At 47.5% G+C, this 70,446-nt stretch overlaps 3 protein-coding genes and 1 long non-coding RNA gene across 5 annotated transcripts; 1 reads left to right on the top strand and 3 right to left on the bottom strand.

The window, feature by feature from the left end:
- Window positions 1-10,045: 10,045 nt before the first annotated feature.
- On the bottom strand, window positions 10,046-18,114 carry LOC308546585. The gene is made up of 4 exons (XR_013997355.1): window positions 17,984-18,114; window positions 13,744-13,789; window positions 12,639-12,756; window positions 10,046-10,794 (listed from the first exon to the last, which is right to left on the bottom strand). It is a non-coding gene; the product is annotated as an uncharacterized lncRNA (long non-coding RNA).
- A 131-nt stretch (window positions 18,115-18,245) lies between these two features.
- TEKT1 (tektin 1) lies at window positions 18,246-36,000 on the top strand. The gene is made up of 8 exons (XM_081160859.1): window positions 18,246-18,321; window positions 19,480-19,699; window positions 22,452-22,617; window positions 24,698-24,826; window positions 25,343-25,486; window positions 27,192-27,414; window positions 33,928-34,124; window positions 34,538-36,000. The coding sequence occupies exons 2-8, from the start codon at window positions 19,510-19,512 to the stop codon at window positions 34,743-34,745; spliced, it is 1,257 nt and encodes a 418-aa protein (XP_081016985.1). The 5' UTR covers window positions 18,246-18,321; window positions 19,480-19,509; the 3' UTR covers window positions 34,746-36,000.
- Window positions 36,001-44,585: 8,585 nt separating this feature from the next.
- On the bottom strand, window positions 44,586-47,922 carry FBXO39 (F-box protein 39; the record flags this gene model as incomplete). Its single annotated transcript, XM_081161954.1, has 3 exons — window positions 46,821-47,922; window positions 44,993-45,169; window positions 44,586-44,714 (listed from the first exon to the last, which is right to left on the bottom strand). The coding sequence occupies exons 1-3, from the start codon at window positions 47,844-47,846 to the stop codon at window positions 44,586-44,588; spliced, it is 1,332 nt and encodes a 443-aa protein (XP_081018080.1). The 5' UTR covers window positions 47,847-47,922.
- Window positions 47,923-53,340: 5,418 nt separating this feature from the next.
- On the bottom strand, window positions 53,341-69,064 carry XAF1 (XIAP associated factor 1). Of its 2 annotated transcripts, none has more exons than XM_081161757.1 (8): window positions 68,782-69,064; window positions 67,184-67,319; window positions 66,536-66,592; window positions 65,999-66,170; window positions 64,704-64,789; window positions 58,248-58,586; window positions 53,908-53,980; window positions 53,341-53,750 (listed from the first exon to the last, which is right to left on the bottom strand). In XM_081161757.1, the coding sequence occupies exons 1-7, from the start codon at window positions 68,811-68,813 to the stop codon at window positions 53,942-53,944; spliced, it is 861 nt and encodes a 286-aa protein (XP_081017883.1). In that variant the 5' UTR covers window positions 68,814-69,064; the 3' UTR covers window positions 53,341-53,750; window positions 53,908-53,941. The 2 variants fall into 2 exon arrangements, with proteins under 2 accessions (XP_081017883.1, XP_081017882.1); XM_081161756.1 differs by having other exon boundaries at window positions 65,975-66,170; window positions 68,782-69,063.
- Between the last annotated feature and the right edge of the window lie 1,382 nt (window positions 69,065-70,446).

Consider the following 70,446-nt stretch of genomic DNA (forward strand, 5'->3'; position numbering starts at 1 on the left):
GCCCTCGTTTCTTCTTAAATGGCATCAGCCCTGCCCCAGCGCCTCGAAAGGTTGGGGAGGGGGGATTAGTGAGCCGACCTGGCACTTGGGAGTTTGCAGCCCCCGGTGCTGGACAGCACAGTGCCCGAGGTGGCCTGGGCTGTGCGCTGCGCCCTGCGGGTCTCAGCGCTCTCCGGGCCAGAGGTGTACGGGACAAGGCGCAAAGTGGGTCGGGTGCTTTCTGAAATTGCCCTTGCCGTATGGATCGGGCCTTCTTTTCAATACATTTAAAATATCAATTTCACTGAAACAAAATTTACATCCTTTTAAAAATTGCTCTTTTATCAAACTAATACATGTACATAGATTAAAAAGTCAAACAATACTGGAAGACATACTGAAAACACTAGCCCCCTCCCCCTTCCTACACCCCATCCTTATGGCCCCCCTCCTATGTATCTCCCTTTGTATTTCCCCGTCTTTCTAACATTGTTTTACTCTTCTTTCCTGATTTTCCCTCTGTTTACATTCACTGATTTCCCACAATGGGGGATGAGAGCTTGGCCCTTCCACACCGAGACCCCATCACTTCCTTTCCCTCAGTTCCCCCTGTGTGGTCACATCACAATTTTTGGTTAAAGTAATGGTCAATGTTTGCTTTTTAATTACCATGCCAACAGTGTTCAACTCAAAATGTCCCCTACTGAATCTTACCTTCTACCCCCAGCCTGCTCTGGTGGTTTTAAAACATGCTCACAAATTCTTTGACTCTCCCTGTATCCAGAGGGGGACCCTGATCCCCTTCCTACCTGAACGTGGTGACTTGGCTCTGAGGAGTAGATCGCAGCGAAGCGATGCTGTGTTGCCTCTGATGCTGGGTCGTAAAGGAAGGCATGGCTTCCCGCTCTGTCCGGGGACATACCCCGTGGGGCCCTGGGCCACTGTGTAAGAAGTCTAGTTCTTCTGAAGCCACCATGCTGGAGAGATCATGTGGAGAGACCATGGAGAGAGAGAGAGAGAGGGAGAGGCCTAGGAGCCCCAGATGGTCCATCCCCCAGCTCGTTGAATCTTCCAGGAATTCTCACCCCAACCAAGTGAGACATGCCTAGCTGAGCCCAGCCAACTGCCAGAACCATGAGAGCTAATGATAATAAATTATTGTGTTGTTTTATGCCACTAAGTTTGGGCTGGCTCAGCAATAGACAAGGGGAAGGTTGCTCTAACTGTGGCCTCCCTGTCTCATTTGACAGCAACTTCATCCTTCCAGTTGCTTAGACTAGAAACCTTGGGGCATTTTGGACTCCTCTCTTTCTTCAAAGCCTACCCTCAGTCCAATCACTCTCATCGTTTCCAATGCTGGCACCCTGATCCAAGCCACCATCTTCCTCTTGGGCCATCATCGTCTTTCACTGTGATCGCTGCAGTTGCCTTCTAACTGCAGTAGCATCTTGCTTCTCCCTCCCCCCTTCCCCATGGTTTATTCTGAACACATCAGGCAGAATTACCCTGCTGACACATAAGTGAGATCACATCACTCCTTAGCACAGAGCCCTGCAGCTGCTCCCATCTCAGAGTGGAAGCCAGAGTCCCCACAGTGGTCCACAGGCCCTTCACGTCCTGGCCCCTCTTACCTCTCTGACCTCGCCTGCTAGTCTTCTCCCCTCCCCAGTTCTGTTCCAGCCCCACTCCCCTTTCTAGTCCTTAAATGCATTAGGCTCACCTCTACATTGGGCCCTTTGCATGAGTTTATTTCCTGGAATTAATAATTACTTTTTGTGATTATTATTACAAAAAGAACAGTTTTCTTCATTTATTTATTGAAACTAATAATTAATTTTTGGTTTTTATTTGCTTAGCATTCTATATACCAATTGCTAATCGCTTTCCCCACCCCACTGCCCCTGCCCCCGCCCCCTCCAAGTGCTTCAATGTTCTGGATATTATTTTCTACATCCCCAAACATGTCATTTTCTTTTATTCCTTGGCGCCTCCTTCCTGGAGCCTGCCATTCCCCTGCTCCCCTCTGGACTGGTTCTTCTCTATTAGCTGCCTTCCTGTATTAATGATTCCTAGCTCCACATCTTCTTTCTTAGGTGACTTCCTCATTTGGTTGGTGTACATCCTGCAGTAGCTGTTAAAGAGAAGATACACATGTGAGGTAAAATGTGAGTCCTTACCTGTCTGAAGTGTTTTATTCCACTTTCATACATCATTGATTATCTGAGTTCATCTGGTTACAAATATTCTAGGCTGAAAATAATTCTCACACAAGCTTGAAGGCATCACTCTATTATTGTCTGACTTCTGTGTGGCTATTTAGAAGCTGAAGGCTGTGCCGATCTACTGTGTGTTTTTCTCCCTGGAGGCCTTGGAAATCTTTGCTTTATTCAGGGTATTCTGCAGTCTGCGATGACGAGTCTTGGCTGGAGCTTTTAGTCATTGTGCCAGGTACTTAGTGGGACCTTTCAATCTGGAGACTCGTGTCCCTCAGTTCTGGGAAATGGTATTGTTTTTATTAGAATTTCCTTCCTTCCATTTCTCTTTTTCTGTTTTCTCTTTATAGAATTCCTATTCGTTGGGAATTGTACTCCCTGGATTGGGCCTCATTCTCATTGTTCCTCAGTTATTATTAATTCAAAGTTTAAAAAATTTTTCCAAAATATTCTTGTTTTCTCATTAATCCCTTTAAAAATAACACCAAACTCTTGTTTTGATGGACATAATGTCTTATTTTACTTCTGTGAAGGAATTCTTTCAAGGATTTTTCTTTCACTAGCTTCCTGCTCCCTGAATCATCTGTTTCCTCTAGATTCCTATTTTACTGGTTTGCTTGGGTCTGTCTTTCAGGTCGAAGGCTTTCCTTACATATTTGGTGATTCTGGGCTGCTGGGTCTTGTCTAAACCGGAGTCACTAACAAGAGGAATGAATGGAAGCTGTGAGGGAGTGGGTGGGGCTTGTCCATGGGAAGGTCTTACTACAAGATGATTGGGCAGCAGTTGGCTTATTAATTAGGGCGGGGCTCTAAAGTGTTGGACTTCAGCGTTCTTTGGAGCCTCAGTTATCCAGAGAGAACTCAGACCTGTTGGCATGGTGGGTGTGTGGCGAGGGCTGACTAAGCTGCCCATGATGCCTGGTAACTCTCAAAAGCAGAAGGAAGGAGGGTCAACCACCCCCTGCCCATGCTCCCCCCATTTTAGCGCCAGGCCTCATTTCCACCTTCTGTAGATCTTGTGCTTCCCAGTCCTCAGAACTTAGAGCTCTACAAGGCCGATCCCCATCTGCTTGTCGGTCTTCCTGTCTGCAGGACCCAGGTAGTGATTCCCAGTTCTACCAAATCACCTACTGTTCTCTCCATCTTCTAAATATTTCTGGAACTCTCTTACCCATGTTGTGTCTCCTCCCATTTTCTCATATATGTATGTAGATTTCCTTTCCTCCACTTGGGTGGGATTTTGGAAAAGGGAAGTAAGCAATCTGCCCTCCTTCCTCAGAAGTGGGTTGTGCTTTCATAACAGAATTGGCTGTATTGTTCAAAGACAAGGGAGGGTGGTTAAAATATTCAGTTTCTGTGCAGGACACACATTCTCACTTGTAATCTACATATGCCTTATGAGGGGCCAGCTCATCAGATTCCCAGGTGGTGGACATGGTGTTCACCTCACAGAGTTGTCAGGAAGATTCTGTGAGCTAAGACACGTAAAACGCTCAGTGCAGTGCCTGGCATTTGAGTGCTCAAGGGGCAGCAACTATAATTATTCTCATAATTTTGGAATGAACTTGACTAAGGGCTCTGGGGATTAAGCTGAACTTCAAACTCTCCTATTCTGTGCCCTGAAGCAAGAAGCAATCTTCTGAGAGCCTCTCCTGGGAAGTCCACCAGTCCATGCGTTGCAGGGCTCTATGGGTTTCAGGAGGCGGTGGGGAAGTCCCTCTGGTCTTGGCTGCTCTGGCTCTGTGCCTAATTGGCATCTATGGGACATCCCAGCTCGGCCCGGAATGTTCTTATATCTTGGCATGAATCTGTCTCTTTGCAAACACAGTCATTCTGTCTTTCCTGCAGCCCTCTTCTAAAGTTTTCTTCCATCCTTTTCTGCCCGTACACATCTTTTTCAACATTGAATCACTCTTCAGTTTAACAAAGAGGCCTGGGTTCTGGTTCTGTCTTTGCCACCAGTTGCCTAGAAATAGCTCAAACTTGGGGCTAGATTTGATCTGCCCCAGTTTGAATCCCAACTCAGCCATCGATTAGCCATGTTCCCTCATCTGCCCGATCATGATAATAAATAATAGGACCTAAATAATCATAGGGCTGCTGCGGGGATGAAAGAGCATACACGTGAAGCACCCAAACTGTCACTCAGAGTTAAAACAAACAAGCAAAGAAACAAAAAAACAACAGGCGCTGGCTGGGTAGCTCAGTTGGTTAGAGCAGAGTCCTGATACGCCAAGGTTGCAGGTTTGATCCCTGGTCAGGGCACATGCAAGAATCAATCAACGAGTGCATAAACAAATCAATATTTCTCTTTCTCTCTTTTCTCTAAAATCAATCAATCAATCAATCAATCAATCAATCAATCATAAAAGCCAAAAAACAAGCTACAACATTATTATCTTTCCCAATTTAAACCCTCACATAAACTTTGTCACTCTGGGCACAACTGCAGATGACAACTCTTAGGGGTATGAAGCTTTTCAAATGGCTGAGGCAGAGGAAATGTGATCTCCTTGATTTTGTCCACATAGCAACAGAACAACATGGCAACTAATTGAAAGCCATTCCATTTTGCTCAAGTCAGTCAACTTGCAGTTTAAAAAATATTCCAACTTTAAAAAAAACCCTGCCTGAGTAGTTTTCACATCATATAGACAAACTCTCTACGGTAAAAGTGGTATTTGATTTTTGTTTCTGTACAAATTTGTAAACGAATCACAAACTCCCTCCCTTCTCGCTAGTCTATTATTTTATAAATCAGTTACTAGGTTGTTACCACAGTGCCCTCTAGTGGAACATAATGATTTCCTTGAATTTAGGGCTTTGCTTAGATTTTAAATAGGACCCCAATTTGTAATTTACTAGTCATAGTATTAGGATCATTTGCTGATATGGCATAACCACATATTTCACACAGCTTTTTAAAAATTACTTATGATTTCAATCCCTTGAACAATGAAGCCTTGTTTTCATCATCTGAGATTCTATCTTCCTGCAGAGCTGTTCTACCCGGTTGCCACCTGCTGCTCTAGTTCCTCCAGGGTCAGAGGGATGCTTTGACATTAGCCCACGGCAATTCTGGTGCAGCGGGGAGAGCAGGCCTCAGCAGGGCGCAGCCCAACTGTTCTGCACAGGGTTGCAGCTAGACCTCAGCCAAGCTGCCTGAGCTCCTCATTTCGTGCCAGCCCCTGTTCAGCTTCTCCCCAGCTGCATATACTGATGATCCCAAGGGGATCAGAATGTGTCACCCCAACATGTGCCACTTTGACATAAGGATTATTTTGAGCTGGTAACTGAGGAAAAACAGATACAGGAAAAGTCTCTGCCCTTCCCTTATCTGCCTAAGAGCAGGTCATAAATTCTCCTTTGAGGAAGGTGCCCCTCTGCACCAGGAAGGGGACACTGACTCTTATCACTAGAGATTGGGGGGGGGGTGTGTGTAATCACACCAGGATGAGTCTGGAGAAACAGACTTTACTAAAATGACCCACATCTTCCATTATTTACCCATACGTATCTTAGTCATGTTCCCACAATTTATCGTCCTAGAAGCCCAAATCCCCTTTCCTTTTTCCTTTCCCACTATTTGTTGCCTTTTGTTAAAATGGTATCTAAGCCCCCAATTCTAGTTGCTTCTTTGAGATTTTGCTGCTTTTTTGTAAAGCTCCGATGCATGTAAAAAAATGAACATCCAGAGAATGGCATGCCTTTTCTCCTGCTAACCTTTGACAGTTTAGCTCACAGGTCCCCAGGTGCCTAACTTAGAGTAAGATGCATTTTCTCTCCTACAATCCCAGGTGTGGAGTTAAGCGGGCGAGGGGCAGGAGGTGGGTCAGTAGCCTTTGCTCTGCCCTCTAGGGGAGCCTCTTGCTGCTGGTTTGTCTCCTGAAAGCTGCTACCTCCAACTCAGCAGCCTCAGCTGCTGCGCCTGACAAATGGCCAAAGGCAAGAAACCGACCCCACAAAGAGCCCAGTGCACGCTTCGCTCTGCCTCCTCTTGACTTTCAAGTGGCTTTATGTGCTCTATGAAATGTTAATCCTCCAGGGTGAAATCCAAGCTGGTTTATCCTCAGAGCTACCAGGGCCAGCCGTGATGGGGAGCGAGGAGGCACTAAATTTCTCCTCCTAATATACAAGGGATCCATTCAACAAACTCACCGTCGCAGCACAAAAAGCTATTCTTGTATCAGATCAACAAAGGGAACCGGTCCAAGTGCAAAGACAATTTGAGATTTATGTTCTGTTTCCTGTGGAAAAGTGAAACCCAAGGAAGATCACTGGTAGGACAGAGCAGGCACCCCTGAAGGTGCAGTGTTTCTGAAACTGAAGTTCTGATTCAGCAGGTTTGTGATGGGGCCTAGGAAGCCATACGCTAACCCCCTGGGGGCTCTGATGCAGGTTTTCGGGGGGCCCACCCACATTCTGAGAAGCACCCGATGGTGTCTGTCAAGATTTAATAGCAAATACCATTAAAGCTGTCAGGAGCACAAGGCCATGACAATATGGAAAAAGGAGAGTAAATATATTTACATTTTCCAGGGTTTGGCCCAATCTGACTGCTTGGTCCACATAAATGCCAGCAGATAGGTATTTATAAACCATAAACATAACTTTAGCATCCTAAACTGTATTTTAAAATGAAACATTAGGAAATAGTTATTTATGCAATTAGCAAGTTTGCAATGAACATTAACACAATTAACAATAATTAACACAAACTTTTTACTATGCAATATTAATTTAACAATATCTTTCACAATTTATGGGATCAGGGGGTGGTTCAGCTTCTGTAGAAGGCCTGACTGGCACCTGTATCCATGACCACCTTCTCTTGGAAACTGGGTCTTCGATCTTGTTGATGTGTTTCATAATTTTATCATAAAGAGCAGAGGTAGGTGCTCCACCCAGGCGTCCTCTGCCATCGTGTGGAATGGTTCTTTATATAAAATCTATTAAATACAAAATTTATAAGCGAAAAAAATGCCCTGTAAGAAAAAAAGTCCCTTTCTTGGAAAATGCTGGTATTTTCTTTAGGAAATACAATTCAGCTTAATCATATTTATAAATATTTTTTGGCATTTGTTTACTTAAAAAGAACAAAGATTACTAAATGGTTACCTCGTTTCAAGTGCTTTTCTCAGCATTGGCCTAACTTCATTTTTCTTTAAGGCAGCTTTCAGTGAATACACTATACTATACTAATTATGTGTTATATACTTTCCTAGGACTAATGTAAGATGGAATCGTTTATGGTCAAAGAAATTGTTTTCTTGGGCATCATTTAAGCAGAAGTTCTGCTTCCTTTTCCCTCTTGCAGCAGAAATGGGTTTTCCCGTAACTCAGTGAGTGGCTGGGAGAGAATTGCTTTCTCCTACCTAATGGACTAGGGCGGACATTATTCCAGCAGCTGTAGGACAGGTGGCACAAATGTTCTCGTGTCCTAGTTGCTGTCACTGAAAGCTCAGGAGTTCCCTTGAGATCATACCCTTAAGTTCTCCACCTTACACAATAAGGCAGTGCGGGAGATTGAAAATATTTCCAACTAAAAGTAGGCAAAGGCAGTGTTTTGATGTATCTTGTTCAAATCACTTAGCAGAAGAAACGATTTTACTCACATTAGATGCACGATACAGTTCAAGTGAAACATTAATTTTTTTTTAGTGAAGACAAATTCAAAATTGCTTGCAAGGTGAATAATAGGATTTTAAGAGATTGTAATAATTTTTTTTCTGTGAAGATCACTGGGTCTAATTCTTCATTCTCTAGATAAACAGGAATCCATTTGAGAATTAATTAGAAGTGGGGGAAAAAGTTTTTGTCATTAAGGGGAAACATACCTTGGGATAAGAACTGGTTGTAAAGGAAAATTGTTCATAATGAATGAGCAAATAGGAAATGGCATCAGGGAAATAGAAATTGTTAACAAATAACCACGTGGTTGAATTCTAGAACTAAAAAAAAAAAAAATACATTAGAAACGTAAAATCACTGGATGGACTTCCAGCAGAATGGAAATGACCCCCCCCAAAAGTCAATGAACTAGAAGATAGACTAGAAATTATCCAATCTGAAGAACACAGAGAAAAAACATTGGAAAAAAATTACAGCATATCTTTGGAAAAAATAAATGCCATGGGACAGGACTTGGGAGGAGGGGCTGGAGGGACGGGAGTGAGAGGGAGACCTACTTCCCATTGCATGCCCTTTTATGCTAGTTACATCTTTAATTATCAGCATTTGCACCTATTTCAATAGGAAATAAGTATATACTATATTCATGTGCTCCAGCCCCACCCTGGTGATTCCGACTGAGTAGGTCTAAGAAAATGTTAGAAAGATTTTCAGTTGATGTTGATGTGACTTGTGTGTTAGGAACGACTGTCCTATGGTATATGCAGTTTGAGCCACTTATGTGATACAAGATAGAGCCTTGTAAGTGAATGTTCCTCTGAGTATGTGCAAACACCAAGCACCTACAAGAAAAAGGGCATAAAATATGAATTGAGCATCTACCATGTGACAGCACTTGGCACATATTTCGTGTAATCCATATGGTGCCCTACGAAGCAGTCTCCAGGCTGAGGGACTGCTTGCCGTCCATCCCCAAGTCAAGCTGCCGAAGCACCGCCAGGAGGCTGTTGCCACCCAGGAGTCCATACTTCGGATGGCAGGACAGCCGGGAGGCAGGGCTCCTGCCCTGGGTGCTGTGGGCTGGGTGAAGCAGCTTACAGGACAGTCCCCGAGGTCGATGGGTAGCGGTCACAGGATCACCCATGCAGCCCACTTTTCCTGGTACAGGACACGGCGAAGGACATAGCATGGCCATGGCTTCGGAAGGCAAATAGGGGCTAGGTGTCTGCCAGATTCAGGAAAGGCCTCAGTCAAGCCTCTGACATCATACAGGAAAAGGCCCCTTTAGACCACCCCGAAAATGACCAGCCTGTCTCCTCGGAGCACCTGGGTGAGCGCAGTGCTCAGGTGATGGGCCAGTGGCTACATCTCAGGCTCTAGAGCCAGGGCCTTAAAAATCCCAGTTTTTTGCCCAAGATGACTCAACTACTAAGGGGTGGAGCTGGGATGCCACTTACGGCGCGGCATCAGGCTCAGTATCTGTTAGGTTTCTTTTACTTAAGAAAGTCAGCTGCGTGACCTGGCCGGGGGCCCAGTTGGTTGGAGGGTCACCCCGCACACGGAAAGGTTTGATTCCCGGTCAGGGCACATGCCTCGGGTGTGGGTTTGATGTCCAGTCGGGGGCGTATGAGAGGCAACCGATTGATCTCTCTCTCTCTGTCTTTCCCTTCCCCTCTCTCTGAAATCAATAATAATAAAAAAAAGAGTTAGCTGCATATTAATGAGAAAATCCTGCAGATAAGTAGCAAATGATCTCATTTTCCAGACTTGCAAGTTCAGTGTATTCTCCAGTCAAAAACTGATTCTAAAACCAGTAGGAATTAGTGGAAATTTGGTTTCAAAGACATACTCACGCTCTCTCTCCTTCCTTGTCATAATTATAAACGTCAGCCAAACGACGTTCTAAACTTAGTGAGCACTGAAACTCGTATCGGCCCTCTTGCAATCAATCGTACACCTCACTATTGCTTTATGGCAAGAGAATGCCCCCCAACACGTGGCCTGAGCTGGCCCAGCATTAATTAAAGGTGGTGTAACTGTCCTCAACTGGGACAATTTTATAGGCATAGACACACACGGGCCTGAATTTAAAAAAAGCTCTACCGAATAAACCCTTCCTAACCAAAGTCACTTTTAGATGTAGCTGAAAAATATAAAAAGACAACAAAGCTGGTGTTAGTCTTGAGGTCTCCAAAATGTTGGTTGGCTCCAATGATCTAAATGGGCACACGACATTTTTAATATAGGAGACATTGGACTGTACATATTTTTATTACAGTTTTAAAAATAAAGAGTTTAAAATAAAAGTCAAACATTTGCGAAGCCACTGAGACTCCCTGCAGAGCCCTGGAGCAGCTGCTCATTTTACAGAGGAGGCAGCGAGGTCCCCGAGGTCCCCGGGGAAGTGGCTGCCCCAGGCTCCGCGGCCCCACCTCCGCACTGCCCGGGCCCCTGCGGTGCCACCTCGCCCAGGGGGTTCATCTCAGGCTCTGCTAAAGGCCGGGGCCCAGTCAATTGTGCGGCTACCATCAAAAGCTCTCCTTTAGGGTATTTTGATGCTAAAAAGTCATCTTACAAAACCTACTCCATTAAAATAATTGCCCCCTTCTGGTACAGGAGTATTATATACAATTTTGGACTAGAGGTAAACTGAGACAGGATATGATGGGAGGCTAGAAATACTACCTAAAAAGCCAGACTGCACACTGAATGAGACAGAGCAGAAAGACACATTTATCTTTGCAAGGCTTTTGACCTGCAAACCGGGAAACTCAGGGCTACAGGAGCAATGAGTTCCGAGTCGCTCACAGACTAAGGGGTTTTTATGGGATAAATACAAAGTTGTTGGGCTTCTTTTAGCTGATCGGCGTTCTTATTTGGATCAGGATAACTGAATCAGGGAGACAAGGAGTCCAGAGGTGGCATGAACAGACCTGGCGCTTGGAGGTTGTCTGGTATCTTCTGCTGATTTCTGAAAAGAGCAAATTCCTGTGAGGTTAGGTTATGTTTCCTCTCTGTGCCTGTGCTGAATGTCTCCATTTTGTTCCCGACATAAGTGACTTCATTTTAGTTTGGTTCTACAGCTGACATATGAAGAAGAATTGAAGGAACCTAAAGATTTAGCCTGGGAAGAGAATTCTTAGAGGAGAAAGGGCTGATGTTTTAAAATACCTTAAGGTTGCTCATGTATAAGAAAAAAGCAGATTTATTCTGTATGGCCCAAGGTGTAAACTAGTCCCCAAGGATGGACATTATAGGAAGGCCTTTCCAGCTCAGCAGCCCAAAGAGGTGCTGCTTTGGGAGGTGATGAGTTTCCCATCACTGGGAGTGATCAAACTTTGGACAGCCGTTTGGCAGGAATGCTCTAGAGGGCATTTCAGCATCAGATTGGACCAGATAACCTTTCAAGTTTTTTGCAATTCCAAGAATCAGGTTCTCTAAAAAGGCATGTCAACAATTCAAAAGTAAGTATAGGTTTAAAACCTACCAAACCTCAGGGAGGCCCCTCTTCAGTGAAGAGAATGTGCTTGGTCCTGGGTCCACTCCCTGTGAGGGCGAGTTAGCTTCACGCCAACCCTCTCACAGACACGTGGGTGCTATGAATAGCAAAGGGAACTGGTGGAGCTCACGGCGCACAGTAGACATTGAGAACATACTACTGGGCTTGTGGGTTTGCGGTGACCACATGAGAGAGATGGCTGAGAGCATCTCTTAGTCCTATTGGCAGTGGAAATATGCTATTTTAAAAGAGAAACATATGTGCTACTGCGTCTTTATTTTTCTGAGGACCTCTTAAAAGCACACCACTCTTATTTCTCTTATTTGGTTAGTGGAAGTTTAAAATTCCAATGAAAGCTCTTAAGTTATCATGTTTCTTTTTTTTAATTTTCAGTCCTCACCAGAGAGAGTGGGAGAGAGAGAGACAGAAACATCCATGTGAGAGACGCATCGATTGGCTGCCTCCCGCACACGCCCTGGCTGGGGCCGGGGATCGAGCCTGCACCTGGGGTACATGACCTTGGCCAGAATCGAACTTGAGACCCTTCAGTCCGCAGGCCGATGCTCTAACCTCTGAGCCAAACAGGCTAGGGTACGTTATCATGGTTCTTAACTGCTGGGTTTTTGTTTTTTTTTTTTCCCCCAGGACACTGGGGTCTTGAATAGTCAGCTTTGCACAGTGGCCTATGCCAAGTGCTTCTCAACCCTTTTCATCTCACGGCACAGAAACTAATTACTAAAATTCTGCAGCACACCAAAAAACATATTTTTTGCTGATCTGATAAAAAAGAAAAGGTATCGTTTCGGTTCATTCACACAGGATGGCTGTTGGTGTGTTGGCTGTTGTCATTTTTTAATTTGGTAATCAGGGAATGCGGCTCAGTGCCCCTGACTAAACAGTCAGTTATGGTATGTTTTAAAAATTCTTGCGGCACACCAGCGTGCGTGGCAAACCGGCCTGTGATACTGAGACTCAATGTAAGGAATGTAGAGCCCTGGCTGTGGCTCAGGGAGTTGGCTGAACCTTGGCCCCGGCACCAGAGGTTCTGGGCACTGACGCCCGTCAGGGCACCTGCCTGGGTTAGGGCTCCGTCCCCAGCAGGTGGCGTGCAGGCGGCAGCCCATCGCTGTTCCCAGCGTTGAAGTTTCTTTCTCTCTCCCTCTCCTTCTTTCTCTCCCTTCCTCTAAAAAAAAATACAGAAAAACATATTTTTAAAAAAAAGAAAGTAGAGAATAAACACTGATGGTTTCTTATCAATGAACTTGCTGTTCCACAGTGAAACCTAAGACAGAAAACAATTCACTCTTTACCAATACCTTTATGCGGAGGAAGATTTTGTCCCATCCACACGCATTTGGTTAGGGAAGCTGATACAGGTCCCAGTACCACTGGCAAAGCCACCGAAACAGAGTTCAAGGCTCGTGGTGGCACTGTCTGAGTTAAACAAGAGGTTTTAAAAAAAGAAATTATCTTTATTGTTGAAAGTATCACGAATGTCCCCTTTTCCCCCCATTGATCCCCTCCCCGTTGCACCCCTCCCCAGGCCTTCGCCCCACTATTGTCTGTGTCCGTGGGTTATGCATAGATGCATGTAAGTTCTTAGGTTAGTCTCTCCCCGCCCACCCCGCCTTCCCTCCGAGATCCCTCCGTCTGTTCCATGTTTCTACGTCTCTGGATCTATTTTGTTCATCGGTTTAGTTTATTCCTTAGGTTCCACATATGAGTGAGATCATGTGACACTTGTCTGTCTCTGCCTGGCTCATTTTGCTTAGCATAACACTCTCCAGGTCCCCCCATGCTGTCCCAAAGGGTAAGGGATCCTTCATTTCTACAGCTGCATAGTATCCCATGGTGCAAATGTCCGAGATGCTTGATATGATTTCAGGCTTCTAAACTAGAAATTAATATCTGATGTTTTGGCAGCAATTGTGCACCCATAAAATCCAATTGTCCATAAAATACCTGGCAGGACAGGTAATATGGATAAGAAGCCAGGCCGTGAGTGGCAAGGTCCGGGCTGGAGGCCAGGCTTCAGGCCTCCGGCTGACTGCATTTTCCCGCTGCACCAGGCTGCCTCCCATAGCCTCCTTCAGAGTTCTTTCAGTTTCAAAACAAGTTTATCTCTGCCCAACTCTTTCCACACCTGCTCTTCTCTTGCTGCCCTATTTGTGTCATCTGTTTACCTAAATACTTTATTATAAAGAGCTTTTTTATTTTTAAAAAGAGACAATGTATTGCACACTTCTCCAATGGTAGAAAAGTATTCAGTGAAATCTTTCCCCTCCTGACCCCCAGCCATGGAGATCCCTCAGCAGAGGCAACGGTTTTTTTGTATCTTTCTAGAGAAATTCTATGTGTATACAAATAATTACATTTTACTTTTTTCTATCATAATAATGATAGAATGCTATATATACTCACCTGAACCTTCCTTTTTTCATTTCATATATCTTGGCAGTTATTCCAACTAGAAATATAAAAATTTTCCTCATTATACATTTTACAAGTGAAAAGTATCCCACTCTATGACTGTTTCATAATTTATTTAATCAGTCTTCTTTTAGTAGACAGGTTAAAAAATTTTTTTTCTATTACAAGCAATGTTGCATTGAATAACTTTTAACAAGCATCATTTTTCATAAGTGCAGATGTATCTGTAGAATCCATCCCTAGATGTGGAATTGAATTGCCATGTCAACTAGTATGTGCGCTTATAAATCTGATAGATATAATACTTGATAATGATAATAATATACTACTACTAATAATAAACTGTTTATGGAGCTCTTACTGTGGAAAAGTTTTGTGCAGTTTACTTTTAGCTTAATGCAAAGATAAATAAGACTTCAACTCTTCTATCCAGGAAAAAAATAAGATGTAAAAATGACTAATTTACAAGGTAGATGGTGTCATTTGAGTCAGAATAAAATAGAGCTAGATTATAAATTCCCATAAAAAGGCAGGGACTGTGCCTTCTTGTCATTTTTTATCCTCAGTGACAAGCACAGGTCCCAGCACTTGTAGATGTTCAATAAATATTTGGACAAATTAATGAATGAGTTAGTGAATTCAGAGAATGAGTTGAGAGAGTGATCAACAAGTTTTTGTTGTTCGAATCAATGAATGGATCAGACAGCGAATGAGTTCAGCTGGGGTGATCAGTAAGCCCTTCACGAAAGGGGTGGTGACACTTGGCACCAAACATCTCTTATGTTTCCTATGTTACTCTGAAAAAAAAAACACATCAAATTTTAAGTTTCTTCATGGTTATAACTTTCTTGTACAGCTTTTTAATTTTCTCAAAATTTCTATTTGTCTCTCTTTTTATTGATCAGAAGAGATATAATTTCAACTCACCAGGAGTATGTGGTTATACTTCTGGGTTATGAATCACGTAGTTTCTGTAATTCTTAAGGATATTCTTCAAGAACTCTTCTGGCTTTCAGTTATAACTTGAACTGATTGTGTTCCAGTTATACAGCTACTATACTGGGGTTTCTTTTCACCATACTGCTGGGTTGGTTCCACTGTTTCTTATAGTCAATGTATCCTCTTTCTGGGGTTTTCACTTTTGCTCTAGTAATTTTTCCACCCAAAAGAGTATATATGTGCAACTTTCAGAGTACTAGCATGTCCAAAAATATCTTTATTTTGATTTCATATATGAGGTGTGTTTTTAAAAATTTTCTACTGGTTATAGAATTCCAGATTGGAAATTATTTTCTCTAGAATTTTGAAGACATTATTTGAGTAATCTGTGCTATAGAGGAAAGGTGATACTCATTGCTTTCCTCTTTATTCTTTGAATTAAGAAATTTCACCAGACTAGGGGTGTGTGTGTGTGATAATTATTTCAAGGGGGTGTTTCAATCCAAAGACTTGAGTCTTCAGCTCAAGGACACTCTTGCTCCATCTTTGTTTGCCATTGTTATTTTCCCTCCTTCTGGAAGTTCTACTTGACAAATATAGGATGTCCCAAAAAATGTACACACACACTTTGAATAATTATAAAGGCAGTGTTTATTAAAATACGTTGCATTTTCATTGAAGAACCATCAGTTGTTAAAGTGTGCATACCCTTTTTTGGACACCCTGGATTAAATCTCCAGGATCTATCCTTCTGACTTCATTTTTCTCCAGAAGTTCCCACCTCCCAGTGGACACAGAGTGACTTGGGGTGTTTGCCTGAAAGCTTCCTCGCCACACCAGCACTCAGAGTTGCCTGGTCAGGCCTCTCACACAGGAAGAGGCCAATTGTGGGTAAAGACCTGTACTCATTGTAGCTATTTAAAATCAACTTGGTTTCCTGATTAAAAGCCTTCAATTCCAGGGAGAAAGTGTAAAGAGGTGAGGCCAGATGATGAAAGGACTTTGTGCTGGAGACTTGCGGGGTTCACCATATCTTGGTCTCCTCTCCTTCCTGGGCCCACAGGAGGATTATACGTCCTAGCTCCCTGCTGGACAAGTCACCAAGTTTGAGGAGTAATTGCATCTTTTAACCTTTATAAATATGTTTACTAGTGAGTTGAGATTCCTAGTCTGATAAACACCGAAAGTAAAAAAAACAAGTACATAGTCTTAAACTAACAAATCAAGCCAAATATCTATAGGCTTGCTCTTCATATTGAGAAACTTACTTGCAGATGTGAGTTTTAAAAAACAAAGGTTAGATTTATCATTACTTTTATCTCTTTGTTTTTAATTAATATTAAATTTTATGATGTTTTGTTTCATTTTATTTTTATGGTTACTCTCTATCATTCAAGTGAAGCTAGTTTTCCATTCATGGTAGTGTTGTAAAGTCTCCTTTCAAAATAATTATGTCTACATGTAAAAAAATGAATGTATTTGAAGAAGAACACCAATTTTACAGGTGGCGCATGGGTATGTCAAAAATTAAGAAGACGGCACTAGAATGACTGAAGTTTGGGAAATATAGCTTCATTCCAACAAAAATCTCAAAGTCACTTAGAAACTTCAATGCACCTTGCTTGAGTATTTCTACTTTGAATATAAGCTTTGGTTGTACTTACTAATAGAGCGGATTCTAAGCTCCGTGCTGGATAACTGCTTTACACTCCATTCACCCATATACTGGTGCTAGACAGACACTGAGTGTCGATAATAGGTTGTTCCACGCTCCCTCTGTTGGACGCATTCCTTTGCTAGCCTGCATGTGTGTGTGTGTGTGTGCAAAAGGCTTTCCTTTTGAAAATATTTTCAATTACACTTAAACTCCAGAATAAATAGCTGAAGGAAGAGGTTTCCCCTCCCCCCTTTTTAAAGCATACCAAGAAAGAGATGCACCACCCAAGTTCAGAGCTTTCCGAGGGCAGCACAGCAGCTGCGGGCAGATGGTTCGCCTCCACTAGCAGCCCTCGTTCTTGGGTGGAGGGTAAGGTTTTTCTAGCCCCCGCCACCCCATGGGGAGAGAGGGAAGACCCAAGTTGCATACTGTGGAAAAGTACAATGGTGATCTATGATTATAATTCCCATAGCTCATTTCATGTACTTTTGCCAATTCTATCACGTTTCCAACAGTTCCAAGAAATGTCCCCTTCTGCAAATTGGGAGGCGACCCCAGGGTCTGGCCTCCAGGGCCGGGCCTGCTCAGGAAGCCGCCGAGGCCGTGCAGGGTTGGCTCGCGCCGTCGGGCCGTCGCCCCTTCTCGCCGAAGCAGGAGAGGGCGCCCCCCGCAGGAAGCACCCCCGCAGGCCCGCGCCAGGCGGCCGTGTCCAAGGCCCGAGCCCGCCCGCCGGGCGCACACCCGGGCAGGACCACCTTCTTTGGGCGTCGGTGCTAAATCAGCGCCGAGGCAGGACCCCGCGGGTCCCCGGCGCCTCGTCTTCCCAGGGGGGCCCTGAACCGCGACCCGAGAGCCAGGGGGGCCCTCCTCGCGGGGTGCAGGTGGGAGCCAGCGGCGCCCCGCTCCTCCGGCAGCTGCTCCGCGAGGGGCGGGGAATATGCATATGAACGCGGGCTCCTCCTCACGCTATTGGACAGGCGTCGTGCTTAATATTCACGAAGCTGTGCGAGTCTCCCCGACGGTTCCAACAACTAGCGAGACAGAGGGGGCGGGCTTTGAGAGGCAAAGCCTCCCCTGATTGGTCGGCTTGGGAAGAACGTTGCCTTCGATTGGCTGGTGTAAGGGTGGTGACGTGAGCTACCTTGGGCGCGGGAGATTTGAATCCCTCCTTTCTGTGTGGACGGGGACCCAGGTAAGCGTTTCCAATCGGCACTCTCCCCACCGCGTGTTTCCTTTAGTTTTACACTTTCCCAGTACTACAACCGTAAAGACCATGTCCCGAGCACTGTGCTGTTGGCTTGGGAGCTCCAGGACGCTCATGTTACTACTCCTGACCCTGACTCTGGGTGCGGCCACCACCCGGGGTTGGACACAGCCACCCTGAGGGGCCGGTCCCGGCACCTCCTCCGCCCTCCCGCCTCTTACCCCTCCCGGTCATGTCTCACGTCTCCTCCCTGCAGCGCCGGCTCTGTGGCTTAGCGGTCCCGGGCCTGCCTGCAGCTGCGAGCACCTCGCGGCGGCGTCCAGCCCAACCCCACTGTACACCCGGGGCGTCCGATGCCGGCGGGAGCCGCGCGGCCCGGGGTAACCCAGCCCGCGGCCGGGCTATGGCCAGTCGGGTCTTCTGATCCCCACCTTGGGCTTTTGGCCGCTCGCTCCTGCGTGGTGTCCCGCGTCTTCGTGATCAGTTGAGATGGCCGAGCTTGTAGCTCTGCCGCTCCCAGGCCACATCCCTGTATCTCCCGCGCTGCGCTGCGCGGGGCGGGGGCGCGAGCCGGAGCGGGAGCGGGGGCTATACAATTCGCGCCTGCGCAGAGCCTTCCGAGAAGCTGCTTCACGGAGGACCCCGCCCCCTTTGCCCTGGTGACGCGTCACCAGTTGCCGTGGAGACCGCTCTGTTTATCTTTTCCGCGAGGCAGGAGCTCCGGTTGGGGTTGGTCTGAGCTGGTAGAGTTGTCCTTTGTGGCGCTCAGGTAAGTACATCCCGGCTCCAACCCATCACCCTAACTGCTGCTCTCGGCTCTACTCGAAACCTTGTGCCCGTTGGGTTCAGCCCTAATTTAGGTCTAATTTCGATTTCTCCGGGGCTGCTCAGATTCATCCAGGAGCCGTGTGTTAAATCTGAGCGCCACGCTCAGACAAACTTTGGAAAGGCGGTAGGAGGGATGGGCTAGGAAAAAACGGGGAGACTCCGTGTTGTCTGCCTGGGCTGAGTCCCGCGGGGTGCTCAGCCTCGTCAAGATCCGACCAGCTTCCAGCCTTGCATGACTGAAGGGCTAAAGAGATACCCCCCCCACCCCACCCCCAAGGGCAGGCGCTCAGGTTTTTGGGTTGGGATGCGGGCGGGGCAGATTTTAGGCCAGTCTGAGGAAGGCAGTTCTCACAATCAGAGCTGTGTGCAGATTCGGTGGGGAAATTTTAGTTTTCCTGTTGCTGCCGGCCTCTGCCTGCTGCCTTCTCATGTGTTCTCCTTCCTCTTCTCTCCTCTTCTTTGTCCTGGGAAGTTTTCAGATTCTTTTATCTGCTCACTAGGCTCAATACCTAGTTGCCAGTTTACAGATAGTTACATTTGTTCATTTTTTTTTTTTTTAAAGAAAACATGTCTAGGTTCATCTGCTTGTCAGTATCTAGTAAAATTGAACAGTACCCATTCAATGAGTCATAAAATTGCATGAGTGTGTTCAGCAAAAGACACGAGAATCTTCATAGCATTCTCATGATGGGCCCCAAACTGGAAACAACCCAAATACCTATAAACGGTAGAAAAACAGATAAATTTTGGTATATTTATACAATGGTATACTACACAGCAATGAGAATGAACAAACTACAACTGTATGAACAATATGGATGAATCTTACCAACATAATGTTGAGTGAAAGAAGTCAGATACAAAAGAGCATGTACTGCATGATTCTATTTCTGTGAAGTCCAGAAAAAACAAAACGGTTCCCCTGTGGGGGTGGCGTGGAGAATAGTGGCTGGAAAGAGGCATGAGGTGCTTATTTCTTGATCTGGGTGCTGGCCACACAGATGTGTTCATTCTGTGTACAGATTATGATTTATGTACTTTTTGGTATATATGTCACATAATAAAAATTGACATTTAAAAGAGGACACATTGCTTTCAGTTAATCTAAAAGAAGTCTGCCTTCGAGCAAATGGCCAAACTACTACAATCTCCGCCCAAGTTCCTGCCCTCGGAGTGGCAAATTGCTAACAAGAACCAGTACCACAGCGCGGAGGCTGAAAGGTCCCGGTCCGAACGCCTGGTGGCAGAAAGCCAGAGGCTTGTGGATGAAATTGAAAAGTCCACAAGAAAATCTCAAAGTGATGTGAACAAGAAACTAGGTAAGACGGTGTGCTTGTGTACTTGTGAACATGTAGTGATGAAACTGTTTGGGTTTAGCTGTACCGTCATTTGCATTTCACGCTGTATTATTAGCAATGTATTAGCTTGAAATATTAGGGGGGAGCTCGTGTATTCTCCAGGTTCTATGTTTACATTCACTGGCCCGAGATAAGCATGGTAGCCCAGTCTGATTTTCGGCCATCCATCCTCCACGATTTATTCATTTATGGATTTGACACACATTCATTGTCAAGAGCATCGACGGACTAAGTACTGGGAATATCACACGGTATGATCAGATTATTTCTTCAGGGCTCCTGGCTGGAGAAGGAGAAAGGTGCACACATTAATAATCAGAATGTAACCAGGTAGGTGCAGGGGGAAGGGGTACAAAAGTAGTAGGGTTGGGAAGACTTCCTAGAGAAACGTTTGAGCTGATTCTTAAAGGAAGAGCAATTTTCTCTTGGTGATTCCATTCTTTAAAACACTGCTCAAAGGGCAGTGCCCTTAAATAAACAAAACGAATAATCATAAAACGTTCCAAACGCCAAAAGATAATAAACCAGAGGTCGCAAACGCTAGCATCCATAAGGGTTGCGCAGGTAGCATAGGGGCTGAATAAGACCCTCTGAGCTAATTGGAAGTGGAGGGGGTGGGGTGCCCTGGAGAACATGTGCTTCATCTAAGGAGGCAGCTACTACTCAGTTTCAACTAGTTTTTTCCCCAAGAAAGATTATGGGCCCTGAGTTGCCAAATTATCTGATCTTAAAAAAAGAAAAAGAAAATCTGGAAAGCTGAAATTTTACCCAGGTCAGGGCACATACCCAGGTTGTGGGTTCGATCCCCGGTCAGGGGGCGTGAGGAGGCAGCCAATTGATGTTTCGCTCTCTTCCTTCTTCTCTCTCAAATCAATAAAAGCATATCCTCAGGTGAGGATTACATTTTTTTTTTTTTTAAAAAAGGGCTTGCCTGGTGTCTGGCATAATAATTGAATAAGCTGATAACAGTGTGAAATTTTAGGACACTAGGAAAACAGAGAAGAAATTTCTAAATGCTTTTCAGGTCACATACAAACAATCTAGAATCAGAATGGCGTTGGAGTTCTCAACAGAAACTTTGGAAACTAGAAGGAAATGAAGCAATGCCATCAAAATTCTAAATGAAAATTATTTACAACCTATACATCTACCCACAGTAAAATATAACCAAATGATGGATGAGGGCAGAATAAAGGCATTTCAGACTTCCAAGGTTTCAAAAATTTTACCTCACATGAATCCATTCCTTAGGAAGTTTCTGAAGGATGTGTTACAGCACATTGAAGAAGGAAACCAAGAAAAAAGAAGAAATTAAATCCAGGAAAGAGGACTCCAACACATGAGAAAGCAAAGGGAATTCCTAAAATGATGGTGAAGCTAAGTCATAGGATGACAGACACACACCCAGCTAGAGATTGGAGCAGGAGGGGAAAGCACTCCTGGAGAGAGGACTCTAGCAAAGAAACAAAATCAATAGGTTACCTGATGGATTTGAATATATTGAGAGGATATTTATAGAGTAGTCCCCCCTTGCCCATGGGGAATACGTTCCTGGACCCCCAGTGGATAGTACCTAACCCTATATATACTGTGTTTCCCCCTCATATGTACATATATACCTTTTCACTGAAAGGGAGCACTTTACAGCTTCTCTTTGACATATCCAAGTTGCCAGCATCACTACTTTTGTGTGTTGGGGCAACTGTTAAGTAAAACAAGGGTAACTTGAACACAAGCACTGTGGTACCATACCAGTCAATCTGATAACCAAGACGGCTACTAAGTGACTAACCGTAGTGTAGTGTATACAGTGTGGATATGCTGGACAAAAGGATCGTTCACATCCCAGGTGGGATAGAGCGAGAAGGTGCGAGATTTCAGAACAGTGCACAATTGAAAACTGATGAATTATTTTTCTGGAATTTTCCATTTATTTACAGGCCTCAGTTGACCACAGGTAACTAAAGCCATAGAAGCAAAACTGCAGATAAGGGGGATTGCTGTAGTTCTGTTAGAAAGTTTGAAGAAAAATTAATAATATATAGAAAGTAAAGCAAAAATACACTTATTAACCCCTCCAAAAACCAAAAACTTGTAGAAGGAAAGAAATTTATCATAGTATGCTATGTGGTTTGGGTGTATATAACATTTACATATTTACAATAATACCAACAAACATTAAGTTATTACTTTACAAGGTGGTGAGACAATTATAGTGGGAAGATGGAAGGAGCAAGAGTATGCTGTGAAAGTTGTGTAAGAGCAAATAAATTCTTACCTTCCATCACAGGAAATCGGTAGATAGTATTCAAACTGATAATACATAGCAGTGTAAGCAAATGGCAGAAGAAATACTAAAAGTGTCTAGTGGTTGCTTCCAGAAAAGGAGAGTGGGTAAGGATGGGTCAGAGAATTGTAATACTTGTAATACTATTTGACTTTTCAAGCAATATACATTTATATCTTTGATAAAATTAAAAGTTATTAAAAACAGTGGACATTGTAGAATTAGAGTCCATGAGTGTAGAGTGATTTCTGGAATAATCTGATGTTGAACATAAGAAGAAATATTCCCCTCCTCCCCCTCCCTAAGGAGCTCTAAGGGGAAAGGAACATATCTCAGGTAGTGTTGCAATGGTCTTCAAGTTTCTAATCCAAAAGTAGGCTACGTTGGGACAGATGAACTCTGCTGTAACTTCTCTGTGTGCTTCAGAACAGAGGCTTGAGGAAATCAGATTCTGGAAGAAGGAGTTAGATGACAAACTTGAGCAGCTTGTGTATGTGACTGAAGATCTTCTCGCGTACCAGACCAGGCTGCGGAAGGCCCTGGAGAGCCTGAAGGAGCCCTTACACATCACTCAGACTTGCCTGGAGTACAGGTAGGGGGAAGCTTCCTCCAGCGAGCCATCTGCTGTGAGAAAGGACATGCTGGGCAGCGGGGGCTGACTGTGCTAGGTGGTGGGTCAGGACGAGACAAATGAGCATGTGTCCTTCCAGAGCCTGAAATTATCTCGGCAGGTCTGTGGGGCTGGGCAGCGGAAGGAGCGCTAGACGGGGCTCATGTTGAAACTCTGCCCCCGACTGACTTAAATATAAGTTAGGACTAGATTTGGCTGTGGGCAATCAGAAAGCCGCAAAATAACACTGAACTGAAATAAGATAAGTTTCTCTCTCTCTCACATGTAAGGAGTCTGGAGACAGTTCAGGGCGGCATGGTGTGCCACAGTGCCAGGGCTCCAGGCCTCCTCTACCCTGTTGCTCCGCTGCACAGGGCTTTCACTCCCAGGGTTTCCTGGTGATTCCAGACGGCAGCTGGAGCTCCAGCCATTGCGTCTACATCCCAGCGAGTAGGAATAAATGGCTTTGGCATTCACCATTTCTACTTGCAGCCTGTTGACCAGAGCTTAGTCACATGGCCACACCACTAGAAACTACTTTATTTTGGGCAGGCAGAGCAGATACTACAGTTACCAGAGGACAGAAAGTCTACTCACATACCCAGAGTCACACAGAAGTGCTGTGTCCAGAGAGCGCTGTGCAAACATAGCTTTTTATTATTATATCTTTCCTATGAGTCCTGTGAGTAGGATGATTATCTCTGCATGGGCTAGTGGTGATTTCCATTAACCACAGACCTAGATGGCACACCCTAACAGGTCTTGCCACCAGCTTAGTCCCCTCCAATCCAGTGCGTCCTCCACACTGGCTTATGAGTGAACTTTTCTGAATGCAGATTTTTACAGGTCACCCCATGCTTTAAAATTATTTTTAAAATTGCAACCCTATACCCTAGTACCTTCAGGATCAAGTTCAAACTCCTTAGCCTAGCAAACAGGGTTCATCATGATTGGGCCCCAGTGACCTCGCCAGGCCCATACCTCATCCCCAACAGTGGGCTGTGCTTAGGTGTGCTGAGCTACTTGCAGTTTCGCAAACGCACCATGGCTCTGTCCCCACTGTTCCCTCTTCCTGGAAGGCCCTCCCTCAATGAGTTCAGCCAGGACCCCTGCAGCAACGAGGCAGTAACCTCCCCATCTCTATTTAGAGACTGTTAGTGAAGCAAAGGGAAGATTGCCATTAAGGAGGCCAACACCCAGGCAGCTCGAGTCTACACCTAAGGGTGTTTAGAATGTAGAGGTTGTGGAGTTGATTGAGTACGTGCTACTACGTGCCTGGCACTGTGCTTTCTGCATTTATGTCTCATCAGTTACTTGCCACAACCTTAGGAAGTACTAATTATTATCCCCATTTCACGGAAGAGAAAACCAAGGCACAGATAAATTATACAACATGCCTGAGGCTACACAGCTGGTGAGTGGTGGAGCCTTCCTCCCAAGCACTATCAGGTAGGGTAGAAAAGAGCAAAATATTAGGCAGTGACTGGTCAGTATTGGGAGTAACAGCACGTGTCATTCCCAGTTCTGTGACCTGGGCTTAACCTCCCTCACCTGTACTTGAAAGGGCTAATTAAGTGAGAACATTCATATGAAAAGCTCAGCACAATGCCTGTCACATAGTAAGTGCTCAGTGGTGGGGTAATATTAATGTTGGTATTTATTATTATTATTATTATTATTAAGCACCTTTTTGGATTCAAATCCTTGTCAAAAAATGGAAGTAGGATCAAAGAAGGAAACATATGTCTTTGAAATTTTAAGCCAAAAGAAATGTTCCCACTAAGTGGGTAAGACAGAGGAGGCTTCAGAAGTGATGTCCAAATTGAGGGGAAATGTCCACCTGGCACTTTCAGACCAGGTCACCAGCCATCGACCAATTTTCCGTCATTGCATTTGGATTTTTTTCAAGGAGCAAAGACGACAACTAGCGTACACCCCCGACCGTGCCATCCAGACAGTGGGTGCTGCTCAGACCAGTTGCCAGATAGCTTTGAATATCCAGGTGTTAGCAGATACCGAGTTGCCCTTGGACGCTGGATGATCGGCCCCTTTCCCTGGGCAGGGAGAAGCGAGTTGGCATTGACCTGGTCCACGATGAAGTGGAGCAGGAGCTGATCAAGGAGGCCGAGATCATCCGGGGCGTGATGGCCCTGCTGACCCGCAGCCTGGAGGAGACCACCGAGCAGATCAGGTACGGCCGCTCGGGCCACCCCGCGCTCCCACTGGGCGAATCTGGAAGAGACAGCACCCGCCAAGGGGCTCCAGGCACAGGAAGGATGGGGTTTGATGCCCCCAGGAGCACTTTCCATGACCTGAGGCGGCTTGAGAACACTCAGAGCGAGGCTTGGACACCTCTCATCCCTGACGGCCACCCTCTGGTGGTGGGTGGGGATGGGGCCGGATTTTAGCCCTGATTATAAACTGGGGGACACTGGAGCTGTTTTTTTCTAGGGCTGACCTCTGACAGTATGCAGAGTGGTGACACCAGAAAATGTCACAGCTGGAGGGAGGCTTGGTTACATTAATTTGTCACCAAGCATCTAATGTATATGGGGCTTGGGGGTGCGGCTGGGCGATGGAAGGTGGGCAGGAAGGGCCACCATCCTGTGCTAGACCCAGCTGTAGCTTCATCCTCCGGGGCCTCCCAGGACACTGTAGGCGCCACCTGGGCCTTCCAGAGGGAGGAACTTTTACCTTCTCCCTTCAGGCTGAACCGTTCTGCAAAGTACAATCTCGAAAAGGATTTGAAAGACAAGTTTGTGGCCCTGACCATTGACGATATCTGCTTCTCACTCAACAACAACTCGCCAAACATCAGATATTCCGAGAACGTCGTGAGGGTTGAACCAAAGTGAGTGGGGCCCTGCCTGCTGGCCTGGCCGCGCCGTCTCCTTCCCTGCTGGGCAGTGTCCTGGTGCTTCTCGGACAGGCCGACAGCAAGGAGGCTGTCACCCCGACAGCAGGCTGGGCGCCAGGGAGGGGCAGACCTGGGCAGAGCCGGGTGCCGAACGCTGAGCACCCCGAGAACAGGGCCAGAGGTTCCCTGCTCTTCCATGTTAGGCCACCCTTTAAGAAAGTCTGCTATAAAATCTCTAAACATTTAAAATGTATTCTTTTACCGATTCGTGTGTTTAACGAGTAAAAGAATCTAAAAATGTATAAAGAGCAAGTTAATAATTTTCCTCCATCCCGTGACTTTGTTACCGCAGAGATACCACTGTTCTCTGTATGTTCACACAAACACGTATACACTCACACACACACGTTTTGTTTTGTATGCAAGAATGGGTTAACACTATGTACCTTTTCTGTAACATCTAACACGTTTTTCAGTGAACATTGTATTACACACCTAACTCATAATTTTTAAACCTTCTTTTTGAGGTAAAACATATATATAGAAAAGTACACAAATAATAATAAACACAGTTTAATGAATTATTATTGGGTTATCTTTTGCTATATAACAAGTTACCCCAAAACTTAGCAGCTTAAAATGATAAACATGTAATATCTCACAGCCCAGCACTGCTTAGTTGGTGCCTCTGACTCCCGTCTCATGAGGCTGTGGTCAGGTGTCTGCTGGGCTGGGGTCTTATATGAAGTCGTGACTAATTGGGGGTGGGGACCCACTTCTAGGCTGTCTGGTGTGGTTATGGCCGGCGCTGCCTCAAGAGCCTCCCCCACCTGGCTCTGCCAGGACATGGTGGCTGGCTTCCCCCACAGTGAGTGATCCAAGAGAAGGCCAGGGAGACAGTGCACCCAAGACAAAAGCCACAGTCTCCTTTTAACCTAATCTCAGAAATGTGGGGGTCATTGGGGGTCATTTCAGAGGCTACTGCTAATCACAGTGAACAACCCCGATGAGACTACCAACCAGGTCAAGAAATGAAACATTACCACCAACCAGAAGCCCCCATCCTGTCCCTCTCAATCAATACCCCCCTCTTTCCTCCCGAAAGGTGACCACATTCCTGACTTCCAATAGGTTTGTCTGCTTTTATGATTATTAAATAGCATCATATACTATCTATTTTTTGTGTCAGTTTTCTTCCAATCAACATTATTTTGAGATTCGTCAGTGTTGTATCTAAAGCAGTTCCTTATCAAACTAGCAATTTATTTATATTAGTATGGACTCACAGAAACTATTTTGTTTAGTCTGTTATAATCTGTTACTATTAATATGTATTTTGATACCAAATTGTCTCTACCTGTGTGCTCTTGACCAAGTTACTCCCTCATGAGCCTCAGTTTTCCTCATCTGTAAAATGGGGGTTATGAAAGTGAGCTCACGAGGCCATCATGAGGATTAAATGAGATATCTGTGAAATGCCAGCCCAATGCTTGGCACAGAGTAGGTAGTTTTTCCCAAAGTGACAGCTGTTGCCACTGACAGATCAGTGTTCGCTCTGCCTGGAGATGAAGAAACATTCTAGGTGCTCCTGGTGGTAAAGGTAAGGTTAGCTTCCCGGGGATTTCCAGACACTTGTCCCCTCCTCTCACCCCTTCCCAGAGCAAATCCTCTACGAATGAATGCACGGGTTCTGTTTCAGCTCTGTGAGCCTGGAAGACTGGTTGGACTTCTCCAACACCAACGTGGAGAAGGCCGACAAGCAGAGGAACAACTCCCTGATGCTGAAGGCCCTGGTGGACCGAGTCCTGTCCCAGACGGCCAGTGACCTGCGCAAGCAATGTGACGTGGTGGACACGGCATTCAAGAATGGGCTGAAGGAGACCAAGGATGCCAGGGATAAGCTGGCTGTTCATTTGGCCAAGGTGAGCTCCCTGCAGGGAACCTGGAAGAGCACCTGAGGTTTCACCATGGAAACCTGGAATGTCCTCTGGGCCAGGCCGCTGCCTTCTGCGCTGTGATCTGGGTTAACTAAGGAGTAAGGGTCACCCACCGCTCTCCATCGCAGCAGCAGGGTTTGGGTTTGGCGGGACTGGAGTGGGACTTGGCCCTACTCTGGGCCTCCTTTGTCACTCATTGCCACAAAGAACAGGCTACCTCCTCATGCTGGGCCTCATTGTCTCCTTATGTGAAATATGGAGATGGACTAGGTGGTCCCAGACATCGATTATGACTCTGAAGTTCCATGAGTTGAATGCAATCAATTTCTCCAAACCCAGCTGCAACTTTGGGATTCTGGCTGGTCGTCCTCTCAGTTATCCAGTGGTGTGTTGATAAACCGAGTGTCAGAAAAATAAATGTCCCCGATTTGTAGAAGTTGCAGGTTTCCATGGTGTAAATACTTTCATCATGGTTGACTTCAGGCTACCCATTTAACGATGGTCTGGCCAAGTTCCTGAATACTTAACCATCAGAGCCCACATGAGCCCTCTCCAGAATACCTCCCTTACTGCAAGGACCCCTGGGTCCCACAGGCTAAACTCAGGGACGCTGAGAAGTGAGTTGAGTGGAACAGGTGCTGGATTTGGATATGTGGGCCCAGACCCAGTGCAGTGACGGGCCAGCCGAGGGACTCATGCAGATCCCTCAAGCACTCAAAGCCTTGTGCCTCACCTGTAACATGGTGACGGTAACCCAGCTTTTTTTCTGATGGTGAAAGTGAGACGTAGGGAGCAGAAGGGACCCCGGGTGGCGAGGTGCATTGCTGGCAGCCTGGAACTAGAGGCCAGGCCTGCTCAACTCCCAAAGCCTTGTCCTCCTGCTGTGTTCATACCTTGCCCTCTTGGAACCCAGAGCCTGGTTGTCAGACAGGATTTATTTATGTGACGAGCAGGACAAGCCAGAGTGTAATCAAATGTTATAATGTGGTCGTATTTCCTACCAAATATCTATTGCAAATGTTCCTCTGTGAATGCTGGTCTGTAATGAGATTTTATATATTTCATCTTTGAAAATGTCTTTTCATCCAAATAGGTACTGCCAAGTACTGATAACAGTCTGTGAGCACATGATTTTAATTGAACGCACTCCTCGCTTGGAAGGCCTGCATAGAATTCTGTTTAGATTCTCTCCTAATACTGGCCTGTTAGCATGTCATTACATTTCAGATTAATCACTTGCCGTTGAAGGGTAGGTAGAAGCTCCTCAACTGCACAATGAAGTGGATTTTGAAATATGGAAATTTCCTTTGCGCTTGCTTTGAGCCCCCCCCCCCCCGACTCCAAAACCCCACGGCTGGAACTTGGAAAATGTATCTGCTGCACATCTGTGCAGGACTGGAGGTCCTGCTTCTTGTTTTGACATTTGACAGCACAGGAAGTGTATAAAGCAGCTTGGCATGACTTGTGATTCAAACCACGTTGTTGAAACGACTTTACTGCAGCGTAACGTTTGCATGCAAGTGCTCTCTTGCCTTGTGATTTTAGGTGGGATTCATTAAGATATATTATTATTAAGACTGCAGCAAAAATTAATGTGCAAAGCTATTCAGTGTTTTATTTATTTAGTTAGTTAATCCTCACTCGAGGACATTTTTTTCATTGATTCCAGAGAGAGGAGGGGAGAGGGCCAGAAACATCAATCAGTTGCCTCACGCACGCACGCAGCCCAGGGATCTTACCCGCAACCTGGAGATGTGCCCTGACCGGGAATCGAGCCTGAGACCCTTTGGTGCCCTGGACGACGCTCTAACCACTGAGCCACACCGGCCAGGGCGATATTCAGTGTTTTATAGCAGTAGTTGGGGGAGGAGTGGTTCTTGTACAGAAAAATTTCAGCCTTGGCCCTGAGCTAAAAATAAATCACAAGAAAATGTTAGCATTGATGAACCATTGAATTGCTAAGGAGCAGGGCGAGTCAGGCTGCATCTTCTATTTCTCACAAAAATTCACAGAGCCCGTGATGGGAGCTAATGAAATTCAGTGTTGACGATACCGGTTCAATGACACATGATGGCTTCAAATATTTTCCGTGAGGCACTTTCTGGTGAACAACACGATGGATGACAGAGGCTCTGAACAGCTCACATTTCCTCAGCTCCTATCAGTGGGTTCAGCTAACCTGTGCCTGCTCCACACGCGTATGTGCCATCACCAGCCGGGACACTTCCTAGCGGATCCCACCTCGGGTTGTATGGCACTAGTGTTTTCCCAACCTGTTGAAGATGTCCTTGCCTGTAGGCATGTCATGCGACCATTCGTGGGGGCTGGTTCCTTCGTCACTTCGAGCTCAGCACCGATTCCTTGAGGAATCAGTTGAGCGGCATCAGACCACCGGGCAGCCCCCGAGGAGCAAAGGAGAACCAGCCGGAATCATGCGCCTGGCTTCTCTCTGGCTACTGATGTTGTTCCCAGGGTCCTGAGCTCTTCAGGCAGCAGTTTTTGCAGACAGACTGGAATCTGAGCCATGTTTGTTCCCCGGGCGCCCTTGCTCAGCGGCTGCAGCCCTACTTGGTTTAATTAACTCGCTGTGGGCCAGCGGCTTTCCCTGCGCGGCCAACAAATGAGACGCTTGGCACGTCACTTTGACTTGTTTTCATTCTTGTGAGGAAACCCTGCATTGATGAGATATTCTGTTTTAAATGCCCAATTTTTCCAATAGTTGCTTTCCTGGGAGTTGAGACTCTCATGATGCTACGCAGTGTGGTAATGACACATGTCATACCCTCTCAGGACAGCTACAGCGTTGTTGCATGATAAACACAGTATCCTGCTATCTCCTTAACAAGATCTACACCTCACTATGCCTGCAAAGTGCAACTCATGAAGCCCACTTTTCTTGTTTTAACACCAGGGTATGTACTGGTGGTAAGAAAGAAAATAAGCTGTTACTGGGTGGTGATCCACGTGGCCCTCGGGAAGCTGTCCAGTTATAACCATGTCATCTGGACGGCAGCACAAAGCGCTGAGAGTATAACATACATAGTCTGTGGCAATTTCTTTTTTAATTTTTATCTAATTTTTCTTTTTTAAAATATATCTTTATTGATTTCAGAGAGAGGAAGGGAGAAAGAGAGAGAGAGAGAGAAACATCAATGATGAGAGTCATTGATCGGCTGCCTCCTGCACGCCCCCTGCTGGAGATCGAGCCCACAACCCGGGCATGTGCCCTGACCGGGAATCCAACCGGGATCTCCTGGACCCTAGGTGGATGCTCAACCACTGAGCCATGCCGGCTGGGCTATTGCAACTTCTTAACCCTGGCGTTGTAATTTAAAAGCAGCCATAAACAGATGAATGAGCATGGCTGTGTTCCAATAAAACTTTACTATGGACACCAATATTTGAATTTTATGTAATTTTCAAATGACATGAAATATAATTTTTCTTTTGATTTTGCCCTCTATTTAGAAATGTAAAAACCTTTTTAAAAACAATATGTTTTTATTGATTTCAGAGAGAGGAAGGGAGAGGGAGAGAAAGACACAGAAACATCAATGATGAGAGAGTCATTGATCGGCTGCCTCCTGCACGCCCCACACTGGGGGTCAAGCCCAGGGTAGGGCATGTGCCCTGACCGGGAATCAAACCGACAACTGAGCCATGCCTTCCACGCGGCAAAAACCTTTTTAAAATAAAGAGAATAAAAAGACAAGCCACAGATTAAGTACTGTTATCCAAAATACACGAAAAACTCTTAAAACTCAACAATAAGAAAACAAACAGCCCAGTGAAAAAACAGGCAAAAGATCTAACAGACACTTCACCAAAGAAGATATGCAGGTGGTAATGAAACATAGGAAAAGATGCTCAACACCCTCTGCCATTAGGGATACCACTGTACACCTATGGGACATCCAGAACGTGGACAGTGCCAGACACTGGCGAGGATGCGGCGCAGTAGGATCTCATTCTTCGTTGGTGGGAATACAGAATTGAACAGCCATTTCGGAAGACAGCTTGGCAGTTTCTTACAAAACTAAACATATGCATATGATTCAGCAAACTCCTTGGTATTTACCCAAATGTGTTGAAAACTTATGTCCACACAAAAATCTGCCTGTGAATGTTTAGCAGCTTTATTCATAATTGCCAAAGCTCGGGAGCAACCAGATGTCCTTGGATAGATGGATAGATAAACAAACTGTGCTACATCCATACAATGGAATATTATTCAGTGCTAAAAAGAAATGAGCTATCAAGCCACCAAAGGACATGGAGAAGCCTTACATGCGTATCAGTAAACGGAAGAAGCCTATGTGAGATTCAGACTGTATGAATCATACCGTATGGTTCCAACTACATGACAGCTGGAAACAGTAAGAAGGCCACTGGTTGTCAGGGCTTCAGATGGGGGGTGGGGAGGAGGGGTGAAAAAGTGGTGCACAGGGTTTTTAGGGCAATGAAACCTATTCTGTATGATACGGTAGGGTGGATACTAATCATACATTTGTCAAAACCCATAGAATGTACAACACAAAGGTTGAATCCTAATGTAAACTGTGCACTTTAGTTAATAGTGATGTATACAGTATTGGTTGATCAGTTGTAACAAATGCACCACATTAATGGAAGATGGTCATCACAGGGGAATCCGTGTGGTTGGGGAGAGAGGGTAAATGGGAATGCTCTACTTTCTCCTCAGTTTTGCTGTGAATCTAAAAGTGCTCTAAAAACTAAAGTCCATTGCCTTGGTTGGTGGGCTCAGCTGCTTGGAGCATCGCCCCGTACACCAAAAGGTTGCAGATTCAATTCCCAGACAGGGCGCATACCTAGGTTTTGGATTCGATCCCCAATCAGGGTGCATATGGGAAGCAACCAATTGATGTTTCTCTCTCTCTCCTTCTCTCTCTCTCCCCCTTCCTCTTTCTAAAAAATCAATAAAATAAAAAAAAATCCTTGAGTGAAGATTAAAAAAAACAGCTAAAGTGCATTCATTTAAAAAACTCTTGTTTCAGTCTGTAAAGAAACAGTCCGTACCAAACAGTCTGTGCAAAACTGGACTGGACTTGGCCCATAGACCACAGTAGGCTGATTCCTGACCTAACCCATAGTATTAGTAGTTTTGTTTTAAGTCATCTTTGCATTTAGATTATTTTAAGTATTTGTAAAATTTAAGAGAATTTGGCCGGTTTTTAAAAAAATTATAGGAAAATTTGTAAATAACTTAGCCTTATGATTTTAGTTGAAATTTTAAGTTTGAAGACAGTGTTAAGATATTTGAGAATTTAAGATTAATCATTTTTACTAGTTTATTAGATTGAAGAGGTCTTTTAAGAACTTCAGAAAGCTTTGTTTGTTAAGACAACTCAAGTAATTTTAAAAAGTTTTATATCAAATTTATAAATACTTTATGTTATATATCAAATTTATAAATGCTGCTTCAAATAAGTGTTCAAGAATTTTAGCTAAGCTTGAAGTGGGAGCAACAATTGATCAAAATCAATTTAAAGTGATCGTTAACATTTGCTAAATATAAAAATAGTATAATATCTGTGAATGGAACTTAAGAAAAACTTAAGAAATGTTAATAATAGGCTTTAGAAAGCCAGATGCAATCTGTGGACCTCATTTGTATTCTAATTTGAATAAACCAACTTTTACAAAAAAAAAATGGGACAGTCAGGGAAATTGGAATGTGTGTGAGAGAGACAAAGGTATTGTAGTTATGTTAAAAGACAATAAAAGTGTCTGTATATCTCAGAAATACATACTTGAGTATTTAAGACTGAAATGATATACTATCTGGGATTTGCTTTAAAATAAGCTGATGGGCAGGGGTGGAGAGAGGGGGTTACTGATGAAACAAGATTGGCCATGTAGTGATCACTGCTCAAACTGGTGATGGATACCTGAGATTTATTATACCAGCTACTTTTGTGTATGTTTAGACATTTCTGTGATGTAAAGGTATTTGTTCTTTTTTTTAAAGCTTAAGGAAGAAACAGAAATTTAAACTGTTGAATATTAATCTAAAAACCCAAATAACTTCTAAGTAATCTTTTCTGTGCCCAAAGCCACCTTCAAAGGAACCAACAAAACTTGAATTGAACTGCTCACACGCTTCCTTCAGGCGCCTAGGGAGCGGAGTGGGTGCCCGTGGGTGGACTGATAAGGAAATAGGCAGCTTTCTGCTCATGATCCCAGGTACTTAGTGCCCGGGTAAATGGGCAGCCTCCAGCCTTTGCTGAGGGCGCTCTCCAGGGAATTCACATTATTTGGGAAGGAGATGAGGAAACAATGGCTGGGGGAGTTACCTTGCCCACCAGCAGTCACTGCTGTAGGGAAGGGACATCAGACTCATTCTGGGGTCCTGCTTGGGTAGAAATCTGAGGGCCCCTCTTCCCAGCTTACATGATCCCAAGAGACCTCCCAAGAGTGTCTGCTGTTGAGTTTTGAGGAGCACCATCCGGCCTCACCTACTCGAATCCTTTTTGTAAGGTCATGGAGGAGATTGCTTCCCAGGAGAAGAATATTACCGCTCTTGAAAAAGCCATCCTTGACCAAGAAGGGCCTGCCAAGGTGGCTCACACACGCCTGGAGACCAGGACATGTCGGCCTAACGTGGAGCTCTGTCGGGATGTGGCCCAGTACAGGCTGATGAAGGAGGTTCACGAGATCACCCACAACGTGGCAAGGTGGGCCGGCAGCTGGGAGGTGGAGGGCGCCGGGGCTCCGTGTAAACCCCGATTGTGAACGGGGCCGGGCAAGGCCATCGCAGGGGAAGCTGTCATAGTGTCTGAGGGGTTCCTTGTTGACTCCAGCCAATTGCGGCCATGCAGGAAATGGGTACCTGCATGTGTTTGAATTTTTCCAAAGTCCAAGTCCAGATGTTTAGGTACAATGTACAGTTTTAAACATTGGCAATTCATGGAGTTGTCCATCTTGTGAACCTGGCCCGTGGCCACCAATCTGAAATCTCCATCTTAAGGAGGAGACAGGGAGAAAGACATGGATTTGGCTTCTGCACTGAACACACAAATACCCCCCCCATGCACGAAAGAGCGATGTGGAGTGATAAACGATTCCCCTGATGTTCTGTCTCTTCTAGATTAAAGGAAACATTAGCCCAAGCTCAGATGGAGCTGAAAGGGCTGAATCGCAGACAACTCGCCCTGCAGGAGGAGATCCAGGTCAAAGAGAACACCATCTACATCGACGAGGTGCTGTGCACGCACATGAGGAAGTCCATCCCTCTGCGGGACGGCGATGACCACAGCGAGTGGGCCGGAGGCCTCCGTCCCGACGCTGTCTGCTAAAACGGGGGCCGTTGGGGTGCTCATTAAACCTCTCATAGCACAGTAGTACCGACTCTCATTTCAGCAGGCGGCACCCCCAGGCAGCCCCGCACGGCCTCTAGGCCAGGATGCCAGCCTGCTCGGAGCTGAGATTTGGGTGCAAAGGTCCATGCTGCTGGGGCTGCTGGGGCTGCTGGGGTGGTGGTGGTTTAGCAGTTAACTTCCATGTATTAGCACAGGCCCTTCTGATATCACAGGACTAGGGGCCCAGGGCAAGGGGTCCAAGACATTTTAGTTCAAATTCAGTTTGATTCAGTAGTTGGGCTGGATCAGAGCATACCCATCTTCCTCCTGAGGGGATGCAAACATTTCTCTTGGCTCACGATTCCTTTTCCCGCCCGGCCGGGTGTGGCTCAGCGGTTGAGCGTTGACCTAGGATCCAGGCGATCGGGGTTCGATTCCTGGTCAGGGCACATGCCCGGTTGTGGGCTCGATCAATGACACTCTCATCATTGATGTTTCTATCTCTCTCCCTCTCCTTTCCTCTCTCTGAAATCAATAAAGAAAAAAAAGATATTCCTTTTCCACCGAGAACAATGTGACTACTGACTTAGACCCTGGCTGGTCCACAGGAAGCCTATGAAAGTCTTACAGAGCATAGAGGGAGGAGCGGCTCTGGGTCAGGGGTCCCCTTAAGCCTCCCCCAACCCCTGTTGGTGGCTCTCTGGGTCCCTTTCTTCTGGCTGAAATGAAGAGGACAGGACAGGGCAAAGGGCCCTCCAGCTTGTAAAGGGTCAGTCTAGTCGTGGGGCTTGAGGAGCTGGTGGGCCAGGTTGCTGAGGTCTGGGGTCATGTGAGGGACCCAGAGGGGGATGTTTCTGCCTCACAGGTTGGAGGGGGCTGAAGGGCACCAGTGGACCTGTGTCAGCTGTGGGGTGGGTGGTTCTGGTGGGAGGAGCTCTGAGTGACACTCTGGGAAGGCTGGAGGTGTCAGGACTGACAGGGCAGGGGTGGGGGTGGCTTATGGAGGGTGCTCAGCGTGTGTTCAGGTCCCAGGGACTGTAGTCTCAGGAAAGCTAGCTTGGGAAAGAGGGAGGCAAACTTCCTGGGCTGCATGAGTAAGATTTTCCAGCAGCTGGAGGAGCGTGTCCGGATTTTGCCTTCTTTCCTGAATGTAAATACAGGGTGTCCCCTCCAAAATGTATATACACTTTAACAGCTGATAGCTCAATTCTGAAAATGACATGTATTTTAATAAACACTGCCTTTATAATTATTCAAAGTGTATGTGTACATTTTTGGGGGGCACCCTATAGAGAGTGAGCTTGGTGTTGGTTTCCAGAGCAGTTAATAATCACTCGGAGTATTTTTATTTTTTTTTAGTACTCAAGTAACAGTAAAGGAAAGGAAAAAACATTACTCCCATTCCTGCCACAGAGTCAAACCAGTGGCTAAGAGTGCAGGTTCTGGAGTCAGACATCCCTGAGTTCAAGTTCTCCCGGGGTCCCTGTCTGTGTCACTGGGACTGAGTTCAGTGGCATGCATGAAGGGCTTCATACAGAGCTGACCCGCAGGAAGCGAGTGTTCAATAAACAGGAGCCGTTTTTAACAGGCCCCACCTCCATACCCACATAACAGCACAGTTGGACATGTGGCAGAGGCTCAATTTCATATAATGGTTTCCCTCCTTAATTGTACATTGCAAGTAGTTTTCCATGTTACTATATTATCTTTATAATTATTTGAATGGTTCCATACCTCTTTAAAATTTTTTCCCCAAGACCATTTCCCTATCTACTGTGCTTTTTTATTTTCAAAGAGAGTCCTGTTTATAGCTGACAGCTCCAGGATACATCTGGGTGACTGTCAAAGGAAGACCTTTGCTGTGGGAAACAGCTCACTCACTCATTCATTCATTCATTCATTCATCCTAACATTGAAGGAGCACCTTCTAAGTAAGGGGCTCACCATCTCAGCGCTTCCCACGCGTGGAGCTGCTTCCACGCTCTGTGCTAACATTCAGTCCCTAATGCTTACTGGACTTCCATTTGGTGTTGGGCAGAGCACTGGTGGCCTTGGGTCAGGAGACCTGGATTCTAGTTCTGACACTGCCAGGAAAGCCCCTCCTCCTCCTAAGGCTACCTGTAAAATGAGAGGATTGGCTTAAATGGCCCAGAGCCCTTTCCATCTTTGATGTTCCCTGTATACAGGTATTTTGAGGCACAAAGACAGTGCAGGACTTGGGCCTGACTCCCAGGAGGTTTACAGTTCAAGTGTTCCTTGGTCCAGAGATTCTTTGCTGTCAGCAGGGGCTGTCACTAACCTGGGAGGCAGAAATCCTCTGAGGCCAAGAGCATCAGCTTCATGCCAACCTGCACCGTGACCTGCCCACCCAGATTCTGAACATCACCTCTCAGGAGCTGAGCAAATATGCAGCCCTCCCCATGTTACTCTGCCCTTGGGAAGTCTCTGGGTGCTCTTTTGCTCTGGCTTAGAAGGGTCGGACTTAGAGGGCAGACCTCAGAGTTTGTATTAACTTCACAGGATTATGAGGCCTATCCCAAAGGATGTGGCAAGCGCGCTGTGAAGGCTTTGAAGGGGAACTCTTCCTTGTTACGACAGCTCTGAGAGGCGAGCAGGCTCGTGGCTGATTAAGGCCACAGGCTCTGCAGTTAGACTTGGCTCCGATCAGCTCCATCGTCTACCTGTGGTGTGATCCACTGCAAGTTATCCAACCTCCTTGAACTTCAGTTGCCCCCATTTCAGGAGGAATCAGAACAACCTAGTCAGGCTTAAAGCATGTTTGGAATATGCCTGGAAATTCTACCATTTAAGACATTTCAGTCAACAAACATTTATTGAGAACTTACTAGGCATTCGGTGCTGTATTCAGCACCAAAGACAGAGGCTAGGATCAGTGTCTGGAGGCTCCCACAGCCTAACTAAGGCAAATAGAAATGATGTAGATAATTGCAGGAACGTAAATTGGTGCAACTGTCTTAGAAAACAATTTGATAATATTTCGTCAGGCCCTTGAGATACTTCAAGAAGTTTGATTTTCACAAACAACTGAAATGCAGATAATAATCCCATTTTAAGGAGTTGGAACAGATTAATGGAGTTTAAGCATCTTGCCCAAAGCCATTCAGCAGAGGGATGGAGTAGTGGTGGTGGTGGCAAGTCAAGATTGGGATCAAAATCCATTTGGTGCTAAATATGGATTTTCTCAACCTAATCTAAGTCTAGCAGATAAAATAAAGATGCAAGATTTGTCAGCAATTAACATCTCGTCCCAGGTGAGTTTATCAGATCCTTCTAGGAATTAGACTAACAATGGGAAATAAAGTTGAGGGGGCTTCAGCTAAAGTACTTCTCAAGAAGGCCAGTGGGGAGGGTAGGGCCCTGAGCATCTTGGTATTGATATAAGATCATCTGGCAGGAAGGAAGGGCCAAATAGGTGTCAGAAATGAGAGAGAAAAATTTTAATGCCATATCATTTTAATAGGGAGTCATTTAATCTTTAAATAGAACCAAAGTTGAATTTGCTTGAAATCATAAGGAACACAGGACCACAGTTCCACATCTTCAGTTAGCAGCACTCAGTGGGAATTCTTCCGAGTGGCACAGAATTCAGCACATTGGGAATCTCCAGAAGGCTGGCCTTCCCCCAGTAATCTATCTAGGTCCTCCTCTGTTCCGTGAATTCTGTTGACTGCATGTCCCTTCACCAGAGAGTTCAAGTCCCATCATCTTTCCCCGCTACCACCACTCTGGCCTGATCTGGGGGTGCCAGAGTCGGGCTCATTAATGTCAGAGCCACCCTCCCAAGGGACTAGGATCGTATTGGGTAACAGTAACTGAAGTCCTTACATCCTACTGGTGACAAGGACAGACACCCAAAGCTACGAAACCTACAAGAAATTAACAGGAACTTTGAGATTGCGCCCTGAGCTCCCTGCCATACCAAACAAAGAACCTAGTTATGAGTCAAGCTCATAGAGGGGGAGTGAGGACCCTGTGGTGGGGAGAAATGTCTGTCTGTATGCAGAAAACTGGGAGAAACCCAGAGAGGCTGTGGTAGAGCCAGGGGGTGTATGAGACTCTAAAGGGCATGGAGAAGGGGTGAAGCGCAAGCCCTGGGAAACACCAGTACTTCCAGGCTGAGTAAAGAAGAGTCCTGGAGGAAGCCAGGAGAGCATGGTATCACAGAGGCCAAAGTAGAAGAGTGTTTCAAGGCACTGGGGTCAGTGGATCAAATGCTCCAGGGCATCAGCTAAGAAAGGAAAAGCATCTACTTGATTTGACAATCGCCAGTGACACCTTGAGAAAAGCAATTTCTTTAAAAAATATATTTATTAATTTATTTATTATTAATTTATTTATTTTTCAATTACAGTCTACCTTCAACATTATTTTACATCAGCACTTTACAAAGCGTTCCCCTTGACACTTCCCCACCCCGATCTCACCTGCTTTTGGAAGCTAAGCAAGGCTGGGCCTGGCTAGTACTTGGATGGGAGGCCAAAAGCAATTTCAATAGAGCGCTGCAGGGAGAAGACAGGCGTTTGGACTTGGGACCAGGAGACTTCGTTCCACCGGCTGCTTTCTTGACTAGCCCAGGTGTGGGCTTTGGAGTGTGGATGACAGCTGCTGTCTGTCCATGTGGGTGGGAAACTGAAAGCCAGTTTGCAGCAAGAGAAAAAGGAGAAACTGAGGCACCAAGAGGAGAAAGGAAGGACTCCCTGCAGTTCCCCCTTCCTCGGCTCTAGGTGGTTTCTGAGGCCCCTGGGTTCCGTGGACACTCAGCATCCTCACGCAGTACGTATTCCTCTTTCTGCTCACCGACTCCCAGTGGCTTTTCTGTGGCTGACACTCCAGAAAGTTGTAACTCATAGGCCACATCACTTGGCTGGACGAGTGTGCTGTCCGAGAGGGGAGTCGGAGTGGGGCCTATCCCTGAGAGGGATCTTGATGGAGAAATAGACATGTGCTGGGTAGGAAGGGGGACATTGCAGGGAGTGGCACGGCATATACAAAGGCCAGGGCTCTCAAAGAGCCAAATCTGTTCCCAGGGGAATTGGGTGTGGGTCCCTGTAAAGGATGTTACAATCGCAAGTCAAAACCAAGGAGGACTTGTTGCATAGCCTCGTAAGGTATGTTGTTACCATCGGTAATCCCAACACTTATGACAACCGTTAACACGCTGAATGCTTATAATGAGTTATTCATGCAAACTGTTAATATCCCCATTTTACAGGTGGAGAAATTGAGGCTCGAGGAGTCACGGTTAGGATTCAGACCGACTCACCGGAGGTCCCATGGCTAATGAGTTGCTGATGCTTAACTGGATCTCAGGTCCTGAAACCAGGATCTGTTGCCTCAACATATTTTTACCTGAAAATTCATCCATGGATTTTGGCAAGCCTTCTTAAAAATGTAAAAATTGGGAAGACTCTCATCGACTTTCTTGAAGTGGGCAGGATTTGCTTGCTCTGTAGCTGGATCATGTTCCCTGCAGGGAAGTTAATCCGGACCCCAATGCCTCCAGCAATGCCCCCCCCACAGAGAACCCATCTGCTTCCTCTGCCAGTCAGCAAAGGCAGACTTGCACTACTGCACATCAGGCCTGTGGCATTGGGGGGGTGCCTGTGTGTGGGGGGGTGTCATTCATTTATTCATATGGCAAATACTTGCTGGGCTCCAACTGACAGTGCCAGGGACTGTGCTAGGCACTGAGATTAGAGGTGAATTATCGCTCCTTGTCTTCTTGGAGCTTGATCCAGGGGCAGGCAGGACAAGTGAACAGCAGTCATTCCCGATAGCGGAAAGGGCCATGATGGAAATAGACAGGGTGATCTGAGACAGGTGACAAGATGGGCGGCCACTTTAGATTGGGCCCTGGGAGGCCTTTCTGATGAGCTGACACTCGAGCTGAGTGTGATAAAGGTAGACAAGAAGGCAGCAGTCATGTGAGTATCTGGGGAAAACACCTCACTTGTCCTTTTTGGTGAACAGAGAAAAGGCCAGGTGGCCCCGAGGAAAGGGGAAGGTGGTGCAAGCTGAGCTCAGTGAGGCAGACAGAGGTCAAATCATATAAGACCTTGTAGACCCCATCACATTCGGACCAGTTTCTGGAGAAAGACGTGCACTGGGGTAGGGGAGGCAGAGGGGAGGGGAGGGTTTCCAGGAATCTGCGAGAGAGCTCGACTAGAGCCCATTCATGGAAATGCACTAGCCGGGCGAGGCTTTGCTACAGTCCATGAGAGGCTGGCAGGGGGGCCGGGCCTGCAGCAGGTCAGCCACCTCCCCAGCCCACCTGCTGGAGGGAGTCCCCTCCCCTCCCTGGGCCTTATTTCCTTTATCTGTGAAGAAGGGACATTGGGCTGGTGGTGAGAAGGGCGGTGAGGTGATTTGTAAGGTTTCTCCCTGCTGAAAAGGCCTTATATTACCAGCCGTGGTCTGAAAGCACCTGATAGAATTGGCTAAATTAACTCAAAGTTAATTTAGTAGACGTGCTCTTACCGGCTGCTTAAAAAGACATATTTGTCTATGACAGCAAAGTGGGTCAACACAAGTAAAACGTATTATTTTAAAACAATTGTTCACTGTAAACAAAGGTGGAGTCATACCTGGACAAGGTCTTATTTGAAATCATTTAGCAAAGACTGAGGGCCTCCTCTGTGCCTGGCCCAGTTCTAGGCCCTGGGCTACAGAAAAACAGCAAAAATGCTCTCAAGGGACTTACATTCTGCTCGAGCATTTAAGGTTTTCTGTGTGTGTGTGTGTCTAGATTGTGGTTTTTAAAAAAGCTACAGTTTTGCAAATATAGAGGAATAGGAATTAGGTTAATCTTCTAAGGGCCACCCAGGAAAGCCATGCAAATTTCTCACCTTGTGTGATATTTAGCCAATGAACTGATAAGAGTCTGTGGCTTTAAATTGCAAATAAGAATTTCTGTAGGCCCTGGCCAGGTGGTTCAGTTGGTTGGAGCATCAACCCCATACAGAGAAAGGTTGCAGGTTCGATTCCCAGTCAGGGCACATACCAAGGTTGTGGGTTAGGTCCCTGGTCGGGGTGTGTATGGGAGACAACCGATCCCTGTTTCCCTCTCTCTCTTTCAAGTCAACAAACATATCCTCAGGTGAGGAGAAAAAAAAGAATTTCTGTAGGCCCCCTCTCTGGAGTAGCTGTTGGGTTATGTGTATAAAGGGGTGAATATCCACCTGTGGGTAATGGATTAGTTTGCTCATAGCCCTGCTTTCCTTTTACACTTGGAAATTCACTGTCACCAGGGCTTCATCAGTTCCGTCAGCAGCTGGGAGAGACACCAGGGAGCCCGATTGCATTTCCAGCTGGTAAATACAGATGTGGACGTGCTCCAGTTCTCCCATGCCGTTTCTCCCAGGAGCTGGGTGCTCTTTGCGGACTCTCAGCGGGCAAGGGGAGACAGCGGCCCCAGCCTCCCGCTCTGTGCTGGAGAAAGGGGACAGGCAAGGATAAGAAGCTGTCACGCTGGTCACAATCTGGGCTGCCTCCATCTACCACTGGGCCTCTGAACGTGGTCATTTAAAAAATGGACACGTTTATGCCCGGCTGGCGTGGCTCAGTGAGCATCGGCCTATGATCCAGGAGGTCACGGTTCGATTTCCCGTCAGGGCACATGCCCGGGTTGCGGGCTCGATCCCCAGTGTGGGACATGCAGGAGGCAGCGGGTCAATGACTAATCATTGATGTTTCTCTCTCTCTCTCCCTCTCCCTTCCTCTCACTGAAATCAATAAAGACATATTTTAAAAAATGAAATAAATAAAAAATGGACACGTTTAAAAATCTGTGAGTTTGGAGAACTCACCTGCCCTGTGTTTTCCCACGAGCACTCTTAGGGTCTCGATCCTGTTTCAGTTCCTTTGGGAACTGGAATGTCTGTGCAGTCGTGTAGTCGGGGTGATCGCTGAGGGTCCTTGAGACCTTTTCAAGGAATCCACGGAGCCGAAACTATTTTAACACTAACACTAAGACATTATGTGTCTTTCCTCCTCCCATTCTCTATGGAGTTTTCCGGAGGCTACGTGATCTGTGTGATATTGCAGCAGACTGCAGAAGCAGTCGTGAGAACCCAGCTGTCTACCATTAAGCCAGACATGAAAGAGATTTGCAAAACTGTGAAACAAATAAGACTCTTATGAAAACGTGTTAACATAAATAACATTTTAACGAACATGTTTTCCATAAAAGACCCTCTATCCTTAGATTCTGCGCTTGAAGATGAAAGGAAACAAACCAGAACTGGTCCACACTATGAATAAATCACTGTATCAAATCAATCAATCCATCTCCCAGGGGGTCTGGATTCCAGGGGAGGCTCCCTCACACACAAAGCCAAGCTACCTCCTCTCTGGTCCACAGGGAACCGGATGGCTCCCAAGGGCCCTTCGGTTTCAGCCATGACACTCTGGAGTGTCTTCTCCCATCAGACCTGGGAGTGCCGCAGGGGGGGCCCTGTTTCTCTCACCAGTGCCCATCTTTTCTGAATGTTTGTGGACCAGGAACCATATCCACCCAGAAGCCCTGCAGGGACATCAGACGAGACAGTGAATGTGGGAGTGTTGTGAAAGTTGAAATTCATCCACCGTGGGTCTATATAAACTTTAACAAAGGCCTAAGAAGCTGAGCATAAATATGGACACAGCATACAAAAGAGACAAAAATCTGAAATGAGACACTTGTCAAAAGTATTCTGAGATTTTATTAACTTATGTCTATTGGAAAAACCCCTATATGCAACTATCTGAACAAAAATCTCAAAAAACCAGAAGCAATACATCCCTATGGCATGGGCTCAAGATTTATAACATAAATTTATAACATCCCGATTTAAAACATTCTTGTCTCCTGATTGTAAAAAATAACATATGGTTATTGTAGAAAATTTGAGAACTGTGGGAAAGCATAAAGACAAAAATGAAAACTGTCCATAATTCTACCACTGAGATATAACTGTTAACATTTTTGGTGTATTTCTTCTATGCTTTCAAACAAAACAAAACAAAAACAAAACCATTATGTTTTTTATATGACTGATATCACACTAACTATACAGTTTTGGGTCCTGCCTTTTTTCACTTAACATCACTTTGGGAACATTTCCCCATGGCATTAGAAATTCTCTGTAAATATGAGTGCAATGGCCACCTCCAGTTCTGCGCCGCGCCTGAGGACTGGGCACCATGCTGCCTGGATGGGAGAGTGGAGGGGACATAAGAGGAGGCGCTGGAGCTATTGGTCCACAGCACTGATAAACTGGGGGCCGAGTTCCCTCTGCAGGAGGGAGTTCCAGCTCTCAGCAGGCTCCTTCTAAAAGTGGGAATTTCCCTGCTTCCTTGGAGGCCGGCTGGTGCATTTCCAGTCATCTGAGACCAGCCCCGGCCCAGGCGAGTGCCAGGAGGCCCTGACACGAAGGCCAGCCAGGACAGAAAGCATTTCTGAGCTGACAATGTCAGTGAACGGAAAACACGCTTCTGTTTGCTCCACAGCGAGTTACGCCTTTTCGGGTGCACAGGTGAGCAGGAGGCAGGGTAAGGAACTGCTCTGAGTGGTCTGAGCTTTGAGCTCTGTGGCTGAAATCAAAACCAAATCACAAAATGAGAAATCGGCCCTGGGTAGTTGGTAAATATAGCACTTTAAAGTCACCTGGGCTTCACATCACCAGCAGTCCCCGCCTTTGCTGGGGTGTTCATGTTGGCGTGGAACCGGCAAAATGGAGAAAGAAGAGAAAGGGGTGGGGGAGGGGATGCTCCACGAGTCCTGGGAGAACCAGGGTTTCGGCTCCAAAGTGCTCCTAGCTCCTTCCTCCGGAGAGGCTCTTACATCATGGGGTAGGCGATGACAAAATAGTTAAGCTCTGAATCGATCAGCTTCCTGTACTTCCTGTAAATTTCCCGCAGTGTCCTGTCCTCTTCATTTGTCTCGTATCTGTTTGTATAAATTCGCACCTGTGCCAACAGAGAAACAGCCGCACACGCACAGTGTGACCGCATCGTTCAGGCCCCGCCAACCACCCGAGTGACGCGCGAGCACTGTGGGCAGGATCGGGAAAAGCCCAACGCTGACCACCAGGCAGGACCCAGGTTCCCGAGGGGACATCGCTGATGGAAGTTGACTTGGGTGGTATGACTGCCCCCACTCCTGCCTCCTCCGACTTCAGTCCCCGGCAGAAGCAGCGGGGCCTGGGTGCCCGTCCCACCCAGCGCGGCCGCCCAGGGGCTCTTACCTTGAGGGTGCGCAGGGCACACTGCCCTTCCTCCTGACTCTTCAGGATCCGCTCCACAAACTTAACGTCGAGGAAAGCCCAGATTTTGAAGTAAAACAACCTTCTGCAGGATAAGATGAGCAGGTGCAGCTCCTTGTCGAGCGACTCGTGGTTGTTGTTGAACTCGAAAGTTAATTTCTGGAAAAGCACCCGGGGGAAGACGCACGTGGGTTGGCAAAGCGCGGGGACTGGCCGGACCATCCCGGAACCTTTCCATGACCTGCCCTCGGGCCTGACAGCGGGGTGGTCCGAGGGCTTTGGGTAAGATGCACTGGACACGCCCTGGCTCGTGTTGCTCAGTGGTTAGAGCACTGGGAGGGTCAGAGGGTTTGATTCCCAGTCAAGGGCACGTACCTGGGTTGGCGGTTCGATCCCCCGCCCTGGAGGCGGCCGATCAATGTGTCTCTCTCACATGGGTCTCTCTCTCTCTCCCTCCTTCCCTGTCTCCCTGCCTCCCTCCCGCCCTCTCTAAAAATCAATGGAAAAAATATCCTCGGGTGAGGATAAAAAGAAAAGATACCATGGACATGTAGGTCACAGAGGAAGAGATTTGGAGATGAAGATGACCTTGTCCAAAGTTGCAAAGTTTGGAGTTTGGAGGCAATGTACTTGGAGTTCAGAGACTAAGGTCCTGGTGGACTGGCCAGGTGACCAGAAACCTCAAGTTCGTTTCTATAGCACAAAGAATAGTGCGGTCTGCCTGCTCCCTTGAGGGCTGTGTGAGTCTCAGAGAGCCATTAGCACTCGGAGTCACTCACTGTTAGTAGTATTTATATCTGTTAATGTCAGTCATCACAACCTTCTGTGAGTGAGGTCCTTAGTTGGGACAAAATAATCCTGATTTTATAGATGGGGAGCTGCCCACCTCTCTGAGCCCTTCACTGACTTGGGTCAAATTTGGCTTTTTGTTTGGTTTGAAGTCACTGTTTTCTGCCTGTTTTGACCCTGTGGGAAGGTAGGATGGGGCTGCCGAGCTGCTACTCACCTGTAGATGTACCTTCTTTTGTTTTTGTTTTTAAATAATTTTTAAAATCCTCACCCAAGAATTTTTTAATTGATTTTTAAAAAATATGTCTTTATTGATTTCAGAGAGAGGAAGGGAGAGGGAGAGAGAGAGCGAGAGAAACATCGATTATGAGAGTCATTGATTGGCTGCCTCCTGCACGCCTCCTACTGGGGATCGAGCCCACAACGCTGGCATGTGCCCTGACGGGGAGTCAAACTGCGATCTCCTGGATGATAGGTTGATGCTCAACCTCTGAGCCATGCTGGCCGGGCTTGATTTTTTTTTTTTTTTTTGAGAGAGAGGAAGGGAAAGAGAAACATCAATGTGAGAGAGAAACATTGATCCATTGCCTCTGGTACGTGTCCTGACTGGGGACTGAACCTGCAACCTAGGTACGTGCCCTGCCGGGAATTGAACCTGCTCATTGTGGTGTACGGGATGACACTCCAACCAACTGAGCCACCCGGTCAGGCTAGATGCACCTTTCTGATCAGGCCTCGCACCTCTGAGCCCGGGATTTAGGGGTTTTCCTTGGTTGACAGTCAAGCAGGAAATTCTCTGTGTTCCGTATGTAGGAGGTGAGCAGCCCCTTTTGGTGTCTGCTGTGGTTTTATGGGGTCCGGGAGGCTTAGTCTGGTCACATTTCCCAGACTCTCACTTTGAGATTCAGTGAGTGGGTGTGAGCCCAGCCAAGAGCAGGCAGCAGAGGCCTTTCCTCTGGGGAAACCAGTAACCTGGGTGCAATCACTCCTTGAAAGCTCCCCACCCTCAGGTTGTACCTACCTGCAGAGTGTGCCTGAAGGTGGGCAGGAGATCCAGCAGAGTGGGCCGCATGGACCAGTCCGGGTCACTGAAATAGCAGCTTCTCAGACTGATGCTCCTGACCGGGATCTCCTGCAACAGGATGCGGGCCAAGCGCTCGTACTTCATGACCCTCTCAAAAAAGAAGTTCACCTTCAGGTTGGTGGCCTGCCTGGCCAGCTTGGCCCAGGACATGCCCCAGATGACCTGCCCGTGGGGGTCATGAATGTGGCATTTGATGTTTATGGTCCAGAGGGTACCGGCATTGTTCTCACACAAGTTCTCGAGCAGCTCGTCGGAGATGCAGTTGTAGTTCAGGGTCAAGGACCCCAGGTTGCGGAAGGTGGCCATGGTCTTGTTGAACTGGGGGCTGCTGTAGACAGCGAGGTGATGGCTGAAGAAATCCTCAATGTTGAGCTCTGATGCCAAACTCTCATTCCTCAAGTAGCTCAGGGAGTTGAGAATGTGGCAGCCTTGCTCCACGGTCAGCCTGGCCCCTTTCAGGTTGAGATAATCCAGGTGTTTGCCCATTTTCTTTAAGAAGAAGCTCAAGCTTTTGATGAACGAGCCCCTGATGCTGTTCCTCCAGACCAGGCGGTCCAGCTCCAGGTGCTGGATGGAAAGAGACCTCAGGCGGTTGTTACTCTTGCCCAGACTCGAGAGAAGGCCTCGCATGGTGACCTGGAACTTCTTGGTCAAGACAGCATTGTAAGGATTCAGGAATTTGATCTCCAGGTGCTCCAGATAGCGACCAAATTTCTTAACATACCAAAGAGCTGACTCGAATTCAGACGCGTGTACCCTGGAAGGTCTCCCACTGAACGTGATGGTCCTATATCGCCAGAGGTCAGCCGAATACATCATCTGGTTCCATTTTCTGCAGACAAGGGCTGCCCTGGACCTGTCCCTGTCTCCCAGCCACCAGAAAACGCGATGTAGGCACACATCGGGCAGAGTGGCCCAGCAGCTCTGGTCTTGGGGCTGGATCAGTTGGCTTTCTTCGTCCATCGAGGAACTGGGGTGTCCAGTGCAGCTGTGCGGTCGGCAGGGCTTCCAAAAATGAGGAAAGGAAAGCAATCACTCGTTTTCTGTGGGGAGTAAAAGGGAGAGCCATTACCTGCCAAACAAATTAAACCCAATTGAGTGAATCTGCCCTGTGGTCCAGTGCGCAGTGGGCACTGTGCTGGTGCAGGCAGAGCAATGATAAAGTCACCCTGCAGCCCACACCTGCAGGGAGTCACAGTCCATTAGGGCCTATCAGGGACACAGACCAGCACTTGGTTACAACAGTGTGGGGGTAGCGAAGGGTTCAGGTGTGTGCTAGATTGAAGGCTTCTGAATGATGTGATGAAGGCTGTGTCCCAGAGGCCAGGGGTTCCCACTACCCCCTCTCCCCAATACTTTGGAATCCTGACGTGGCCAGCCCCCTTCTCTGGATGATAATTACTGAGTTGAGCTATAACGTCGATGGCTGTGTTGACATTCAAAAGGTGTAACAGTAGAACAAGGGTGGGGAACCTCTATTGAGGTCACAGGGGGCCAGGGAAGGCCAAAGGGTCACATGATGAGAAGTGATGTGGTCAGTGTTGAGGAAGGACACTCGGGGAGGGGAGAAAGGATGGTCTAGAGCAGAGTTCAGGCTCAAACCTGGGACTAGGGTGGGTTGTGAGTTCTTTGGAAGATAGGATTAGGTAACTGGGGAACGCAGAAGTGGGTAGGACCGGAAGTCTCTGACGTGGCTGTTGGATTGCAGGTGGTACCCCAGCCAGGCTAGGGAGGCCCAGGGGAGAGCCGGGCTAAGGCCCGCCTGAAACACCGAGCCCTCAGCCTTTTTATAGCCATATGCTATATCATTTTTTGCTTTTATGTTTCTTCTGCCTGAAAACTCCCCTCTTTGCTTTAACTCTCCTTAGCCCCCCATCCTTCAGGCTTCAAGCACTACCACTCCCTAAAGCTTTTGTTACTCTAACAAGTGGTCCAGGATTATTGACAATGGCTCATAAAAACTCAGAGCTGAAATCGATCGGATACTTGGTTTCTTTACAGATGGAGACTGAGACCCAGAGGGGCTTTCCTGAGGTCACACAGCACGTTAGTACAGGGCCCAGACTAGAACCTGGGCTTTCTAACTCCCCTATACCTTTTTTCTCCTTCCATAAGTGGTAGGCCTCAGGTGCTGAAGGACAAGTTAGTCCTGTTTCTCAGTTCAGGACATACATTTGTCTGCCCAAGACATCTCTGGCTTTATTTATCTATTCATTCCTTTTCAACTATGTCCCACTGCATCACCCCCACCATAGGCAACTTTTCCAATGTGTCTGATGTGTGTCTTTGTGTGTGTGTGCGCGCACGCTTGCCAAATGTACATTTAATGTTTGTAGGCATTGTTTGTGTCACGCTGTGTACATCTCATCCACTACATCCGTCATCAAACAGAAGCCGCCCGTGGTGGCTGTCCCCGTCAGTCTCCAATTCACTCCAGCACCCACCGGCACCGCAGTGGCAATGCGCGTCGTTAAGCGAGCTCCCGTGAAGGACTTTATTTGGGATCTTCTCCTGTGCCTTTGCCCTCAATACCCCATCATCGCCAGTGGAACAAGTGGGATCCTGACTCCAGCTGGCCCTCCCATCTCCGGATCCAGACAGACTTCCACAGGGGATTTGGCAGAAGTCTGCCCCCCGCCCCGGGAAACAGGGCTCCCGGGGTTCCCAGGGCCACTGCCTCCGTGTTCAGCCTGCCTGCTGTCCCCTCTCGGCACTGGCATCCCCGAGTGTGATCTGCATCCCAGCCTTTCTCCCCCAAGGGGCCCACACGGTCCCTGAGACTAGGGGCAGATTCACTATTTCTCTGAGTAGGAACTTCAACAGGTAACAAATGAAGGAATAGGCTCAGTCACGCACAGACTGCCCAGGGCCAGGGGTCCCCAGGGCACTTAGCCGGAAGGAAAGCTCTTAGAAGGTGCTCAAGGAAAGCTAACCCAATTCAAAGGCTACGTGAAACCCTGTGCCCTAGCAAAGCCTCTTGTTGGAAGAATTATCAGACATCTTAAGCCACAGGGTGGCTCTCGGAGAACATATGTGGTGGGCTGGGCAAGTTACTGCAAGTGGTCCAGGGTCATGTGTAATTCCTGGGACCCCGTCTATGCCCCCGAGACCCCTTCACCAATGAGCAGCAGTGTAGCTCCCTGGGTTGCATCCTGGTTCTGTCAAATGCTATGTGTGACCTTAAGCTAATTAATTTCTTTGTGCCTCAGTCTCCACATACGTAAATAGCAGTAATAACAGTACTTTTCTCCTCGTGTCAAAGGATTAAATAGGCTGCTATGTGGAAAGTGCCAGAACAGTGCCTGGCACAAAGTAAATGCTGTACGAGTGTTTGCTGCCGCCAGTTAAGTCGGTGTCTGGGTTCTTCTACAACATCCTGTAGGGAAGGTGAGAACGCGCCCATTTTACAAATGGAGAAACAGAGGTGTCAGAAGGTTGGGAGTCTCCAGTGAGATGGAGCAGTAAGTGGGGAGGTGGGATTCGAACCCGCCCTGAGGACTCTCAAACCTGGGTTCACCCCGTCTTATCACAGAGCTGCTCACCCGGGAGGAGACCTAAGGGTGCCCGAGCACTCCGGGGGTGGGGGGTGATGGGGAAGTTTCCAGGAGGAGGCCGGTGAGGAGGGCGCCCCCCCTCCCCTGCCCTCCCCTCCCTTCCCCTGCCCTCCCCTCCCCTCCCCTCCCTTCCCCTGCCCTCCTCTCCCTTCCCTTCCCCTGCCCTCCTCTCCCCTGCCCTCCCCTCCCTTCCCCTGCCCTCCCCTCCCCTCCCTTCCCCTGCCCTCCTCTCCCCTGCCCTCCCCTCCCTTCCCCTGCCCTCCTCTCCCCTGCCCTCCCCTCCCTTCCCTCCTCTCCCCCTGCCCTCCCCTCCCTTCCCCTGCCCTCCTCTCCCCTGCCCTCCCCTCCCTTCCCCTCCCTTCCCCTGCCCTCCCCTGCCCTCCCCTCCCTTCCCCTGCCCTCCTCTCCCCTGCCCTCCCCTCCCTTCCCCTGCCCTCCTCTCCCCTGCCCTCCCCTCCCCTGCCCTCCCCTCCCCTGCCCTCCCCTCCCTTCCCCTGCCCTCCTCTCCCCTGCCTTCCCCTCCCCTCCCCTCCCTTCCCCTCCTCTCCCTTCCCTGCCCTCCCCTCCTCTCCCCTGCCCTCCCCTCCCCTGCCCTCCCCTCCCTTCCCCTCCCTTCCCCTCCCCTCCCCTCCCTTCCCCTGCCCTCCCCTGCCCTCCCCTCCCTTCCCCTCCCCTCCCCTCCCTTCCCCTGCCCTCCCCTGCCCTCCCCTCCCTTCCCCTCCTCTCCCTTCCCTGCCCTCCCCTCCTCTCCCCTGCCCTGCCCTCCCCGCGCAGCCCGCGTGTCTGCGGGGCACCCCGCCTGCGCCCACCTGGGACCCGCTGGCCCGCCCGCTCCGGCGGCGCCCCGCTGGGGCTGCAGGGACCGGAACGCGCCCGCCTGCTCCGTCCCGCGCCAACTCCGCGACCCCGGCTGCGCCCGACCTCTCCGAGGCTAAATGCCTAGCCGCGCGCCCCCTTTGTGACGCGCCCCCCTGCGGGGCGCTGCTCATCCGCCCGGGACGCGGGGCCGAGCCGCGGGTGTCGGGGCAGCAGGGCCCGCGCCAGGACCGCCCGGAGCGGACAGACGGCCCAGGGAGGCCCCGGGGGCGGGGCTCGGCCAGCGCTGGTGAGGATGGCACTCTCCTTCCTTCCCTCTGGTCAGGGGACGGGTTCTGCCCTGAACTTGGGGCTCGGTCCACCGCCTCCCGTCCTGACCCAGCCCGGGGGCTGTCAGGTCCGAGAGACCCAGCTTAGGCACCCCCTTCAGAATCCACTGCCACGTGCTCTGCCACCCCTTCAGAATCCACTGCCACCTGCTCTGCCACCCCTTCAGAATCCACTGCCACCTGCTCCGCCACCCCCTTCAGAATCCACTGCCACGTGCTCCGCCACCCCCTTCAGAATCCACTGCCACCTGCTCCGCCACCCCCTTCAGAATCCACTGCCACGTGCTCCGCCACCCCTTCAGAATCCACTGCCACCTGCTCCGCCACCCCCTTCAGAATCCACTGCCACGTGCTCTGCCACCCCCTTCAGAATCCACTGCCACCTGCTCCGCCACCCCCTTCAGAATCCACTGCCACCTGCTCCGCCACCCCCTTCAGAATCCACTGCCACGTGCTCTGCCACCCCCTTCAGAATCCACTGCCACGTGCTCTGCCACCCCCTTCAGAATCCACTGCCACGTGCTCTGCCACCCCCTTCAGAATCCACTGCCACCTGCTCCGCCACCCCCTTCAGAATCCACTGCCACGTGCTCCGCCACCCCCTTCAGAATCCACTGCCACCTGCTCCGCCACCCCCTTCAGAATCCACTGCCACGTGCTCTGCCACCCCCTTCAGAATCCACTGCCACGTGCTCTGCCACCCCCTTCAGAATCCACTGCCACGTGCTCTGCCACCCCCTTCAGAATCCACTGCCACGTGCTCTGCCACCCCCTTCAGAATCCACTGCCACCTGCTCCGCCACCCCCTTCAGAATCCACTGCCACGTGCTCTGCCACCCTCTTCAGAATCCACTGCCACGTGCTCTGCCACCCCCTTCAGAATCCACTGCCACGTGCTCTGCCACCCCCTTCAGAATCCACTGCCACGTGCTCTGCCACCCCCTTCAGAATCCACTGCCACCTGCTCCGCCACCCCCTTCAGAATCCACTGCCACCTGCTCCGCCACCCCCTTCAGAATCCACTGCCACCTGCTCCGCCACCCCCTTCAGAATCCACTGCCACCTGCTCCGCCACCCCCTTCAGAATCCACTGCCACCTGCTCCGCCACCCCCTTCAGAATCCACTGCCACGTGCTCTGCCACCCCCTTCAGAATCCACTGCCACCTGCTCTGCCACCCCCTTCAGAATCCACTGCCACGTGCTCTGCCACCTTTCCCTTCTTAGATGGGCTCCCAAGGGAAAGCCTGAAGCAAACCTGACCCACCCACTGAGACAGAGCTTGACAACTTCCCCCCCTTTCCAGCTGGGGGACGATAGGAAGCACCTACCCACCCACTTTCCTTGGCCCTTCCTTCCAGGGGGGCTGGTGCCCTAAGGGGTGAGCCCAGAGGCCAGGCGGAAAGGTGGTGTACACTGTTTGCCCATCGCATCTCTAGGCTTCTCCCAGCTACCTGCCTACCAGCAGCCTTCAAAGGCACCCCCTTGGGCTTCACCAGCGAGCCAGGAGGCTTGGGACAATATTTACTAGAGGCCTGTCTTCATCAGGGGTGTGTGGAGGGACAGATTAGAGAACCCCCACACCGGGGACTCTGAGGCAGCCTTTGCCCCCCGCCCAGCCCCGCTCCTCTCCCCCTCCCGCCCTCCCTCCCTCTCTTTTGGCCCTCGCCTTGCCTGCCCAGCTCCCCTAGCCGCTGCCATCCCCTGCCCGGGAAAACCAGTGAGGACCCTAAAGAACCATGAACTGAACAAGAAGCTTTCAGGAGGCTGTTTTTATTCTCCACGGAATAGATACATGTCTCAAAACTCAACAGCAAAGGAAACAAACGGTCCATTTAGAGAATGGGCGGAACACGTGAATAGACATTTCAGATGGCAGACAAGCAAGTGAAAACATCGTTAGACTTTAGGGAAATGCAATTTGAAACCACAGTACCATTAGAATAGCTAAAATCAGAAAAAAAGATCATGATAACACCAAATGTTGGCCAGGGAATTTGGGGAAACTCAGTCTCATACACTGCTGGTGGGAATGTAAAATGGACAAAGCTGGGGTCCCCCAAGGTGTCCAAGCCACCGGGCCCAGACGCTTGATCAGAATTCTCAGGCAGAAGAGCTGGAGGCTTTTTTTCTCCTTGTTTATCTGTAGCTCATGGGCAAACCGATATCTCTGTTCAAAAGGAGGGAAATAGTTATAATCAAACCTTTTCTTCCATAGGAAAAACCCCAAGGCTTCCTATGGAAAGAAAAACCCACCTCCTTTTATGAGTAAAGGCTACCACACAAAGTAAGCAGGGAGACCAGTAAATCTTCTAAATCTGGATTACCTTTTCTTTTCCAAATCTAGCTGGAGTTTCTCACTTATTTTCCTCTCGATGAAGCTAACCAGCAGCATTTCTCCTAAAGAAATGGATATTAAAAAAGTTTGATGTGTTTAAAGTGGGAAGCACTACTTCCTGGGGTATCTCTGGATATTGCTATCCTAGTTCCCGGAGCACAAACTCTGAACTACAGATGGCAAAGAAAAGGCATGGAGCCCAAGAGGGGTCTGTGGGGGACTTGGGACAATGTTTACTAAAGGCTGTCATCATCAGTGGGGTGGATGGGCTGATGAGAGAACACCCACACCAGGGACTCTTATGCAGCCACTTAAAAAAAAGAGAGAGAGAGCACCACATGTTGACTTGGAGGGAGGAATGTCCTTGGGTATTGCTAAATCATAACATTAAGTTGCAAGGAAATATATATAATCGGACTCCAAATGCGCATGTTTGTACGTGGTTATATAATAGGGCAATGACTCATGCTGTTACTTTGTAATTATTTTTGTCCCAAGTAATATATTTTTATTTGCTAAATTCGGCAACCCTGTTATATAAGAATGAAGGAAAGTATGGAAGGAAATAACAAATTTTGGGAGGTAAGAGAATATGGCAGTACCTCAACATAATATAGGCCATATAGTATAAACTCATAGCTAACATATTCAACCAGGAAAAACTCAGTGTTTCCCTTAAGATCAGGAACAAAACAGGGGTGTTCACTTTTACCGCTTTTATTCAACATAATACTGGAAATCTTAGCCACAGAAATCAGACAGAAAGAAGAAATAAAAGGCATCCAAATTGGAAAGGAGGAAGAAAAACTGTCATTATTTGCAGATGACATGATACTGTATATAGAGGCCACAAAGATTCTACCAAAAAATGACTAGAACTGATAAATGAATTCAGTAAAGTAGCAGGATATAAAATAAATATCCAGAAATTGGTTGAATTTTTATACACCAATAATGAACTATAAGAAAGGGAAACTAAGAAAATCCCATTTACAATTGCATCAAAAATTAAAATGCCTAGGAATAATTTAACCAAGGAGATAAAAGACTTGTACTCAGAAAATTATAAGACACTGAAGAAAGAAATTAAAGAAGATACAAATACATAAAAGCATATACCATGCTCATGGGTTGGAAGAATTAACACCATTAAAATGCCCATACTACTTTAAGCAATCTTTAGAGTCAAGGCAATTCCTATCAAAATACCAATGGCAGTTTTCACAGATGTAGAACAAATAATCCAAAATTTTATATGGAACCACAAAAGACCCTGAATAGCAACAGCAATCTTGAGAAAGAAGAACAAAGTCACAGGTATCATGCTGCCTGTTGTCAAACTATACTACAAGGCTATGGTAATCAAAACAGCCTGGTACTGGCTTAAAAACAGGTGCGTAGACCATTGAACAGAGTAGAGAGCCCAGAAATAAGCCCACGCCTGTAAAGTAAACTAACCTATGACAAAGGAAGCAAGAACACACAATGGGTAAAGATGGTCTATTCAATAAATGGTGCTGGGAAAATCAGACAAAGAAGAGGAAGGGAAGGGAAGGGAAGGGAAGGGAAGGGAAGGGAAGGGAAGGGAAGGGAAGGGAAGGGAAGGGAAGGGAAGGGAAGGGAAGGGAAGGGAAGGGAAGGGAAGGGAAGGGAAGGGAAGGGAAGGGAAGGGAAGGGAAGGGAAGGGAAGGGAAGGGAAGGGAAGGGAAGGGAAGGGAAGGGAAGGGAAGGGAAGGGAAGGGAAGGGAAGGGAAGGGAAGGGAAGGGAAGGGAAGGGAAGGGAAGGGAAGGGAAGGGGAGAAAAGAAAAGAAACCACCTTCTTATGCCATATTAAAAAACACACACACACCTCAAAATGAATTAAATACTTAAATGTAAGAGTTGAAACCATAAAACTCCTAGAAGGAAACAGGCAGTAAAATCTGACATTTCTCTTAGCAATATTTTTTTCTAATATATCTCCTCAGACAAGGGAAACAAAAGAAAAAATAGACAAATGGGACTACATCAAATTAAAAAGCTTTTGCACAGCAAAGGAAACCATCAACAAAATGAAAAGACAGTCTGATGAATGGGAGAAGATATTCATTAATGATACATTGATAAGGGGTTAATATCCAAAATTTATAAATAACTCATACAACTCAACACCAAAAACAAACAAAAAACCCAAACAAACCCAATTTAAAAATGGGCAGAGGCCCTGAATAGACACTTCTCCAAAGAGGACATACAGATGGCCAAGAGACACATGAAAAGATGCTCAATGTCACTAATCATCAGAGATGCAAATTAAAGCCACAATGAGACATCCCCTCACCCCTGCCAGAATGGCTCCATCAGTAAATCATCAAACAAGTGCTGGTGGGGATGTGGAGAGAAGGGAGCCCCCGGGCACAGCTGGTGGGAATGCGGACTGGGGCAGCCACTGTGCACAGCTGGTGGGAATGCGGACTGGGGCAGCCACTGTGCACTGCTGGTGGGAATGCGGACTGGGGCAGCCACTGTGGAAAACGGTGTGGAGGTTCCTGGAAAAATTAAAAATGGAGCTGCCTTTTGACCCAGTGATTCCACTTCTGGGTATATATCTGAAGAAACCCAAAACACTAATTTGAAAGAATATATGCTCCCCTATGTTCATTGCAGCATTATTTACAATAGCTAAGATATGGAAGCAGCCCAAGTGCCCATCAGTAGACGAGTGGGTAAAAAAGGATGGTAATACGTTTACACAAGGGACTATTACTTGGCCATAAAAGGAAGGAAATCTTACCATTTGCAACAGCATGGATGGACCTACAAGGTATTAGGCTAAGTGAAATAAGTCAGACAAAGACAAATACCACATGATTTCATTTAACTGTGGAATCTAAAGGACAAAATAAATGAAAAGACAAATTAGAAACAGACTCATAGGTACAGAGATCAGGCTGATGGTTGCCAGAGAGGAGGGGGTCGGGTGACTGGATAAAAAAGGTGAAGGGATTAAGAACCACAAATTGGTAGTCACGACATAGTCACAGGAGTGTATAGTACAGCATAGGGAATATAGTCAATAATATTGTAAGAACTGTGTGGCGCTACAAGGGTACTTGAAACGTTGAGGGGAACCACTTTGTAAAGCATATGTCTGACCACTATGCTGTACACTTGAAAATAATCCAAAATAATATTGGATGTAAACTGTAATTAAAATACAAAAAAAGAGAATATGGCACTGATAACACCCCAGCAAGTATAAAATTCACCCATCTCTGTAAAAGTATGTGCTTATGTGCATATATAGATGCTTAAGTTAGAAAATAAAGATTTAGGTCTAACTTTTTGTAAGGAGTGTACATCATATTAAGTGAAAAAGGCAAATAAGTATAGGAAGCTAATATATGGGGAAAATGGATAATTCAAACCCCATATAGGTTTGTCCAGGTTTGTGTGAACAAAGGTAAGGCTTGTAAAGGACGCCCGCCAGGCTGCTGATGTTGGTATCTCAGGGCATGGGACTGGAAGGTGGGGTGGGAGCGGGGAGGACTAGCTTTGCCTGTATATATCTTTGTATGGTATTATGCCATGGATTTTGAAAAACAAATAGTGAAAGCCCCCCCCCCCCCTTAAGTGAAGCTTAAGAGCATAAGCTTTGGAACTATATACATGGGGATCCCAGGCTGGACTCTGCCACTCTCTAACTGCATAATCCTGGGGAAGCCACCTGACCTTTCTGTCTGGTTCCCTTACTTGTAAAATATGGGTAAAATATCTGTCTATTATGTGAAATGAGGATTAACCATTTGTGAAGAACTTTGCATTGTAACTGGCACATAATGGTTAACTACCTCTAATGCTAATTCTTACTAGAAAATAATCTAGGTTGGAAAACTCAGGATATTGAGGCTGCAAATCCTGATCTGCTGGAGGTAAACCTCAGTCTGCTAGAAGCAAGATACCAACTGATTTAGGATCTTGAATAAGGCTCTGATCTCTGGGCCTCCGTGGCCTTACTTACACTAGGAGAGAGCTAGACTGGATGCCTTCTGCCTCATTCATTTACTCAACTGGTGAAAGCATTTGCTGTGGTCAGCCCCTGGGCCAGGAACTGGAGATACAGGGATGAAAGAGCTGGCTCTGCCTCAGAGGTGGCCCAGGCCCTGGGAGATGGTGCAAATAGGCCAGGTGGGAAGGGCTAGGAGAGAGGAGGTGGGCGCACAGAGAGGGAGGGGACAGGGAAGGGCCCTTCCAGCGGCAGTGTCTGCAAACATCCCGAAGCTCCTGGATTTCTCTAGACCCTGTCCAGATGGTTTATAGCCAGGTAAGGAGAGAACAGAGACCGGTACCTGATGTTGGTTTAGGGTGGGCAGAGGAAGTAGGATGTCACACTGAGGACATCTCCTCAGGATGTCATAGGGTGCTTCATCTACAGAAGAGGTGATCCAGGGCCTGTGCTCAGACTTCAGAGGCAGATTCAGGGTTTCGTTTGTGCTACTTGGTGCTTGTTTTGTTGAATTTTCAGCAAGAAGAGGAAATCTGCTTATATTTTTCGTCTTTGGTCGAACATCTTTTTTTACAGTGGAAGTTTGATTTTCAGCAGCCTGACTTGGGAGGGATGGAGGAGAATTTCTTGGCTTTTCAACTGGAAGATGTTTTGCAGACTCTGAGATGGTGCGACATTTATCCTGCAATTGTGAGTAATATATCAAAGTTAAAAATCACTTTGGCTTTAATGGTTGGACAATACAATCAACTAGATAACCTGAAAACTTTCCACCGAGAAGCCTTAGAAAAATACTGGATAAAATATGACAAACATTCATTGAAGTTGATAGCTGACTGTAAGAAAGCAAGCAAGCTCCATGTCCTAGGGTGAAGACCTAACCTGTTAAGCATATGAGCTGACACTTTGGGAGATGTGGGGCCAATTTTGTAACTGTGACCTTGGATGAGAGAAAAGTCCCATCCACACAAGGTGGGGAATTGAAAGTAAGATTCTTCTTTCTCTGCATAAAGCTGGGCACCTTGAAGGCTAAACTGGTGGCTAAGAGAAAAGAAAAGGTTAATTGGGTAAGAAAAGTGGCAAGGAAGGTTGCCTGCCTTGAGCTGGAACTTGAGTGAGGGGAAGAAAAACGGATGATCCTGAAAACTCAGAACCACAGGTGCAATGCCATCCTTGTGTTTGGGGCTCATATTTACATTAGTCTCATGGTGTGGGAATATCCAAGCAGATGAATTAACCTAAAAGTTGGAATGTATGGCAGTCTGGAGGATATATAACTTCAAACTAGGTCATACAGGATTCTCACAGGTGGAGTCCCAATAAATAGAAACTCATAATTCAAACTTACAAACATATAAGGAGACAGTCTACTTGAGTGGGAGTCATAGATACAAGCAGTAGCAGGATTAGCCTCCAAGAAGTTCAGATAATAAAGCTATAGAATGGAGACAGTCAAAAAAATAAATTAAAATGATTAGAACAAGAGAAAAGAATAAGACCCTATGAAAAAAGAGTAGGAAAATTTGAATGAGGGAGAACTACAGCTAGAAATGAAAAATACATTGAACCTCAATGGATGGGCTGAAAACAGCAGATCAGAATAAAAGATGAATTTGAGGAAGTTCCCCAGAATATAGGAACGAGAGGTAGAAAATGTGAAAAGTTAAAAGACATGAAGCTAGACCGAGTAGGCCTAATATACATCTGTTATGTTTCACAGAAAGAGTGGGGAGAACATGGGAGAGTTAAGGAATATTGAGGACCCAAAGGGATTAGAGCTGAGACTTTTCCTTAACTGATTAAAGACATATACTTAGATTCAGGCAGGAGAAATCCTGAGGAAGAGAGAAAAAACATATCTGAGCACATTGTTCTGAGCAGTATGTGAACCCACAGAAGATCAAAAGGCAAAGAGGATCTTGAAATCAACCAAAGAAAAAGATTATTTACGAGGAACGACAATTACATGGAAAGCAGACAATGACATGGAAAGGTTCTCAACAGCAGTCATGGAGATTGAAAGATGGTGGAATAATCTTCAAAATATTAAGAGGAAATCACTGTTAATGTACTATTTGATATCCAGCTAAACTACAGCTCAAGAATGCAGAAAAAAGATGTACGTTTTCAGGCAAGTGAAGATCTCCTCACAGTTTCTTGCTGAAAGAACTACTGAGAAGTATTTGAGGGAGAGAGAAATCTTCCCCCAAAGGAAAGCTTGGGATTCAAAGAAAAAGGTAAACGTGTGAGTACATCCAAACAGGCATGAATTGCATAAAACAACAACAATAATCATAATGACCAGGCAGGGGGTGGAACGAAATTATTCCAGCAGCATTTGCATATCAGGTGAGAGTAGAACATCAGAGTGAACATGTTCGCAAATCCATATATTGTTTATTAGAAAGCTAGGGAATATGGTTAATATTGGACTTTAAGTCAAGCATTCATATTAAAATGTTATGGATATTTCCAAAAATGATAGAAATAGAATGCAAGATTGCCAAATCAGTAGAAAAGAAAGAAAATGAAAATCTGCTCAACCCAATAGACGGCAAGTGAAGCAGCAGCAGCAAGGAACAAGCGTGGTCCATGGGAGGCCCAGAAAAGATGGTAGAAAAGAATTACTTTAATATTGTTGAGAATGACGAAGGCATTGTCATTAAGTAAGAAAATTACTATTTTTTAAGACATATGTTGAAGGTCGATGGGTGGAATGACAGGCTATCCTGGATTTGCTTTAAAACGCTTTTGGAAACGAGAAAAGAAAAAAAGGATAGATGAAGCAATGTTGAAAACTTGATTATTGGTATATCTGGGTGATGAATACCTAGGGGTTTATTATATTATCCTCCTACTTTTGTACTTGTTTGAACATCTTTGTAATACCATTACAAAATTTAGATGGTAGATAGACTCTATAACCATCTAAGCTATCATTTTCAGTCATATAAGGTCTAAAAATTAGTTTCCCATGCTTTAGTTCTCAAGAAACTGTTCAAGAATACACTCTACCGAAGAAGGAGCAGCCCGGCCGGCGTGGCTCAGTGGCTGAGCATTGACCTATGACCCAGGAGATGGAGGTTCGATTCCCGGTCGGGGCACATGCCCGGGTTGCGGGCTCCATTCCCAGTCGGGGGCATGCAGGAGGCAGCCAGTCAGTGACTCTCATCATTGATGCTTCTATTTCCCTCCCTTCCTCTCCCTTCCTCTCTCTGAAATCAATAAAGACATAGTAAAAAAAAAATCAGAACCTAGAATCTGTGGAATAAACTCTAATGCTGGAGAGAGTAGAAGGAATTCCCAGAATGACAGCTACTCATCAGACCTGGGGAGTCATGTGCCCCCATAATTAAATGAATAGAGTACTTTACATGTTTGATTGTATGGAGGGGGAAGTTTTCAGATGTGGCAGAAAGTTTTGGGCATGACTTAGTGATAGGTACCTAGAAAGTGAAGCAAATGAAAAATTGAAGCAATTATTAATTCCAGGGAAAACAAAAAATTGTACAAGAAAGCAAATGCAGTTATAGTTTGTATGACATAGCCATTTATAGTATTTATATGGTCATAATAACATGACATTGATTACAGGTTTAACCAGGATGGGCGATACCAATTAATTGAAAGGATAGAGAAGAAACTCGGAGGTGTGTTTAAGGGTAGGTGGTGTAATCAAGTGAAATCCATCTCCCTATAGCAGTATGAGAAGGTACTTCAGAAATATGGAGCTAATGCCAGGAGAAATATCTCAGTTAGAAAGTAGAGCATTTGTGACTTGGGAGCAGTTAGCATGAAGGGGAGCAGTGAAGCTAGTATTTTAACTGGGGTGGTAGGAGACAAGTAAGGGCTACAAAAAAGAAGCACAGGCCCGGCCGGGCGTGGCTCAGCGGTTGAGCATCGACCTAGGATCCAGGTGATCGGGGTTCGGTTCTCGGTTGGGGCACATGCCCGGGTTGCGGGCTGCAGCCGATCAATGACTCTCTCATCATTGATGTTTCTATCTCTCTCTCCGTCTCCCTTCCTCTCTCTGAAATCAATAAAGATATATTTAATAAATAAATAAATAAATAAATAAATAAATAAATAAGTACATTAGATAATGTTAGAAATCAATCAAAGCTATGGAAAGAAAACAGTGGAGAAAGGTACGGGGCATGGTAAATGTGGGACGGGGAGAGGTTACATTTTTAAAGAGGTTCTTTATGAAACATTTAAGTGAAGATGCAGAGTACGCAGTAAAATATAAGTCTGGAGTTTGAAAGAAAAGTCTGGAATGAGATGGATTTGCAAGTGCCTGCCTACATGAGGCATCTTTTAAAATCATAAGACTAGATGAAATTACTGAGGTAGTGAGTATAGATAGAGAAGAATACAGAGACTGAACCCTAGGGCCTCCCAAATTAAAAGGTTGGGGGGCAAGAGGAGAGACCGGCGAGGTAATTGAAGGCCGGGAGAGTATGGTACGCTGGAGGCCAAAAAGGAGGTGAATTGAAATTAAATGAAGAAGAGGGAGTGGTGAGCAGTGGCCTCCTCATGAACAGGGCTGAGGCTGGACCGCTGCCTTTCGCACTGTGAAGGTTATTGGTTTTGACAAGAGCAGGGTTTTTTTTGGAGGGGGGGATACAAAAGCCAGATTGGAGTGGGTGCAAGAATGGGCAAAGAAGAAAGGGCGACAGTGACTGCAGACAACTTGTCCAAACGTTTTGTTACAAAGGGGAACAAAGAAAGAAGATGGTAGCTGACAGGAAATGAGATCAAGGGAGAAGTAGTTTTTGTTTTTCTGCTTTTGGGTCATGGTAATATAAAGTGAAAGACTGAGAACCATAACACCACTTGGTATAAACGACTTCAGTTTCTACTTTGCAAATCTAAAAAGGGAGAGAGGGAATGCTTTCGATGCAAGGCCGAAGATTGTGCCGTCAATAGAAGTATCTGTCACCAGGACCCCTTTAAAAACCTGTCAGAACAAATATTAGAACATCCTGGAGTGAACAGTTTGAGGCTGCTGCTGCCCAGATGTGCAGCTCACCGCACGTCTCCCTGCTGCAGGAGAGGGGCGGCTGCTGGAGCCGTGGGGCAATGGCCCAGTGCAGGCAGGAAAGACGGGGCGCGGGGCACCCCAGGGTCAGGACCGCAGGAAGCTCCCCCAGGGCCAGCCGGAGGGAATGCAGAGCACACAAATGCACACGCGGTCGTGGACGTTGTCTTCTCATGAAGAAGTAGACAGATCACTATCCCCGTCTTCCTCAAAAGACGAGAGAGGCCCAGGGAAACCGCACAACCAGTGCGTGGCAGAGCAGCGCTAAAATTCAGTTTCTGCCCACGAATCCAGTCGCACCTACAGAGAGCAGGAGCGTGGGCCCCTAGGTTGTCAGGCTGGACCCCCTGCAGGGACATAGTCAGCCTCTGGCGTTGGACTCAGAGTATCTTCTGAGTCAAACAAGTGACGGGCCGCTTATGTCACTGAATTACATCAGTGTCAAGGAAAACAAATGCGCAGGGCGTTTCACTGTGCGGCGAAGGCTGGGGCAGGGCTTCTCTAACTCGAAACATGAGCGATCTTGTGAAACGGCAAACTCCGACCTGTCCTTTCGAGGGGGAGGTCCTGAGACTGCACTTCTAACAAGCTCCCAGGGGATGCTGTTGCTGCTGGCCCACGGGCCACACTTCAAAAAAGCAAGGAGCCGATAGGTGCAAATGACCCAAATGTCTATCGACAGAGGAGTGAATAAACACAGTGTGGTAATACCAAAAGGCCACAAAAGGACGAAGCACTGACGCATGCTGCAACATGGGTGCTAAGGGATAGAGCCAGTCACCTAAGGCTATGTATTATATGATTCCCTTTATATAAAATGTCCAGAATAGGCAAATCGCTAGAGACAGAAGGCAGATTAGTGGCTTGCAGGGACTACAGATAGGAAGGAGTAGGGAGCGACTGCTTAATGCGTACAGGGTTTCTTTTTGGGGTGGTGAAAATGTTCTGGAGCTAGACAGAGGTGATAGCTGCAGGACACTGTGAAAGTACTAAGCGTCGCCAATGATAAATTTCATGTTATGTGTATTTTACCACAATAAACAAAAAGATCTAGATCATCCTAGGGCTCCTTTAATTCTACTATTCGCAGTTCTCTGAATTGAAGGGTTAAGAAAGGACTAACAGCCCTCTGCTCCAGGAGGAGAGAAGCCGAGTACATTTCCCCAGAGGAAGAATGCTCCACCCTGCAGGAGAAGGGGGTGACTTGGCATAGCCAATGCACCAAGAGGTGCTTAGAGCTATGGAGGAAAGAGTTTGTGAGTGTTCCCAGGTAAAATCAATCAATCAATCAATCAATCGATCAATCAATCAATCAATCGCATCATTACACCTCTACAGAGTCCCCCTTTGTCACCCAGCCCTGAGATCAGCTTCATTGTGGGGAGATGGAGAAAGTCATTCACTTTTGTGAAGGACTTCACAGTCTAATAGATAAGACTCCCACAGGGACAGAAAATTATAAGGCAGGTCCTAGTAAGGCAATGTCCAGGCCCTGAGGTTGAAGATGCTCAGAGGTGATCAGGGATAGCTGGATGGTCAGGGAGGCTCCTTGAGAGCTGGCACAAAAGGAGGTCAATTATGTATGACAACTTAGCCTAAAGCAACGCACAACATCCCTTTTTGAGCAAAGCAAAAATAAATATGAGACCCTCTAATATACTATGTAAAACTAGACCCAGAATCTACCTTTCATACTACACTTCTGGGAATACAGGCAAGCTACGGGCACCATTAGAAAATAACTTAATTGCTACTCACCATGTGGTGTAAATACTTATTTTCTGAGATCATTTGGTTGCAATAATGACACTTGATACTGCTTTCAGGAACTGAAATCCTTTTCCCTAATAAACACAGAAACAACACCACAAATCACTGCCCTTGACAACAGCTAGCCCAGCTGTCCCACAACTGCGTGCAGGGCCTGTAGTCACAAGTGTGAACCGTCCCAGGCCTGCCTGCCTGTCCTGCACTGCAGTGTCCTCAGCCACACAAACAACCAGTGGCCGAGTCACCCACACCATTTCCTCATGGCTTCAGAGGTTCACTCAGGGCAGTGCATGGCCTTGAGGAAGACACATCTCCTGGAGCGGGGCTGGTTTGTAAGATGACAAGGGAGATGTCACCACAGATGCCCATCCTGACCAGTCTGACCCTCTTTCAATTGCATCAACTTCTTAGCTCTGGGCTCAAACGGTTACTGTACCTATCTTTGTTGATTGTGCTGTGTTGTCTTGTTGAAGTTGTGTTGATGAAGTTGTGTGGGTTGTGTTAAAGTCCAGCCACGCCGGAATGAAGGAAATGTACATGAGTGTCAAGCATTCCAGGTTTTCATTTGCCAGTTTTCACCTTGGAGAGATTGTTCACCAGGGATTTTAGGCTCACACCGCTATGTTATTAAAACAGCCGGTGAAGTCAACATTAGATCTGTCACATTGATGGCTGTGTCCTCTGCTAACACACCTCATAAAGGTGTGACGGGGTCCAGAGAACCTGAAACGGTACTGGGGGGGCCACCACATGGGCCCAAAGGTCAGGGGCTACAGCTAATTCCCTTCTGTCCACTGCTGCTGGTGGGAAAGCTCCAGATTTGGTGTCGGGAAACTTGGGTGTTCAGCTTCATTTCTGCCTCTAGCACCCTTCTGCTTCACTCTGGGCATGGGCTGTCATCTGTAAGAGGAGGCAGGCGGATCTCTGCCAAGCCAGGATGGTGCCAGAGGACTTCCAGGGAAGCCTCCCATTGGGCAGTCTCTCCATCGCATCTGCATCCACCAGTGTAGCTCCCAGCCCACCGCTGCCCCTTGGTGTCCCCGGGCCAGTCATTTGAAGAGCACAGCGGACACACGAGGAGGCCACCCTAAGGACATGGTCTAGAACTAGAATAGCCAGATGGGTTTGCAAAGACAATGCCTGCACATCTGTCATCCACATGTCATCTGTCCTGTTGAATGCCTACACTCCTTGCACCCCATCCAGGGGAGGCTCCCTTTCCTCCAATCTCCCTTTCCCTCCCCGCCCACCCCGCTCACCTGTCCCGCGCGGGGCCTGCTTACTCTGGCAGGTGTCCCTGTGCTGGGGCAGCACTCGGAGCACGACCAGCTGCCCGCAGGCCAGGCAGAGCTCCGTGCGGTTGCCGCAGTGGTGCTCGTGGATCTCCAGCTTGCTCAGGCGCACGGCTGCCCCGCAGAACTTACACTCAACGGGGCGCTCCGGGCATTCCTTGGTCTGCGGGAAGGGGGGCAGGACAGCACGGTCACTGGCCTGCAGCGGCTACAGCCCAGCTGGGGACATGAGCTTATTTCCCTAGGGGACTGAAGCCAATAGGAAAGCGGATGGGACGGGCCAGAGTGGGGACCCTCTTCAGGGAATTTGAGGTCTCCTGGCTCATGGACCATGGTGAGGCCTTCTGACCAGCATCTGGGGGACAGGAGGCTGTGTCCCTCTGGTGAACTAGCTCTCCATTGTTGCCCAAGCCTACTTGGGGGAGCAGAGAGGTCAGGTGGAAGTCTTCACTGTAGGCCCCTCTTCCCCTCCCGCTCCTCCCAGGTTGGCTGCTTGGCTGTAAAGGGTGAATCACACTTGAGTCTCACCTCATGAAACTCCAGCAGGTGCTTCTGCATGCTCTGCTGGCACATCGCACACCCGACCTGAACAGAGAGAGAGACGCTGGTCCACCCAGCACCCGCAGCTTCCTCCTGGCTTCACATGCTGCAGGTGTGGCTCTGGGAGCTCTTAGGGGCCAGGGTCAGGTGTGGATACCTTAGTCTCCCTGGGGTACCATCCCCACGTTCAAGAAGTATTTGGGGGACCCTTTGAGTTGAAAGGGATGCCTGAGCCTGAGCATCTCCAGAAAGACAGACCAGGGGCCCAGGAAGGACTCACGTGGAAGAGCAGGAAAGAAAAGCCAGCCTTGGACTGGCCTGGGCGTGACTGCCTTCTAGAGCTTTCCTCTCCTGCTTCCTCTCTTCACAAATCTCAAAAGCACACTCAGCCTTTCCTGAAACGCGACCCTCTCCTCGCCCAAACCCATAGGCCCGTAGGGAAAGGGCTGGGCCTGGGAAAACCAGGGGCAGACCAGTTGAGTGTGAGATCAGCAGAATTACTGTGTCTACTTTGCAGGGGGCCTGAGGCTCGTGGGACTCAATGGCTTGCCCCCGGCAGCCAGGCCAGCTGCTGCAGCAAGGATCCGACCCTGCCTCGCCGCCTAGCACCCCACTCCGCCCCTCCTGGGGCCGCACCTGTTGGTGCCCATTCTCCTGGTGCTCGTCCACCTTCCCCTGGAGCACGGGCTCCCTGCAGTCGGGGCAGAGGGTCAGGAACAGCACGCAGTGCGCCTCATGGAGGGCCAGGTGGGCAGAGGCCTTTCCTCTTTTGCTGCAGAAGGGGGAAGAAAATCGGGCTTATTTCATGGTATAAAACATAGAGTCATATTTTATACCCAGGGCCTCAAGGGCACCTACCTGGGTTGCAGGTTTGTTCCCCACCCCAGGGGAGGTGTGTTTGGGAGGCAAGTAATTGACGTGTCTCTCTCACATAGATGTTTGTCTCTCTCTCTCTCCCCTCGCCTCCTGTCCACTCTCTCTAAAAATCAATGGAAAAAATATCCTCGGGGGAAGATTAACAAAAAAGAAATAAATAAAAATGTACCATAAATGCAGTGTATGTCAATTATACCTCGGTAAAGCTGTTTTTAAAAAATGAAATAACAAATATCACATTCTTTCAAAGATTTTGCCTTGTTTTCAAGTGTTCCCCTGCCTGGCCCACAGCCGGTTGGGAACCCAGCCCTGGCACCCCCATGCTTGCTGCAAAGACAATGCCAACTTTCATAATCTCCACGACTGGGAGAGTGAGAGGCCATCCACCTGTCCCCTGCCTCCAGGCTCACCTGTGTAAACCCACAGAGAGACGCTGAGTCCTTTCTTGGAGACCCCAAAGAACACAAACTTCTGGGCCTCCCAGGTCCTGGGCAGGGTGTTTCTTAACATTTATTATCAGGAAATGCCTCCTTTCACGTCAATCAGCTCTTGCTGTGGTAGCTTGGGAGGAATGAGACTCAGTGCCTGTGTCCCTAGAGGCCTAAATGACCACGAGTGGTGTGCTGCTGAGTCCCTGGCTTGTGGGAAGGACTCCCTCCCGTTGGTCTGCACAAGCCCTCGGCTCTGCACCGCCCAGACAGATGGCACCAAGGCTGCCTCACTCTCCTCTCCTCTATTCTCGCCCCTCTGCCTGGCCTGGCCCCTTTTCCCTCAGCTCTTCCTGGGAGCTGGTTCAGACACCCAAGAGCCGGGAGGGTCTGGCTGGAGCAAAGTTCTCTGCGAAGGTTCCTTCTGGTCCCTGCTACAGGCAGGCAGCTTTGCGAGTGAGGCCCTTCAATGGGCCAGGTGCCCCTCAGGTAGAGGCACTATCCTGCCCCTCTGCTCAGTCTCCTTTCCCCTGCCCCACAGCTCCTTCTCAGGGTGAGGGGGGACTGGTGCCAGAGCGGTGTGCAGATCATATGATCAGAACCCCAAGTGAGGACTCTGAACAGCCCAGCAGGGACAATTAGCCTGGCTACTTGGCTTCAGGATGGTCTCAGAAAGTCTAGGCTATCTGGAGAGGGAGTGAAAGGAGACTGTGGCTGAGTGATGTAAGTTAACACTGACTGCTTTTCATCAGCTCGTGAATCTCAGGCATCTGCTGAGTTTCAGCCTCCTTCCCTAGGAGCCACAGCACCCAGCCTGTGCCTTCCTGATTTTATACCTAGGCCCCTTTCTCCTCATTTCAGAAACAGACTGATCCTGCCTGCCCGTTCCCTAGGCAGCCTCGGGCGGCCGCTGGAGAAGCAGCTCCTTACCAGTTCCTGCACACCTGGAAGGATCCCTCCATGTTCTTGTCTCCAGAGTCTTCCTGTTGAGTTTCGTTTCTTGCAGAAACAAAACTGAAAGTGTTCCAGCAGCCCGGCCCACAGCTCCAGGGAAGGAGGAGGGGTTCAGAGTTCTCAGCCAAGGGCTCCCCAAAGTCCCTGTGGCTGGACACTCCCAGGAAGCCCCTCTGCAGCCGGCCAGTCCAGCCTGCCCCTGCTGCCTCCCCTACCTGGGCTCTCACCCCTGCCCTCACCCCTGCTGCTGCCACCGGCTGTTTCTACAACCCAGAGGGTGGGAGCCAGAGGCCAAGCCTCCCCTGGGCAGCAGCCCCGCCCCTCTCCCAGGCCAGCTTCACTGCATCCAGGCCTCTCCATCCCCTTTCTCAAACACTGACCTCCCTCTCCCTCCTGCTCCTATCCCTGGCCCTTCCTCTGCAGGCCAGAGATGGCTTGCTGTGTCGAACTTGAAGGCTGCTCCCTGAGAGCAGTTCCTGGTGGGTGATGACTTTGAAAAGAGTGTCCAGGAGGAGTTGGGGATGCAGGGTGATGAGTGCCAAGACTCGGCTCTGTGACTTAGGACAACAGCCTGTCTCCCTGAGTGTCCCTTTCCTTACTTGTAAATAATTATAGCAAATATGACTAAAACTCTAACAAGGTGAAAGGAAGTGACGAAGGTTCTATTTTCATCCATCCCCGTCTTTAGATTAAGAAACCAAAGCATGGGGAATTCGGGACAGACTGATGGGCGGACGGCTGCTGGGGCTGGAAGTGAGTTACTACTTCACACACACTAGGATGGCTATGATAAAGAAGGCAGATACTGGATCCAGGATGGTGGTGGATCGAGTGGAAGCTACACTGACGCTCTCCGAGGACCAAACTGGAATTACGACTAAAATATAGAAAAACCATTCTGAATCATCTACTGCAACTGAAGACTAGCTGGAGAGCACCCTCATAACCAAGGAGGGAAAGTGGAGACCGCATAGAGACTGGGAGGAAGTGCAGAGGTGTGAGAGGGCTGGCTGGGCTCCCACAGGCAGCAGCTGAAGGTTATCTCAGCTGTGGGGGGTTCCCACTGAGGACTCTGGGGCCTAAACCCCAAGCTGGGCTCAGAGCATCAGAACTGAGAAAGGTGCCCACATAACATCTTGCTGTGAAAAGCAGCTGGGTTTCTGTCTGCCAGGGAGAGACAGCTGGAACTGCAGGCACCCTCTTAAAGGGCCAACACACAAAGTTTCGTGTGTAGCCACTCACCTTGGGCTCTGGTGGAGGGAAGGCAGAGTGGACTAGAGTGATGTGAGGAGAATCCAGAGGGGTTGGCTGGGGGAATAGATCTCAGAGGGCACCCATCTGGACCCTGGTGTTGAGTCATTCCCCCATAGAGCAGAAGACATCTTTCTCAGGCAGACGTTTACCTTTCAAGCAGCTTTTGCCTGAGTGGGAAGCAATAGCCCCACCCTTCTGGAAAATCTCTAGTCCCACTCTCTGGAGTTTCTACAGCCTGAGGCTCCTTAAGAGACTGAATAACAGCCTCTGAGTGCTTTGAGTCTTTGCCTGACTTGCTTCTGGACCCAGGGCTTAGAAAAGCTGACCTTGGTGCACGTGTTGGCCCTGTTCAAACACACCCAGCCCCAGAAGAGGAGAACCAGAAGC

Source organism: Miniopterus schreibersii (genome assembly GCF_964146895.1).
Source record: "Miniopterus schreibersii genome assembly, chromosome: 16".
Taxonomy (NCBI): Eukaryota; Metazoa; Chordata; class Mammalia; order Chiroptera; family Miniopteridae; genus Miniopterus; species Miniopterus schreibersii.

Bases quoted from the DNA above. Each gene is read 5' to 3' on its own strand.
- TEKT1 (XM_081160859.1), top strand. From the start codon at position 19,510: ATGGCCAAACTACTACAATCTCCGCCCAAGTTCCTGCCCTCGGAGTGG. The intron at 19,700-22,451 runs GTAAGACGGTGT...TGTGTGCTTCAG, and splicing joins TGATGTGAACAAGAAACTAG to AACAGAGGCTTGAGGAAATC. The intron at 25,487-27,191 runs GTGAGTGGGGCC...GTTCTGTTTCAG, and splicing joins GTCGTGAGGGTTGAACCAAA to CTCTGTGAGCCTGGAAGACT.
- XAF1 (XM_081161756.1), bottom strand. From the start codon at position 68,813: ATGGAGGGATCCTTCCAGGTGTGCAGGAACTG. The intron at 58,587-64,703 runs GTGAGTAGCAAT...TCACAATTGCAG, and splicing joins ATAAGTATTTACACCACATG to GATAAATGTCGCACCATCTC. The intron at 53,981-58,247 runs GTACCGGTCTCT...CCATTTCTTTAG, and splicing joins CCACCCTAAACCAACATCAG to GAGAAATGCTGCTGGTTAGC.